We start from the raw sequence: 72,089 nt of genomic DNA, 5'->3' as shown, positions 1-72,089 counted from the left end.
CCTCTTAAGGGAGAATTCCGACCTCTTCGCCTGGAAAGCCTCCGACATGCCGGGCATAAGTCCCGACCTGATGTGCCATAAGCTATCGGTTTACCCGGGATCCCGGCCTGTCCAACAAAGACGCCGGAAGCTCGGACCCGAGCGCATGCAAGCAATAGAAGAACAAGTACAAGCACTGCTAGATGCAGGGTTCATTAGGGAAGTAAAATACCCCCTATGGCTCGCAAACGTGGTCCTGGTAAAAAAGCCCAACGGAAAATGGAGGATGTGCGTCGATTACACAGATCTCAACAAAGCCTGCCCCAAAGACCCATATCCACTACCAAACATCGACACATTAGTAGACGCAGCCTCAGGCTATAGATATCTCTCCTTCATGGACGCATACTCGGGATACAATCAAATCCCAAAGTACGGACCCGACCAAGAAAAGACCTCGTTCATAACCCCAAGGGCAAACTACTGCTATGTAGTAATGCCCTTCGGGCTAAAGAACGCAGGGGCAACCTACCAGAGGCTGATGAACAAAGTGTTCTCAGAGCACATCGGACTACAGCTGGAGGTGTACGTCGACGACATGCTGGTAAAGACACAAGAAGACAGAAACTTGCTGACCGACCTCGCCAGTGTTTTCGGCACCCTCAGAAAACACAACATGAGACTTAACCCGACAAAGTGCACCTTCGCCGCAGAAGCCGGAAAGTTCTTAGGCTTCATGCTGACTCAAAGGGGCATCGAAGCAAACCCGGACAAATGCCAAGCGATACTCAATATGAAGAGCCCAACGTGTGTCAAAGAAGTACAACAACTAAATGGAAGGTTAGCCGCCCTATCAAGATTCTTGGCGGGATCAGCGATAAAGTCACTACCTCTCTACTCACTCCTAAAGAAAGGGAAACCCTTCTCATGGACCCCGGAGTGCGAAAAGGCCTTTCAAGACTTCAAGGAATTCCTCGGGCAGCCACCAATCCTAACCCGACCTCTAAAGGGAAAAGAACTCGTACTATACCTCTCGGTTGGAAATCGAGCAGTCGCTTCAGCGTTAATACGAGAAAATGACCAAGGACAACACCCCATATACTTTGTAAGCAAGGCACTACAAGGGGCCGAATTAAACTATCAGAAAATAGAAAAATTCGCCTACGCCCTAGTGTTCACAGCTCGGAGGCTTCGTCCCTACTTTCAAGCCCACACCATCAAAGTCCGGACAAACCAACCAATGAGACACATCCTCCAAAAAACAGATCTGGCAGGACGAATACTGCAATGGGCGGTGGAACTGTCCGAGTTCGACCTCCACTATGAAACCCGGACTGCCATAAAATCCCAGTATCTAGCCGACTTCATCGCAGAATACACTGAGACCCCTGGAGCCCCACTCTCGTGGAACCTGTATGTCGACGGGTCCTCAAACAAAACAGGAAGCAGAGCCGGGGTTATACTCGAAAGCGACCAAGGAACGCGGATAGAACTATCCCTAAAATTCGAGTTCCAGGCTTCGAACAACCAAGCCGAATACGAGGCCCTACTAGCAGGTCTAAAGCTAGCCGGAGAGGTCGGAGCCCAAAAAATCACGATCTTCAGCGACTCCCAGGTCGTCACATCACAAGTAAATGGAAGCTACCAGGCCAAAGACCCCACTATGAAAAAATACCTGGACCAAACACAGGCACAACTACGCCACTTTTCAGAGATACAGATTCAGCACATACCTCGGGAACAAAACGCCCGGGCAGACGCCCTCTCAAAGCTTGCCAGCACCAAGCCCGGAGGCAACAACAGAAGTCTCCTCCAGGAAACCTTACAATCTCCCTCCGTGCTAAGAGAGGAAGAAGCGCTAAATATATCCAACCAACAGCAAGGAAGGATGACCCCCATACTCAACTACCTGAAGTCGGGAACTCTCCCCGCCGAAAGAAAGGAAGCTAGAAGACTCACGAAAGACGCCCAGAATTATACACTAATTCACGACATATTATACAGAAGAGGATTCTCAAACCCCCTCCTTAGGTGTGTCCCGACCTCAGAAACAAAGAGCGTCCTCGAAGAAGTCCACGGAGGCATGTGTGGAAACCACCTCGGAGCTCGAGCATTATCCAAGAAAGTAGTCCGAGCCGGATTCTACTGGCCGACCTTGCAAAGAGACGCAACGGAATTTGTGAAAATATGCCCCCCCTGCCAAAAACACGCCAATTTTCACAAAGCACCACCTGAAGACCTCATCAGCATCACCGCACCATGGCCCTTCGCAAAGTGGGGACTTGACCTACTCGGCCCGTTTCCCCAAGGACCGGGGCAAGTCAAATACCTCATAGTAGGGGTCGACTACTTCACAAAGTGGATCGAAGCTGAACCCTTAGCCACCATCACGGCTCAGAAAAGCCGCAAATTCTTATACAAAAACATCGTCACGAGGTTCGGAGTCCCCTACTCCATCACCACAGACAATGGAACACAGTTCACAGACACAAGTTTTCAGAACTTGGCGGCCGAGCTAAAAATCAAACAGCAATTCACCTCAGTCGAGCACCCACAAGCCAATGGACAAGCGGAGGCCGCAAATAAAGTCATCTTGGCCGGGTTAAAACGAAGACTCCAAGAAGCCAAAGGGGCATGGGCCGAGGAGCTCCCCCAGGTGCTATGGGCATATCGGACAACCCCACACTCTACAACGGGAGAATCACCATTCCGACTAGCTTACGGGATGGAGGCAATGATTCCTATCGAAATAGATGAAGGGTCACCCCGAGTCATCTTTTACAATGAAGAAGGTAACCCACAGGCACAAAGGGAAGAACTCGACCTCCTCCCCGAGGTCCGAGAAAAAGCCCGGATCCGAGAGGAAGCCTTAAAACGGCGAACGGCCCTCAGATACAATCAGAGAGTAATAAAATGAAGCTTCTCAATTCACGACCTGATTCTGATCCGAAACGACATCGGAACACAAAAGTCGGGAGAAGGGAAGCTAGCTGCAAATTGGAAAGGACCTTACAAGGTAACAGAAGTCTTAGGAACAGGCTATTACAAAATATCCGACCTAGAAGGCAATGAGTTGCCCAGGGCCTGGCACGCCTGTAATCTAAAACGATACTACAGCTAGAAAAACCTAACCCGAGGTGTACTCTTTTTCCCTACAAGGGTTTTTTAATGAGACACCCGGACAAGAAAAGCACCCGACCTAGCCAAGGGTAAACACTCTGTAAATATTCTCTCTTTTTTAAATACTAATCGAATTTTTCTCTTTTCCTTCTCCTTCTTCTTCATGATGAAACAAATCCTGAAAAGTACCCCGCCAAGGCGCATTAATTTATGCTCGGCAAAACGCAAAAAATCATTGCCAAGAGACCACACAAGGTCGGCAAAGATAAAGCGACGAGGTTCAGATTAATGTGAGAAGTTATAAAGCAACTCTGAAAAGGCTCAAAAAGCCAAATAAAAGAGGTTACAAAAATAACTTAAAAGGCCGACCAACAATAAGGCCGGACCCAATGAAGGGAAGTACTCAACCCCCCCCCCCCCCGAGGTCCGAGAAAAAGCCCGGATCCGAGAAAAAAGCCTTAAAACGGCGAAAACAAAGATTTCGAAAACGCTTACTAAAAAGTTGCTATACAAAAACAACTAAAAAGTACAAGCGAAGAAACGAAATCGAAGGGAAAGGATAAAACAAAGTTTCAAAAAACGCTTACTAAAAAGTTGCTATACAAAAACAACTAAAAAGTACAAGCGAAGAAACGAAATCAAAGGGAAGGATAAAACAAAGTTTCAAAAAACGCTTACTAAAAAGTTGCTATACAAAAACAACTAAAAAGTACAAGCGAAGAAACGAAATCAAAGGGAAGGATAAAACGAAGTTTCAAAAAGCGCTAGCTAAAAAGTTGTTATATAAAAACAACTAAAAAGCATAAAGCGGAACTAAAAGTCAAAACGCGAACAAACACCACATAATAAGCTAAAAAGTTACTACAAGTAGCTAATAGCAAAAAGGTGTTCAAAGCATTAAACAGGTAGTAAAAAACCATCCAAAAAAGAGCCCACAGGCCGGGCAAAAAACCAAAGACAAAGGATTACAGGGAATCAAGATCCTTTCCGGACTCCACATCGGTAGAAGGCTGCGGAGGAAGAACCATAGAAATCGGGACAGCCTTGACAGCACCGTCATCTCGGTTTGAAACCTCCACACCAGATTCCTCCCCAGCCAAAGGTGAAGTCGGGTTCGCAACCGGAACTTTGGGGTCAGACACCGGAACCTCATCCTCGTTGAGAGCAGGAACAATCTTTCCTTCCACGACAACATTATCCGTACTGAATAAACTCAGATCCAGGTCAGGAGCAAGAACCCGGACCTGAGCCTTCAAATTTTCAAACATAGCATCCATACCCTTAGCCACATGTCCTTCTAGCTCGAAAAAATCATCCTGAGCGGATTGCAACCTCTCCTTTGTCTCCACAAGCTCAGCATATGTCCGAGTATAACTCGCCTTCGCCGCCTTCACCATCTCCTCGGATGAACTCGCCGCCGCCACAGCCGCAGTAGCTTTAGCTTTCTCCTTCTCCAAAGACGCCTCCAGCTCAGCAATCCTAGCAGCCTTCAGTTCACTAATCCTCTCGAACTCGGACTGAGCCTTCTCAAGTCGGGAACTGGTCGCACCAATGGGGGATTTCTTGAACTCTCGGGCAATAGCGGCATGAAGACTAGCCATCCGGACACAGCTCCGCGCCATATACTGAAAATGGTGCTCCATAGACACATCATCAGTAGAAATAAAAGTCTGAGGGAGAATATGCTGTTCAACCCAACCGAGAGCATCAAAATCCTTATCATTAAAACCCGCAAACTCTTGAGAGGTCTTCTGCTTCTTGGGAGGAGGACCCGAGGACGAAGGAGGAGATGAGTTACCGGGTTCAGAGGTTGGAGGATCCTGATTTATAGGTCGAAACTGGGGAGTCGGAATAGTCTTCGACCGAGTAGTGACACCCACAGTAGTCTTCTTCGGAGAAGATCGGGCAGAAGCCTCCCCAGCCTCAATATTTCGAGCAGCCACGGACTTCTTCGTCCGACGAAGGTACTTCATAGAATCCGCCTGAGAAGACATCTCTGCAAAAATAAAAGAAAAGAATCACCAAAACAGAAATTCCACCAAAACAAAAACAAGCAAAAATACTAACAAGATAATCTCGGAGGGTCGGGAACTACCTAACTCGGAACGGAGAAGGCTTGGATCCCCCAACATTTTCTTCGTGTCCAAGTGAGGTGCCCGACCCCATAAACTGCTTACCACACCCACAAAAGCCTGCTCCACCTCATCTAGACTCTCAAAGGTATACTTAGTAGACACTACTTTCTCCTGCCAACAAAGAGGAAAAGAAGGCTCCCCACTCTCATCTAAAAAGAATGGTCGGACGTCTCCAGTAGCCCGGACCTTGAAATAGAAGTTCTTAAAATCATGAAAGGACTCATCATACAGGGTGCAAAACTTCCTTCCCTGGTTAGCCCTAAAAGAAACCCAAGATACCTTCCCTCCACCCGACCCTGGCTTTGTCAACACAAACAAGTAGGAAAAAAGAGAAATAGAGGGAGCAACGCCCAAGAACTGACACAAAAGTTGAAACAGCTTTAAAAATGCCCAAGAATTTGGATGGAGCTGCGTAGGAGCAAGATTACAAGATCATAACACCTCAGACTCCAGATCGGTAAAGGGAAGTCGGACACCCAGCTTAGAGAAAAAACAATCATAAGCGTAAAAGAAAAGCTTCTCGGAACTATCTAGGGGCGGGAAACACACTCTCTCCTCGGAATCCGGGGCGACTAGTTCATAATCCCTCTCATACTCTCTATTTTCACATATGCTACAATGCCTACGGAACCTAACTAAGTACTCAGAATCTACCACGGTAGGAACTCTTAGAGGAAGAAGGTCTACCCAATCAAGACCACACGGAATTTTAGTCGACATCGCTTAAAGAACCTTTCGAGACATAAAAATTCTTACCTACAAAGAAGAAATACAGCAGCAGGCAAAAAATCACATAAAGAAGACAACGAAAAACCATTCAGCAAGGCAAGAAGCAAAGACCCCACGAAAAAAGTGGGGCAACACAGAACAAAAACGCCAGGGAACAAAAAAAAAAAAAAAAAAAAGAGCCCCCCCCATATAAAAACAACAGCAATGGCGGCACCTCTTTTGGGGCAACCCAGGCATAAAGAAAAAGAAATAAGCAAGAGCCACACAAAGGACAGAAGCATACGATCACAAGAAAAGAGAAACACGGAAACAAACCTGGTAGAAGAAGCGAAGACGAAGAGCTCCGAAGCAAGGAGAACGAAACGACGGCACAGAGGAAACCCCGGAAAGACACACAAAGAAAGATTCCGGAAAGCAAAACAAAGGGAAAGAAGAAGCGGCGCTTGTAAAGCATAAGAAAAACAAAACGCAGAAAGGAGGAAAGGAGCAATAAATAAAGCCTTCACAGAGCCCGAACGGAAATCGAGGAAAAACGGTAAAATGCAATAAATGCAGGAACGGCCATTTTGAATTTTGAAAAACAGACTACTATGCCCGAGCACGACCTCCCAAAAAGGACGAACTCGAGCAGGGGCACTGTTCATACCCTGACCGGGGTCCTCCAACTCGGCAAATTCGCAAGAGGTCCGACCTTATCCTAAAGCTCACACCTAAAGGTCGGACCTCGGACAAAGAGCAAGGAAGGCCCATCAAAAGGGAACACAGCCCAAACCTAAAGGCCGAAAAGGCCTGGAAAAGGCGGTTCCACAAAGATAAAGATAAAACTCCCAAAGATAAGATAAGATAAGAATATCTTATCCAGGGAAGATCACTGCCAACTACTATAAATACACTGGAGCACCCAGGTATGGCATTCATTCCAAATCTACACATATCTGCTTGGACCCATGCTAACTTAAGCATCGGAGTGTCATTGCAGGTACAACCACCAACCATTCTGCATACCAAGCTCGGGTCACCGAACCCCCACCACGGGCCTCTCCAGACGACCGAGCTGCACGTTTCAGGCAAACCCTCGGAACACATACTTCTCATACATCATACCATTAAGGCATCAATAATCATCATCACATATATGACCACATCATATATCTGAATCATTTAACAACATCAACCATTCAATGCCTATCTTAGGGCCTCTAGCCTAAGTATTTCCTACCACATTACATATTAGATACGGGAAACCGAAACCATACCTTAGCCGATTTCCCAAGCTCAACCGGAGCACTTCCAAACCACTTATCCACAAGCTCTCAAGGCCTCAAAACCTCCAAGAACAGATTTTTCACCACCAAACCCTTTCCAAGCTTTTCAATATCACCAATCAAGCTCCAATATTCACATATATACAACCTAAGCCACAATCATCATACCCATACACAACATCTCAATACCCAAACATCATAAAACCACAAATCACACTAGGGTTGAGAATCTTACCACACCCAAGGTCCAAGGAGACAAGATTAACCTTCTCCTTCAAGAGAGTTGGGTCCTATAACATCAAAGAACCCAAAATCTCAACATTTCACCCATGAAACTCGAAAATAAGGGCTGGAATTTCGAACAGAAACTTGTGGCTTACTGGTGGGCGAAATTGTGAACAATACTTTTTCACAACTCAAATAATCCCCGGTAATGAACTCCAAGAACTTGGTGCGCTCAATACCATGGCATTACACAACTTCGCACAACTAACCAGCAAGTGCACTGGGTCGTCCAAGTAATAAACCTTACGTGAGTAAGGGTCGATCCCACGGAGATTGTTAGTATTGAAGCAAGCTATGGTCATCTTGTAAATCTTAGTCAGGCAAACTCAAATGTATATGATGATGAACGAAAATAACATAAAAGATAAAGATAGTGATACTTATGTATATCATTGGTGTAAGAGCTTCAGACAAGTGTATGAAGATGCCTTCCCTTCCGTCTCTCTGCTTTCCTACTGTCTTCATCCAATCCTTCCTACTCCTTTCCATGGCAAACTTGTGTAGGGTCTCACTGTTGTCAGCAGCTACCTCCCATCCGCGCAGTGAAAGCTAATGCACACACTCTGTCACAGTGCTGCCAGTCACCGGTTTGGTTCCCTCCCCTACCGGAATAGAATAACTCTTTTGCGTCTGTCACTAACGCCCAGTAGGTTATAGGTTTGAAGCACGTCACAGTCATTCAGTCATTGAATCCTACTCAGAATACCACAGACAAGGTTAGACCTTCCGGATTCTCTTGAATACTACCATCAGTTCTTGCCTATACCACGAAGACTCTGATCTCATGGAATGGCTGGCTCGTTTGTCAGGCGAGCACTCGGTTGTCAGGCGATCAACCATGCATCATGCAATCAGAAATCCAAGAGATATTCACTAAGCCTCAGATGCTTGTAGAACAAGAATGGTTGTCAGTCACCTTGTTCATGGGTGAGAATGGTGATGGGCGTCAATCATCACCTTCATCATGTTGAAGAACAAGTGATATCTTGGTAAAAGAACAAGCGGAATTGAATGGAAGAACAATAGTAATTGCATTAATACTCGAGGTACAGCAGAGCTCCACACCCTTAATCTATGGTGTGTAGAAACTCCACCGTTGAAAATACATAAGAACAAGGTCTAGGCATGGCCGAATGGCCAGCCTCCCAAAGGTCTAAGATAGCATACAAAGATAGCTACCAAAAGTCCTTGATGTCAAAAAGCTCTCTAATACAATAGTAAAAGGTCCTACTTATAGAAAACTTAGTACATAGATGAGTAAATGACATAAAAATCCACTTCCGGGCCCACTTGGTGTGTGTTTGGGCTGAGAAATGAAGAAATTTCGTGTAGAGACTCTTCTTGGAGTTAAACGCCAGTTTTGGTGCCAGTTTGGGCGTTTAACTCCCATTTGGGTGCCAGTTCCAGCGTTTAACGCTGGGATTCCTTGAGGTGACTTTGAACGCCGGTTTGGGCCATCAAATCTTGGGCAAAGTATGGACTATCATATATTGCTGGAAAGCCCAGGATGTCTACTTTCCAACGCCGTTGAGAGCGCGCCAATTGGGCTTCTGTAGCTCCAGAAAATCCGCTTCGAGTGCAGGGAGGTCAGAATCCAACAGCATCTGCAGTCCTTTTGAGTCTCTGGATCAGATTTTTGCTCAGGTCCCTCAATTTCAGCCAGAAAATACCTGAAATCACAGAAAAACACACAAACTCATAGTAAAGTCCAGAAAAGTGAATTTTAACTAAAAACTAATAAAAATATGCTAAAAACTAACTAGATCATATCAAAAACATACTAAAAACAATGCCAAAAAGTATACAAATCATCCGCTCATCACAACACCAAACTTAAATTGTTGCTTGTCCCCAAGCAACTTGAAAATCAAGTAAGATAAAAAGAAGAGAATATGCAATGAATTTCAAAAACATCTGTGAAGATCAGTATTAATTAGATGAGCGGGGCTTTTGATTTTTTTGCCTCTGAACAGTTTTGGCATCTCAATCTATCCTTTGAAATTCAGAATGGTTGGTTTCTTTAGGAACTTAGAATCCAGATAGTGTTAATGATTCTCCTAGTAAAGTATGATGATTCTTGAACATAGCTATTTATTGAGTCTTGGCTGTGGCCCAAAGCACTCTGTCTTCCAGTATTACCACCGGATACATACATGCCACAGACACATAATTGGGTGAACCTTTTCAGATTGTGACTTAGCTTTGCTAAAGTCCCCAATTAGAGGTGTCCAGGGTTCTTAAGCACACTCTTATTGCCTTGGATCACAACTTTATTTCTTTCTTTTTTTTTTCGGTTTTTTTTTTATAGCAATGCTTTTTCTTGCTTCAAGAATCATTTTATTGATTTTTCAGATCCTCAATAACATGTCTCCTTTATCATCATTCTTTCAAGAGCCAACATTCATGAACCACAAATTCAAGATACATATGCACTGTTTAAGCATACATTCAGAGAACAAAAATATTGCCACCACATCAAAATAATTAAACTATTATAAAATTCAAAATTCATGCAATTCTTCCTTTTTTCAATTAAGCACATTTTTTTTTTATTCAAGAAAGGTGATGGATTCATAGGACATTCATAACTTTAAGGCATAGACACTAAGACACTAATGATCATAAGACACAAGCATGGATAACATAAAGCACAAATTTTCGAAAAACAAAGAAATAAAGAACAAGGAAATCAAGGAATGGGTCCACCTCAGTGATGGCGGCTCTTCCTTGCTTTTGAAGGTCCTATGGAGTGCTTGAGCTCCTCAATGTCTCTTCCTTGCCTTTGTTGCTCCTCTCTCATGATTCTTTGTTCTTCTCTAATTTCATGGAGGAGAATGGAGTGTTCTTGGTGCTCCACCCTTAGTTGTCCCATATTGGAACTCAACTCTCCTAGGGAGGTGTTTACTTGCTCCCAATAGTTTTGTGGAGGAAAGTGCATCCCTTGAGGTATCTCAGGGATTTCATGATGAGAGGGGTCTCTTGTGTGCTCCATCCTTTTCTTGGTAATGGGCTTGTCTTCATCAATGGTGATGTCTCCCTCTATGTCAACTCCAACTGAATAACAGAGGTGACAGATGAGATGAGGAAAGGCTAACCTTGCCAAAATGGAGGTCTTGTCCGCCACCTTGTAGAGTTCTTGGGCTATAACCTCATGAACTTCTATTTCTTCTCCAATCATGATGCTATGGATCATGATGGCCCGGTCTATGGTAACTTCGGACCGGTTGCTAGTGGGAATGATTGAGCGTTGTATGAACTCTAACCATCCTCTAGCCACTGGCTTGAGGTCATGCCTTCTTAATTGAACTGGCTTGCCTCTTGAATCTTGCTTCCATTGTGCGCCCTCTTCACATATGGTTGTGAGGACTTGGTCCAACCTTTGATCAAAGTTGACCCTTCTAGTGTAAGGATGCTCATCTCCTTGCATCATAGGCAAGTTGAACGCCACCCTCACACTTTCCGGACTAAAATCCAAGTATTTCCCCGAACCATGGTAAGATAATTCTTTGGATCCGGGTTCACACTTTGGTCATGGTTCTTGGTGATCCATGCATTGGCATAGAACTCTTGAACCATCAAGATTCCGACTTGTTGAATGGGGTTGGTAAGTACTTCCCAACCTCTTCTTCGGATCTCATGGCGGATCTCCGGATATTCACCCTTTTTGAGTGAAAAGGGAACTTCGGGGATCACCTTCTTTAAGGCCACAACTTCATAGAAGTGGTCTTGATGCACCCTTGAGAGGAATCTATCCATCTCCCATGACTCGGAGGTGGAAGCCTTTGCCTTCCTTTCCTCTTTTAGAGGTTTCTCCGGCCTTGGATGCCATAAATGGTTATGAAAAAGCAACGCTTTTACCACACCAAACTTAAAATGTTTGCTCGTCCTCGAGCAAAAGAAGAAAGAAGAGAGTAGAAGAAGAAGAATTGAGGAAGAGGGAGATGGTAGTGTGTTCGGCCAAGAAGGGTAAGAAAGGGTGTTTAGGTTGTGTGAAAATGAAGGGGTAAAGAGGGGTTTATATAGGAAAGAGGGGGATGAGGGTTCGGTCATTTGAGGGTGGGTTTGGGAGGGAAAGTGGTTTGAATTTGAAGGGTGAGGTTGGTGGGGTTTTATGAAGGATGGATGTGAGTGGTGAAGAGAAAGATGGGATTTGATAGGTGAGGGATTTTTGGGGAAGAGGTGTTGAGGTGATTGGTGAATGGGGGAAGAAGAGAGAGAGTGATGGTAGGGTCCTGTGGGGTCCACAGATCCTGTAGTGTCAAGGAAAAGGCATCCTTGCACCAAATGGCATCAAAATCCACGTTTTGAGCCTTTTCTGGCGTTAAACGCCGGGCTGGTGCCCATTCCTGGCGTTTAACGCCAGGTTTTTACCCTTTACTGGCGTTTAACGCCAGTCTGGTGCCCCTTTCTGGCGTTAAACGCCCAGAAAGGTGCCAGACTGGGCGTTAAACGCCCAACTGCTAGGCTGACTGGCGTTTAAACGCCAGCAGCATCTTCCTCCAGGGTGTGCTATTTTTCTTCCTGTTTTTCATTCTGTTTTTGCTTTTTTCATTGTTTTTGTGACTTCTTATGATCATCAACCTACAAAAAAGATAAAATAACAAAAGAAAATAATTAATTATAAAACATTGGGTTGCCTCCCAACAAGCGCTTCTTTACTGTCATTAGCTTGACAGAGGACTCTCATGGAGCCTCAGAGATGCTCAGAGCCGTGTTGGAACCTCCCAACACCAAACTTAGAGTTTGAATGTGGGGGTTCAACACCAAACTTAGAGTTTGGTTGTGGCCTCCCAACACCAAACTTAGAGTTTGACTGTGGGGGCTCTGATTGGCTCTGTTTTGAGAGAAGCTTTTCATGCTTCTTCTCCATGATGACAGAGGGGTATCCTTGGGCCTTAAACACCAAGGATTCATCATTCACTTGAATGATCAACTCTCCTCTATCAACATCAATCACAGTCTTTGCTGTGGCTAGGAAGGGTCTGCCAAGGATGATGGATTCATCCATGCACTTCCCAGTCTCTAGGACTATGAAATCAGTAGGAATGTAATGGTCTTCAACCTTAACCAGAACATCCTCTACAAGTCCATAGGCTTGTTTTCTTGAATTGTCTGCCATTTCTAATGAGATTCTTGCAGCTTGCACCTCAAGGCTCCCTAATTTCTCCATTACAGAGAGGGGCATGAGGTTTACACTTGACCCTAAGTCACACAAGGCCTTCTTGAAGGTCATGGTGCCTATGGTACAAGGTATAGAAAACTTTCCAGGATCCTGCCTCTTTTGAGGCAATTGCTGCCTAGACAAGTCATCCAGTTCTTTGGTGAGCAAAGGGGGTTCATCCTCCCAAGTCTCATTTCCAAACAACTTGTCATTTAGCTTCATGATTGCTCCAAGGTATTTGGCAACTTGCTCCTCAGTGACATACTCCTCCTCTTCAGAGGAAGAATACTCATCAGAGCTCATGAAAGGCAGTAGTAAGTCCAAGGGAATCTCTATGGTCTCAGTTTGAGCCTCAGATTTCCATTGGAACTCAGAGGAGATTGGTACACGCCCACTGAGGTCTTCCTCACTGGCGTCCTCCTCCCTTCCTTCCTCTCCATATTCGGCCATGTCTATGGCTTTGCACTCTCCTTTTGGATTTTCTTCAGTGTTACTTGGGAGAGTGCTTGGGGGAAGTTCAGTAATTTTCTTGCTCAGCTGACCCACTTGTCCTTCCAAATTCCTAATGGAGGATCTAGTTTCAGTCATGAAACTTTGAGTGGTTTTGATTAGATCAGAGACCATGGTTGCTAAGTCAGAGGTATTCTGTTTAGAGCTCTCTGTCTGCTGCTGAGAAGATGATGGAAAAGGTTTACCATTGTTAAACCTGTTTCTTCCACCATTATTATTGAAACCTTGTTGAGGTCTCTCTTGATTCTTCCATGAGAGATTTGGGTGATTTCTCCATGAAGAATTATAGGTGTTTCCATAGGGTTCTCCTAGGTAATTCACCTCTTCCATGGAAGGGTTCTCAGGATCATAAGCTTCTTCCTCAGATGAAGCATCCTTAGTACTGTTTGGTGCATTTTGCATTCCAGACAGACTTTGAGAAATCAAATTGACTTGTTGAGTCAATATTTTGTTCTGAGCCAATATGGCATTCAGAGTGTCAATCTCAAGAACTCCTTTCTTCTGACTAGTCCCATTGTTCACAGGATTTCTTTCAGAAGTGTACATGAATTGGTTATTTGCAACCATTTCAATCAGTTCTTGAGCTTCTGCAGGCGTCTTCTTCAAATGAAGAGATCCTCCTGCAGAGCTATCCAAGGACATCTTGGATAGTTCAGAGAGACCATCATAGAAAATACCTATGATGCTCCATTCAGAAAGCATGTCTGAGGGACATCTTCTGATTAATTGTTTGTATCTTTCCCAAGCTTCATAGAGGGATTCTCCATCCTTCTGTCTGAAGGTTTGGACTTCCACTCTAAGCTTACTCCATCTTTGTGGTGGAAAGAACTTTGCCAAGAAGGCATTGACTAGCTTTTCCCAAGAGTCTAGGCTTTCTTTAGCTTGAGAATCCAACCATATTCTAGCTCTGTCTCTTACAGCAAAAGGGAATAGCATCAGTCTATAGACCTCAGGGTTAACCCCATTAGTCTTGACTGTGTCACAGATTTGCAAGAATTCAGCTAAGAACTGATGAGGATCTTCCATTGGAAGTCCATGGAACTTGCAATTCTGTTGCATTAGAGAAACTAATTGAGGCTTAAGCTCAAAGTTGTTTGCTCCAATGGCAGGGATAGAGATGCTTCTCCCATAGAAATCAGGAGTAGGTGCAGTAAAGTCACCCAGCACCTTCCTTGCATTGTTTGCATTATTGTTGTTTTCGGCTGCCATATCTTCTTCTTCCTTGAAGAATTCGGTCAGGTCCTCTAAAGAGAGTTGTGTTTTGGCTTCTCTTAGCTTTCTCTTCAAGGTCCTTTCAGGTTCAGGATCAGCCTCAACAAGAATGCCTTTGTCTCTGCTCCTGCTCATATGAAAGAGAAGAGAACAAGAAAGTGTGGAATCCTCTATGTCACAGTATAGAGATTCCTTGAAATGTCAGAGGAAAAGAGAAATAGAAAGAAGAAGGAGAAGAAGAATTCGAACTTTAATTAGATAAGGTTCAAATTGTGCATTGAGAAGGAGTGGTACTCCATAAATAGAAGGATGTGAGAAGGAGGGAAGAAGATTTTCGAAAATTAATTAAAATATTTTGAAAACATTTTGAAAAACATCAATTGATTTTCGAAAATCAAAGTGGAAAAGAAATCAAGTGATTTTGAAAAAGATTTTGAAATTAGAAATTAAAAAGATTTGATTGAAAACTATTTGAAAAAGATGTGGTTAAAAGATTTAATTGAAGAGTTATGGTTTTAAAAAGATGTGATTGAGAAGATATGATTTGAAAACAATTTTAAAAGATATGATTTGAAAACAATTTGCAAAGATATGATCTTAAAAATTAATGACTTGCCTAACAAGAAAAGATATGATTGAAACATTTAAACCTTTCTCAACAGAAAAGGTAACAATCTTGTGATGTTCAATCAAATCATTAATTGTTAGTAAGTATCTTTTAAAAAGGAAAGAAATTGATTTTGAAAACATTTGATTGAAAAGATTTGATTTGAAAAAGATTTGATTTTGAAAAACTAAAAAAAATTGATTTGAAAACAAAATCTTCCTCCTAGCACCATCCTGGCGTTAAACGCCCAGAATGGTATACATTCTGGCGTTTAACGCCCAAAATGCACCCTTTTTGGGCGTTAAACGCCCAACCAGGTGCCCTGGCTGGCGTTTAAACGCCAGTCTGCCTTCTTCACTGGGCATTTTTGAATGCTCAGCTTTTTCTGTATAATCCCTCTGCTGTATGTTCTGAATCTTCAATTCTTTGTATCATTGACTTGAAAAGACACAAATTAAAAATATTTTTGGATTTTTAATAATCAAAATGCAAAAGGAATCAATTAACAATGCATGCAAGACACCAAACTTAGCAGTTTGTGTACTACTGACACTAACAATATGAGAATGCATATGAGACACACAAAATACTTCAAGTCAATAGAATTCAAAGATCAAAACAAAGAAATATATGCATGGATTCGAAAATTATAACAAAAACATGCATAAGACACCAAACTTAAGATGAGACACTAGACTAAAGCAAGAAATATTTTTGGTTTTTATGATTTTCAAATTTTTTTTTTCGAACATTAAATGGGAAAAGGTATCAAAATTCTTAATGAGAATTCCAGGAATCAGTGCAATGCTAGTCTAAGACTCCGGTCCAGGAATTAGACATGGCTTCACAGCCAGCCAAGCTTTCAAAGAAAGCTTCGGTCCAAAACACTAGACATGACCAAAGGTCAGCCAAATCTTAGCAGATCACTGCTCCAAGAGCAAAATTGATGAGAATCAACAAGCTCTTGTGGTGATAAGTTGAAACCTCGGTCCAATCAGATTAGACATGGCTTCTCAGCCAGCCAGATTTCAACAAATCATCATGAAACTCTAGAATTCATCTTCAAGAATTTCGAAAAAAATAATACCTAATCTAAGCAACAAGATGAACCGTCAGTTGTCCAGCCTAAACAATCCCGGGCAATAACACCAAAAACTTGATGTTGTTGCCGGATCTTGGCACTGATGTTACCAAAAGCTTGCTCAAAACTTGAACAATCCCCGGCAACGGCGCCAAAAACTTGGTGGGCGAAATTGTGAACAATACTTTTTCACAACTCAAATAATCCCCGGTAATGAACTCCAAGAACTTGGTGCGCTCAATACCATGGCATTACACAACTTCGCACAACTAACCAGCAAGTACACTGGGTCGTCCAAGTAATAAACCTTACGTGAGTAAGGGTCGATCCCACGGAGATTGTTAGTATTGAAGCAAGCTATGGTCATCTTGTAAATCTTAGTCAGGCAAACTCAAATGTATATGATGATGAACGAAAATAACATAAAAGATAAAGATAGTGATACTTATGTATATCATTGGTGTAAGAGCTTCAGACAAGTGTATGAAGATGCCTTCCCTTCCGTCTCTCTGCTTTCCTACTGTCTTCATCCAATCCTTCCTACTCCTTTCCATGGCAAACTTGTGTAGGGTCTCACTGTTGTCAGCAGCTACCTCCCATCCGCGCAGTGAAAGCTAATGCACACACTCTGTCACAGTGCTGCCAGTCACCGGTTTGGTTCCCTCCCCTACCGGAATAGAATAACTCTTTTGCGTCTGTCACTAACGCCCAGTAGGTTACAGGTTTGAAGCACGTCACAGTCATTCAGTCATTGAATCCTATTCAGAATACCACAGACAAGGTTAGACCTTCCGGATTCTCTTGAATACTGCCATCAGTTCTTGCCTATACCACGAAGACTCTGATCTCATGGAATGGCTGGCTCGTTTGTCAGGCGAGCACTCGGTTGTCAGGCGATCAACCATGCATCATGCAATCAGAAATCCAAGAGATATTCACTAAGCCTCAGATGCTTGTAGAACAAGAATGGTTGTCAGTCACCTTGTTCATGGGTGAGAATGGTGATGGGCGTCAATCATCACCTTCATCATGTTGAAGAACAAGTGATATCTTGGTAAAAGAACAAGCGGAATTGAATGGAAGAACAATAGTAATTGCATTAATACTCGAGGTACAGCAGAGCTCCACACCCTTAATCTATGGTGTGTAGAAACTCCACCGTTGAAAATACATAAGAACAAGGTCTAGGCATGGCCGAATGGCCAGCCTCCCAAAGGTCTAAGATAGCATACAAAGATAGCTACCAAAAGTCCTTGATGTCAAAAAGCTCTCTAATACAATAGTAAAGGTCCTACTTATAGAAAACTTAGTACATAGATGAGTAAATGACATAAAAATCCACTTCCGGGCCCACTTGGTGTGTGTTTGGGCTGAGCAATGAAGAAATTTCGTGTAGAGACTCTTCTTGGAGTTAAACGCCAGTTTTGGTGCCAGTTTGGGCGTTTAACTCCCATTTGGGTGCCAGTTCCAGCGTTTAACGCTGGGATTCCTTAAGGTGACTTTGAACGCCGGTTTGGGCCATCAAATCTTGGGCAAAGTATGGACTATCATATATTGCTGGAAAGCCCAGGATGTCTACTTTCCAACGCCGTTGAGAGCGCGCCAATTGGGCTTCTGTAGCTCCAGAAAATCCGCTTCGAGTGCAGGGAGGTCAGAATCCAACAGCATCTGCAGTCCTTTTGAGTCTCTGGATCAGATTTTTGCTCAGGTCCCTCAATTTCAGCCAGAAAATACCTGAAATCACAGAAAAACACACAAACTCATAGTAAAGTCCAGAAAAGTGAATTTTAACTAAAAACAAGCGGAATTGAAGAACAAGTGATATCTTGGTAAAAGAACAAGCGGAATTGAATGGAAGAACAATAGTAATTGCATTAATACTCGAGGTACAGCAGAGCTCCACACCCTTAATCTATGGTGTGTAGAAACTCCACCGTTGAAAATACATAAGAACAAGGTCTAGGCATGGCCGAATGGCCAGCCTCCCAAAGGTCTAAGATAGCATACAAAGATAGCTACCAAAAGTCCTTGATGTCAAAAAGCTCTCTAATACAATAGTAAAAGGTCCTACTTATAGAAAACTTAGTACATAGATGAGTAAATGACATAAAAATCCACTTCCGGGCCCACTTGGTGTGTGTTTGGGCTGAGCAATGAAGAAATTTCGTGTAGAGACTCTTCTTGGAGTTAAACGCCAGTTTTGGTGCCAGTTTGGGCGTTTAACTCCCATTTGGGTGCCAGTTCCAGCGTTTAACGCTGGGATTCCTTAAGGTGACTTTGAACGCCGGTTTGGGCCATCAAATCTTGGGCAAAGTATGGACTATCATATATTGCTGGAAAGCCCAGGATGTCTACTTTCCAACGCCGTTGAGAGCGCGCCAATTGGGCTTCTGTAGCTCCAGAAAATCCACTTCGAGTGCAGGGAGATCAGAATCCAACAGCATCTGCAGTCCTTTTGAGTCTCTGGATCAGATTTTTGCTCAGGTCCCTCAATTTCAGCCAGAAAATACCTGAAATCACAGAAAAACACACAAACTCATAGTAAAGTCCAGAAAAGTGAATTTTAACTAAAAACTAATAAAAATATGCTAAAAACTAACTAGATCATATCAAAAACATACTAAAAACAATGCCAAAAAGTATACAAATCATCCGCTCATCACTTACCTTAAGATTGATTATATGGGTTTTGTAGAGCTCTCCGCAGTGAACGCGTGGCCGCAAACGGAGCGGCAATTGGAGCTCTAGATCAAAAGTTATGGTGGTTTGAAGATCAACCAAGGGAGAGAACTTGAGAGAGTGTTCTTCCTCCCTTTCTCTCAATTTTCAGCGTGTTTTTGAGTGTTGTGAGGAGAGAGAGTGCTGAAAACTAGGGTTTTGGTTTAGTTATGTTGGGCCAAGGGCCCACTTTGGGTCCGGTTGGCCCGGTTTGGCCCGTTCGGTCCAATCTTGGTCCGAATTCTATAAAATTGGTACCAAAATTCTCGTCTCAGTCTCCTCTATCACATTTAGCCATAAAAATCACATTTTAGGCTTTCTAGAATAAATTCTCATTTATGGGTTAATTAGCCGTTAATTAACCGGGTTTTACATTCTACCCACCTAATTGGGAATTTTGCCCATAAAATTCAAATGCAATTACCTGAGAATAAATGCGGATAATCCGTTCGCATCTCCGACTCAAGTTCCCAAGTGTGTTCCTCAACACCGCCTCGACTCCATGCCACTTTGACTAATGAAACCTCTTTTCCACGCAACCGTTTAATACTAGTATCATCAATTCTGACCGGAGCCACTGGAAGCGTCAAATCTTCCCTTAACTGAACCGACTCAGGTTCTAACACATGGCTAGCATCAGGAGTGTACTTCCGAAGCTGCGACACGTGAAACACGTCGTGCAGGTTCGAAAGATGAGGTGGTAGAGCCATCCGATACGCCACCGGTCCAATCCTCTCCAGGATCTAAAATGGACCAATGTATCGAGGATTTAACTTCTTTGCTTTAATCGCCCTACCTACTCCCGTAGTCGGAGTAACCTTAAGAAAAGCATGGTCTCCTTCCTCAAATTCTAAGGGCTTTCGCCTCTGATCGGCGTAACTCTTTTGACGACTCTGCGCCGTAAGCATCCTATCTCGGATTTTCTTGACTTGTTCAGTAGTCTCAGCTATCATTTCCGGTCCCAACAAGCTTTTCTCTCCAGCTTCATACCAACATAGCGGAGATTGACATTTTCTCCCATACAAGGCCTCATACGGAGCCATTCCGATGCTTGCATGATAACTATTATTGTATGCAAACTCCACTAATGGCATATACCGATCCCAACTCGCCGGTTGGTCCAAAACACAAGCTCTCAACATATCCTCTAGTGTTTGGATCGTCCTCTCAGATTGACCATCTGTTTGAGGATGGTAAGCCGTGCTCAAGCTTAATTGGGTTCCAAAAGCCTTCTGAAATGCACCCCAAAACCTTGAAGTGAAACGAGGATCTCTATCAGAGATTATAGTAGCAGGTACACCATGATGTCTCACAATCTCCTTTATGTATAACCGTGCTAGCTCCTCAAGGGTGTAAGTCATACGAATGGGCAAAAAGTGAGCTGACTTCGTCAGTCGGTCCACCATCACCCAAATAACATCAAAACCAGCCCTAGTCCTTGGCAATCCTGACACAAAGTCCATTGCAATACTTTCCCACTTCCATTGTGGAATCTCTAAAGGTTGCAACATACCGGCAGGCTTTTGATGTTCAATCTTTACCTTTTGACAAGTTAAGCACTTTGAAACATATTCCGCCACATCATTCTTCATACCCGGCCACCAAAACATCGCCTTCAAATCATGGTACATCTTAGTACTTCCCGGGTGAATGGAGAATCCGCTTTTGTGTGCCTCCTTTAAGATATCTTGCCTCAAAGTGCCAACATCCGGCACAATGATCCTACCCTTGAATCTCCATAACCCATCTTTTTCTTCCGACACTCTCCACTGTTTTCCTTACTCAATGGCCGGTAACACTTTCCATAATGCTTCATCATTTTGATGAGCCTTTAGGAGTTCGGACTTAAAGTCACTTGAGATTTCTAATCGGCTCAAACACAAAGTTTCGGATACTTCTCGAGCACCAATTTTCAGACTCTCGAATCCTTTGAGCAACTTCTCCTCTTGAAGCATCATCCAAGCCGCATATAATGACTTCCGACTTAACGCATCCGCCACTATGTTTGCCTTTCCCGGATGGTAATGCAACTCAAAGTCGTAGTCCTTCAACAATTCCATCCACCTTCTCTGCCTCATATTAAGCTCTTTCTGATCAAAGAGATACTTCAAGCTCTTATGATCAGAGAAAACTTGGAACTTAACCCCATAGAGATAATGCCTCCACATCTTCAAGGCAAACACAACCGCAGCGAGTTCCAAATCGTGCGTAGGGTAACTAACTTCATGAGGTCTCAACTGTCGTGAGGCATACGCCACCACATTATGGTGCTGCATCAGCACGCACCCTAGACCCTTCAATGAGGCATCACAATACACCTCAAAAGGCTCGTTCGGCTCGGGTAACACTAACACAGGTGCAGTTGTCAACTTTCTCTTCAATGCCTGAAAGCTCTCCTCGCATTCAGGAGTCCAAACAAACGGGGTGTCTTTGCGGGTTAACTTTGTCATTGGCAAAGCTATCTATGAAAAGCCCCTGATAAACCTTCGGTAATAGCCAGTTAAACCCAAAAAACTCCTTATCTCTGTTACGGTGGTTGGTTGTTTCCAATCCATCACAGCCTCCACCTTAGTTGGGTCTACGGCTATTCCCTTCTTACTCACCACGTGACCCAAAAACTTCACCTCACTCTTCCAAAACTCACACTTAGACAGTTTTGCATAGAGCTTCTTCTCCTTTAGAATCTGCAACACGGTCCTCAAGTGTTCCGCATGCTCTTCCTCGGTCTTGGAATAAATCAGGATGTCATCGATGAAGACAACAACGAATTTATCCAGAAACGGACGGAAAACTCTATTCATGTAATCCATGAATACCGCAGGAGCGTTCGTCAACCCAAAGGACATCACAGTGTACTCGTAATGACCATAACGAGTCCTGAAAGCGGTCTTAGGGATATCCTCACCCCTCACCCTTATCTGGTGATAACCGGATCGCAAATCAATCTTGGAGAAAACTCCAGCTCCTTGTAACTGATCCATGAGATCATCAATTCTCGGCAATGGGTACTTATTCTTTATTGTAACCTTGTCCAACTGCCTGTAATCCACACAGAGCCGCATACTCCCATCTTTCTTCTTTACTAGTAGCACTGGAGCACCCCACGGAGAGACACTTGGCCGTATAAAATTCTTTCCCAACAAATCCTCTAACTGAGACTTTAGCTCGTTCATCTCTAACGGTGACATCCTATAAGGAGCACTTGAGATTGGTCTCGCCCCGGGCACCAACTCAATAGCAAACTCAACCTCTCGGTTAGGTGGAAACTCATCGATATCATCGGAAAACACTTCCGGAAACTCACACACAACCGGAATCTGCTCCAACCTTTGATCATCACCCGAAACGCCCGCAGTTAACAACATGATACCCTGACATTCGGTTCCGGAACAGTTCACCATCATCGAATTCAAGTAATAATTATTCACCACGACCGGCCCTTCTGTATCTTCCGGCATAAAGTACACCGAATTTGTAGAACAATCAAGCAGAACATGGTTCTTAGATAACCAGTCCAATCCCAAGATAAGGTCAAGACCGATCATCGGTAAGCAGATTAAACTATGAACAAAGTCACGCTGCTTGAACCTAAAGGAAACTTCCAGGCATCCTAGCCTAGTTACCGTGGCTTCATGGGTAGCATTGTACACTCTTAGATCATAACCTAAGGTTACAATCTTCAAGCCTAACTCATGGGCTTTCTCAAATGCAATAAATGAATGCGATGCTCCCGAATCAAATAAAGCATTTAAAGTTTGACCAGCCATTCCACAGTTATCTCGAATGAGTGTCTCGGATCCATCTGCACCCACAGCTGAGGTGGTGAACACCCGACCAGTTTGTTGTGCTTTCCCAGCACCCTGCTTCTGCCGCTCCGGACACCATGGGAGCTTATGTCCTGCCTTTCCACAGTTGTAGCATAAACCCCATCCGGCCTTGCATGGTGCTCCCGGATGGTGACTTCCACACCTAGTACAAACTTGATCATTCTGAGGTTGCTCCCCAAACCTTTTCCCTTAGGAGTTGTTGTTGTTGGGCCTCCTAAAGGAACCTCTCCTCTTGAAAGGCGGACTTCTAGGTGCAATGCTCTTCCCTCGGTTCTGTGGGAATGATCCTTTGTGACTTCCCTTCTTAGCGGCTGCCCTCTTCACACACTCTTCAGCAACCCCACACTTGTTCACCAACACCACGAAAGTTCTAATCTCCATTGGTCCCTGAGCTCCATTTCTGTCGTTGCCATGGTTGTTCATCTGTTGACCAAGGGCCTCAGTAGTGGCTTGCATAGTAGCAGCCATGTTTTCCAACGCAGTCGTAAAGTTCACCGGGTCATTAGGATTATTCTCCGGTGTACGAGCATTCGTACGACCTCTCGCACTACCTCTACCGCGTCCACGAGGCGCCATCTGGTTCCTATACACACCAAACAATCGATATTAAGTTGATCAGTCTCAATATCGGAAGTCTAGTGCTTCAAAGTCCCAAATGCATGCTCATGAACGTTTATGCCAATTATATCAAGCAGATATACTAACAGCACATAATACACACACAGAGAATGCACAAAAGCATAGTCAGTCCATCCCTCAGGCTCTACAGGAATGAACTGCTCTGATACCATAATGTAACACCCTACCATACAGAGTCTTATGCTTAAGTCATAATTCAGAGATGGCAAGGTATTACGACCTCTAAAATAAAAATTTAGTACGTATAGTAGTATGAATGATTGATTATAACTAGGAGCCTTTGTAGAAAAAGGGGTAAACAAAAACCGCAACTCAAAAGCGCAACACTCCGATCGTTAACGTAACGAACAGGGATAACCCAACGCGAGATTATATATATACAAAGGAGTGTCAAAAACAGGAATATCAAGACTCAAGATCCGGCTGCGAAGATAACCGGTCCGAGCATAGCAATATATACATATGATAAAATAATGAAAACCCCAAAGGAAACCCAAAGGGACACAAATACATAAAACCTATTCTCCAAAATCTCCCATAAGAGGAGTCATCACAGTTTGTATTATTTAATGGAGATAAAAGTATCTAAGCAAAACATATAAACTAAACAGAGTCCCCAAGAACAAGGAATCTTCGCAAATCTAGAAGTCTCCAGCATGCCTCAGCGGGAAACCTCACGTCCTGCATCTGAAAACCACAAAATCCGCATGGGTGAGAACCAGAGGTCCCCAGCATGGTAACAGCTTCCACATATAATACATAATAATAGAGGAAAGCCAAAGGCAATCCTAAAGCTTCCTCCAGATAATATCAAAGCTTATAAACAAGCTAAACCATATAAGGGCATCTAACTAAAGATTCTTCAGTCTAACTAATACTTCCCTTTCCAATTCCTTCTCACCTCCCAACCACCAGCAGGGGTATAATGTAGCAAACACAGTTATATCAGACAAAGAATATACAAATAGGAGCAGTTAAGACATTTAGACAATTAGCAAGTAATATGCAGTCAAATAGGCAGTCTCAAACAATTCACATAGTATGCGTATGATGAATGCCTGTCCCTAGTGGCTGATGATATCATCTGTCGGTTATAGAGCCAACCAGACAAGTCCTGGTAGCTAACCATTAGACTGTCCCTCTGTCGTGTCTCCCCAACTCGAGTATGCTCAATATGAGCTTGATCATAATCATGATCCATATCCATCACCATCACTGGTGAATATTTATCCATCACCGTCACAGGTGAATATTTATCCATCACCATCACAGGTGAATATTTGGGAGTGAGCTCGTCCGGGAATTTCACAGTGCCCGGTGGTGCACGAAATTGTGATCAATACTTTCTAATACACAAATAATCCCTAGTAATGGCTCCAAAGACTTGGTGCTCAATACCATGGCATAAACACAACTTCGCACAACTAACCAGCAAGTGCACTGGGTCGTCCAAGTAATACCTTACGTGAGTAAGGGTCGATCCCACGGAGATTGGTGGTATGAAGCAAGCTATGGTCACCTTGTAGATCTCAGTCAGGCAGACTCAATTGGGTATAGTGATAAACAAATAAAGCATAAAGATAAAGATAGAGATACTTATGTATATCATTGGTGTAAGAGCTTCAGACAAGCGTATGAAGATGCCTTCCCTTCCGTCTCTCTGCTTTCCTACTGTCTTCATCCAATCCTTCTTACTCCTTTCCATGGCAAGCTTGTGTAGGGTTTCACCGTTGTCAGTGGCTACCTCCCATCCTCTCATTGAAAGCGATTGCATATGCCCTGTCACGGTCATAGCGGAATTCATCTGTCGGTTCTCAATCAGGCCGGAATAGAATCCAGTGATTCTTTTGCGTCTGTCACTAACGCCCCGCCCTCAGGAGTTTGAAGCACGTCACAGTCATTCAATCATTGAATCCTACTCAGAATACCACAGACAAGGTTAGACCTTCTGGATTCTCTTGAATGCCGCCATCAGTTCTCGCCTATACCACGAAGATTCCGGTTAAAGAATCCAAGAGATATTCACTAAGCCTCAAATGCTTGTAGAACAAGAATGGTTGTCAGTCACCTTGTTCATAGGTGAGAATGATGATGAGTGTCACGGATCATCACATTCATCAAGTTGAAGAACAAGTGATATCTTGGACAAAGAACAAGCGGAATTGAATAGAAGAACAATAGTAATTGCATTAATACTCGAGGTACAGCAGAGCTCCACACCTTAATCTATGGTGTGTAGAAACTCCACCGTTGAAAATACATAAGAACAAGGTCTAGGCATGGCCGAATGGCCAGCCTCCCAAAAGAGGGTTCAATCATAAAAACATGATCAAAAGATTCCCAGATGTATCTCAAATACAATAGTAAAAGGTCCTATATATAGAAAACTAGTAGCCTAAGGTGTACAAAGATGAGTAAATGACATAAAAATCCACTTCCGGGCCCACTTGGTGTGTGCTTGGGCTGAGCAAATGAAGCATTTTCGTGTAGAGACTCCTCTTGGAGTTAAACGCCAGCTTTTATGCCAGTTTGGGCGTTTAACTCCCATTTAGGTGCCAGTTCCGGCGTTTAACGCTGGGATTTCTTGAGGTGACTTTGAACGCCGGTTTGGGCCAGCAAATCTTGGGCAAAGTATGAACTATCATATATTGCTGGAAAGCCCAGGATGTCTACTTTCCAACGCCGTTGAGAGCGCGCCAATTGGGCTTCTGTAGCTCCAGAAAATCCACTTCGAGTGCAGGGAGGTCAGAATCCAACAGCATCTGCAGTCCTTTTGAGTCTCTGGATCAGATTTTTGCTCAGATCCCTCAATTTCAGCCAGAAAATACCTGAAATCACAGAAAAACACACAAACTCATAGTAAAGTCCAGAAAAGTGAATTTTAACTAAAACTAATAAAAATATAATAAAAACTAACTAAAAGATACTAAAAACATACTAAAAACAATGCCAAAAAGCGTACAAATTATCCGCTCATCACAACACCAAACTTAAATTGTTGCTTGTCCCCAAGCAACTAAAGATCAAATAAGATAAAAAGAAGAGAATATGCAATGAACTCCAAAAACATCTATGAAGATCAGTATTAACTAGATGAGCGGGGCTTTTAGCTTTTTGCCTCTGAATAGTTTTGGCATCTCACTTTATCCTTTGGAATTCAGAATGATTGGCCTCTTTAGGAACTCAGAATCCAGATAGTGTTATTGATTCTCCTAGTTAAGTATGATGATTCTTGAACACAGCTACTTATTGAGTCTTGGCCGTGGCCCAAAGCACTCTGTCTTCCAGTATTACCACCGGATACATACATGCCACAGACACATAATTGGGTGAACCCTTTCAGATTGTGACTCAGCTTTGCTAAAGTCCCCAATTAGAGGTGTCCAGGGTTCTTAAGCACACTCTTATTGCCTTGGATCACAACTTTATTTCTTTCTTTTTCTTTCTTTTTTTCTTTCTTTTTTCTTTTTCGGTTTTTTTTTTTTTTTTGCTTGCTTCCTTCTTTTTTTTTTTTTGTATTCACTGCTTTTTCTTGCTTCAAGAATCATTTTTATGATTTTTCAGATCCTCAGTAACATGTCTCCTTTTTCATCATTCTTTCAAGAGCCAATATTCATGAACCAAAAATTCAAAAGACATATGCACTGTTCAAGCATACATTTAGAGAACAAAAGTGTTGCCACCACATCAAGATAATTAAACTGTTATAAAATTCAAAATTCATGCAATTCTTTTTCTTTTTCAATTAAGCACGTTTTTATTTAAGAAAGGTGATGGATTCATAGGACATTCATAACTTTAAGGCATAGACACTAAGACACTAATGATCATAAGACACAAACATGGATAAACATAAGCACTTAAAATTCGAAAAACAGAAGAATAAAGAACAAGGAAATCAAGGAACGGGTCCACCTTAGTGATGGCAGCTCTTCCTTCCTCTTGAAGGTCCTATGGAGTGCTTGAGCTCCTCAATGTCTCTTCCTTGTCTTTGTTGTTCCTCTCTCATGATTCTTTGATCTTCTCTTATTTCATGGAGGAGGATGGAATGTTCTTGGTGCTCCACCCTTAGTTGTCCCATGTTGGAACTCAATTCTCCTAGGGAGGTGGTCAGTTGCTCCCAATAGTTTTGTGGAGAAAAGTGCATCCCTTGAGGCATCTCAGGGATTTCATGATGAGAGGGGTCTCTTGTTTGCTCCATCCTTTTCTTGGTAATGGGCTTGTCCTCATCAATGGGGATATCTCCTTCTATGTCAACTCCAACTGAATAACAGAGGTGACAAATTAGGTGAGGAAAGGCTAACCTTGCCAAGGTAGAGGACTTGTCCGCCACCTTGTAGAGTTCTTGGGCTATAACCTCATGAACTTCCACTTCTTCTCCAATCATGATGCTATGAATCATGATGGCCCGGTCTAGAGTAACTTCGGACCGGTTGCTAGTGGGAATGATTGAGCGTTGGATAAACTCCAACCATCCTCTAGCCACGGGTTTGAGGTCATGCCTTCTCAATTGAACCGGCTTGCCTCTTGAATCTCTCTTCCATTGTGCGCCCTCTTCACATATGATTGTGAGGACTTGGTCCAACCTTTGATCAAAGTTGACCCTTCTTGTGTAAGGATGTTTATCTCCTTGCATCATAGGCAAGTTGAACGCCATCCTCACACTTTCCGGACTAAAATCCAAGTATTTCCCCCGAACCATTGTGAGATAATTCTTTGGATCCGGGTTCATACTTTGATCATGGTTCTTGGTGATCCATGCATTGGCATAGAATTCTTGAACCATCAAGATTCCGACTTGTTGAATGGGGTTGGTAAGCACTTCCCAACCTCTTCTTCGGATCTCATGGCGGATCTCCGGATATTCACCCTTTTTGAGTGAAAAGGGGACCTCGGGGATCACCTTCTTCAAGGCCACAACTTCATAGAAGTGGTCTTGATGCACCCTTGAGATGAATCTATCCATCTCCCATGACTCGGAGGTGGAAGCTTTTGCCTTCCCTTTCCTCTTTCTAGAGGTTTCTCCGGCCTTGGATGCCATAAATGGTTATGGAAAACGAAAAAGCAACGCTTTTACCACACCAAACTTAAAAGGTTTGCTCGTCCTCGAGCAAAAGAAGAAAGAAGAGAGTAGAAGAAGAAGAAATGAGGGAGAAGGAGATGGCTTATGTATTCGGCCAAGGAGGGGGGGGAAGTGGTGTTTAGGTTGTGTGAAAATGAAGGAATGAAGAAGGGTATTTATAGGAGAGAGGGGAGTGATGGTTCGGCCATTATGGGTGGGTTTGGGAGGGAAAGTGGTTTGAATTTGAAGGGTGAGGTTGGTGGGGTTTTATGAAGGATGGATGTGAGTGGTGAAGAGAAAGATGGGATTTGATAGGTGAGGGGTTTTTGGGGAAGAGGTATTGAGGTGATTGGTGAATGGGGGAAGAAGAGAGAGAGTGGTGGTGGGGTTGGTGGGGATCCTGTGGGGTCCACAGATCCTGTGGTGTCAAGGAAAAGTCATCCCTGCACCAAGTGGCATTCAAAAGCACGTTTTGAGCCAATTCTGGCGTTAAACGCCGGGCTGGTGCCCATTCCTGGCGTTTAACGCCAGGTTCTTGCCCTTTTCTGGCGTTTAACGCCAGTCTGGTGCCCCTTTCTGGTGTTAAACGCCCAGAATGGTGCCAGACTGGGCGTTAAACGCCCAACTGCTAGGTTTACTGGCGTTTGAACGCCAGCAACTTCTTCTTCCAGGGTGTGCTGTTTTTCTTCCTGTTTTTCATTCTGTTTTTGCTTTTTCAATGGATTTGGTGACTTCTTATGATCATCAACCTACAAAAAACATAAAATAACAAAAGAAAATATATAAACTATAATCATTGGGTTACCTCCCAACAAGCGCTTCTTTAATGTCAGTAGCTTGACAGAGGGCTCTTATGGAGCCTCACAGATACTTAGAGCAATGTTGGAACCTCCCAACACCAAACTTAGAGTTTGAATGTGGGGGTTCAACACCAAACTTAGAGTTTGGTTGTGGCCTCCCAACACCAAACTTAGAGTTTGACTGTGGGGGCTCTGTTTGTCTCTGATTTGAGAGAAGCTCTTCATGCTTCTTCTCCATGGTGACAGAGGGGTATCCTTGAGCCTTAAACACATAGGATTTTTCATTCACTTGAATGATCAGTTCACCTCCATCAACATCAATCACAGCCCTTGCTGTGGCTAGGAAGGGTCTGCCAAGGATGATAGATTCATCCATGCACTTCCCAGTCTCTAGGACTATGAAATCAGTAGGAATGTACTGGTCTTCAACCTTTACCAAAACATTCTCTACAAGTCCATGAGCTTGTTTTCTTGAGTTGTCTGCCATCTCTAATGAGATTCTTGCAGCTTGTACCTCAAAGATCCCTAACTTCTCCATTACAGAGAGAGGCATGAGGTTTACACTTGACCCTAAGTCACACAGAGCCTTCTTGAAGGTCATGGTGCCTATGGTACAAGTTATGGAAAACTTCCCAGGATCTTGTCTCTTTTGAGGTAGTTTCTGCCTAGACAAGTCATCCAGTTCTTTGGTGAGCAAAAGAGGTTTAGTCTCCCAAGTCTCATTTCCAATAACTTGTCATTCAACTTCATGATTGCTCCAAGGTATTTAGCAACTTGTTCTTCAGTGACATACTCATCCTCTTCAGAGGAGGAATACTCATCAGAGCTCATGAAAGGCAGGAGTAAGTCCAATGGAATCTCTATGGTCTCATTTTGAGCCTCAGATTCCCATGGTCCCTCATTGGGGAACTCAGTGGAGGTCAGTGTACGCCCATTGAGGTCTTCCTCAGTGGCGTCCACTTCATCTCCTTCCTCTCCAAATTCGGCCATGGTTATGGCTTTGCACTCTCCTTTTGGATTTTCTTCTGTGTTGCTTGGAAGAGTACTTGGAGGGAGTTCAGTAATTTTCTTGCTCAGCTGTCCCACTTGTGCTTCCAAATTCCTAATGGAAGACCTTGTTTCAGTCATGAAACTTTGGGTGGTTTTGATTAGATCAGAGACCATGGTTGCTAAGTCAGAGGGGTTCTGCTTAGAATTCTCTGTCTGTTGCTGAGAAGATGATGGAAAAGGCTTGCCATTGCTAAACATGTTTCTTCCACCATTATTGTTGTTGAAACCTTGTTGAGGTTTCTCTTGATTCTTCCATGAGAGATTTGGGTGATTTCTCCATGAAGAATTATAGGTGTTTCCATAGGGTTCTCCTAGGTAGTTCACCTCTTCCATTGAAGGGTTCTCAGGATCATAAGCTTCTTCCTCAGATGAAGCATCCTTAGTACTGCCAGGTGCATTTTGCATTCCAGACAGACTTTGAGAAATCAAATTGACTTGTTGAGTCAATATCTTGTTCTGAGCCAGAATGGCATTCAGAGCATCAATCTCAAGAACTCCTTTCTTCTGACTTGTCCCATTGTTCACAGGATTTCTTTCAGAAGTGTACATGAATTGGTTATTTGCAACCATTTCAATGAGCTCTTGAGCTTCTGTAGGCGTCTTCTTCAGATGAAGAGATCCTCCAGCAGAGCTATCCAGAGACATCTTAGATAGTTCAGAGAGACCATCATAGAAAATACCTATGATGCTCCATTCAGAAAGCATGTCTGAGGGACATCTTCTGATCAATTGTTTGTATCTTTCCCAAGCTTCATAGAGGGATTCTCCATCCTTTTGTCTGAAGGTTTGGACTTCCACTCTAAGCTTACTCCATTTTTGAGGTGGAAAGAACTTTGCCAAGAAGGCATTGACTAGCTTTTCCCAAGAGTCCAGGCTATCCTTAGGTTGAGAGTCCAACCATATTCTAGCTCTGTCTCTTACAGCAAAAGGGAATAGCATCAGTCTGTAGACCTCAGGGTCAACCCCATTAGTCTTGACTGTGTCACAGATTTGCAAGAACTCAGCTAAAAACTGATGTGGATCTTCCATTGGAAGTCCATGGAACTTGCAATTCTGTTACAGTAGAGAAACCAACTGAGGCTTAAGCTCAAAGTTGTTTGCTCCAATGGCAGGGATAGAGATGCTTCTCCCATAGAAGTCAGGAGTAGGTGCAGTAAAGTCACCCAGCACCTTCCTTGCATTGTTGGCATTGTTGTTATTTTCGGCTGCCATGAGTTCTTCTTCTTTGAAGAATTCGGTCAGGTCCTCTAAAGAGAGTTGTGCTTTGGCTTCTCTTAGCTTTCTCTTCAAGGTCCTTTCAGGTTCAGGGTCAGCTTCAACAAGAATGCCTTTGTCTCTGCTCCTGCTCATATGAAAGAGAATAGAACAAGAGGATATGGAATCCTCTATGTCACAGTATAGAGATTCCTTGAGGTGTCAGAGGAAAAGAAAAATAGAAGAAAGAAGAAGGGGAAGAATTCGAACTTTAATTGGATGAAGTTCGAATTGTGCATTAAGAAGGAGTAGTACTCCATAAATAGAAGGATGTGGGAAGAGGGGAAGGTAATTTTTGAAAATTAAATTAAAAAGATTTTGAAAACATTTTGAAAAACACTTAATTGATTTTCGAAAATAAAAGTGAGAAAGAAATCAAGTGATTTTTGAAAAAGATTTTGAAATTAGAAATTAAAAAGATTTGATTGAAGACTTATTTTGAAAAAGATGTGGTTAAGAAGATATGATTGAAAAGATTTGATTTGAAAACAATTTTAAAAGATATGATTTGAAAACAATTTTTAAAAAGATTTGATTTAAAAAATAAATGACTTGCCTAACAAGAAAAGATATGATTCAAACATTAAACCTTTCTCAACAGAAAAGGCAATATACTTGAGATGTTCAATTAAATCATTAATTGTTAGTAAGTATCTTTGAAAAAGGAAAGAAATTAGTTTTGAAAACATTTGATTGAAAAGATATGATTTGAAAAAGATTTGATTTTGAAAAACTTTGAAAACTTGAAAAAAAAATTGATTTTGAAAACAAAATCTTCCCCCTAGCACCATCCTGGCGTTAAACGCCCAGAATGGTATCCATTCTGGCGTTTAACGCCCAAAATGCACCCTTTTTGGGCGTTAAACGCCCAACTAGGTACCCTGGCTGGCGTTTAAACGCCAGTCTGTCTTCTTCACTGGGCATTTTCGAATGCTCAGCTTTTTCTGTATAATTCCTCTGCAATATGTTCTGAATCTTCAATTCTTTGTGTTATTGACTTGAAAAGACACAAATTAAAAATATTTTTGGATTTTTAACAATCAAAATGCAACAAGAATCAAATAACAATGCATGCAAGACACCAAACTTAGCAGTTTGTATACCATTGACACTATATGAGACACATAAACATTCAAGTCAAAAGAATTTAAAGATCAGAGTAAGAAATCATCAAGAATTATTTGAAGATCTTAAGACACATGAATGAATGCATGCAATTGACACCAAACTTAAGATGTGACACTAGACTCAAGCAAGAAACATCAAATATTTTTGGTTTTTATGATTTTGTAAAATTTTTTTGTGATTTTCGAAAATTAAGTGAAAAAGATATCAAAATTCTTAATGAGAATTCCAGGAATCAGTGCAATGCTAGTCTAAGACTCCGGTCCAGGAATTAGACATGGCTTCACAGCCAGCCAAGCTTTCAAAGAAAGCTTCGGTCCAAAATACTAGACATGGCCAAAGGCCAGCCAAGCCTTAGCAGATCACTGCTCCAAAAGCAAGATCAACAAGCTCTTGTGATAATAAGTTGAAACCTCGGTCCAATGAAATTAGACATGGCTTTACAGCCAGCCAGATTTCAGCAAATCATCATGAAACTCTAGAATTCATCTTCAAGAATTTCGAAAAAAATAAATGCCTAATCTAAGCAACAAGATGAACCGTCAGTTGTCCATACACAAAAACAATCCCCGGCAACGGCGCCAAAAACTTGGTGCACGAAATTGTGATCAATACTTTCTAATACACAAATAATCCCTAGTAATGGCTCCAAAGACTTGGTGCTCAATACCATGGCATAAACACAACTTCGCACAACTAACCAGCAAGTGCACTGGGTCGTCCAAGTAATACCTTACGTGAGTAAGGGTCGATCCCACGGAGATTGGTGGTATGAAGCAAGCTATGGTCACCTTGTAGATCTCAGTCAGGCAGACTCAATTGGGTATAGTGATAAACGAATAAAGCATAAAGATAAAGATAGAGATACTTATGTATATCATTGGTGTAAGAGCTTCAGACAAGCGTATGAAGATGCCTTCCCTTCCGTCTCTCTGCTTTCCTACTGTCTTCATCCAATCCTTCTTACTCCTTTCCATGGCAAGCTTGTGTAGGGTTTCACCGTTGTCAGTGGCTACCTCCCATCCTCTCATTGAAAGCGATTGCATATGCCCTGTCACGGTCATAGCGGAATTCATCTGTCGGTTCTCAATCAGGCCGGAATAGAATCCAGTGATTCTTTTGCGTCTGTCACTAACGCCCCGCCCTCAGGAGTTTGAAGCACGTCACAGTCATTCAATCATTGAATCCTACTCAGAATACCACAGACAAGGTTAGACCTTCCGGATTCTCTTGAATGCCGCCATCAGTTCTCGCCTATACCACGAAGATTCCGGTTAAAGAATCCAAGAGATATTCACTAAGCCTCAAATGCTTGTAGAACAAGAATGGTTGTCAGTCACCTTGTTCATAGGTGAGAATGATGATGAGTGTCATGGATCATCACATTCATCAAGTTGAAGAACAAGTGATATCTTGGACAAAGAACAAGCGGAATTGAATAGAAGAACAATAGTAATTGCATTAATACTCGAGGTACAGCAGAGCTCCACACCTTAATCTATGGTGTGTAGAAACTCCACCGTTGAAAATACATAAGAACAAGGTCTAGGCATGGCCGAATGGCCAGCCTCCCAAAAGAGGGTTCAATCATAAAAACATGATCAAAAGATTCCCAGATGTATCTCAAATACAATAGTAAAAGGTCCTATATATAGAAAACTAGTAGCCTAAGGTGTACAAAGATGAGTAAATGACATAAAAATCCACTTCCGGGCCCACTTGGTGTGTGCTTGGGCTGAGCAAATGAAGCATTTTCGTGTAGAGACTCCTCTTGGAGTTAAACGCCAGCTTTTATGCCAGTTTGGGCGTTTAACTCCCATTTAGGTGCCAGTTCCGGCGTTTAACGCTGGGATTTCGTGAGGTGACTTTGAACGCCGATTTGGGCCAGCAAATCTTGGGCAAAGTATGGACTATCATATATTGCTGGAAAGCCCAGGATGTCTACTTTCCAACGCCATTGAGAGCGCGCCAATTGGGCTTCTGTAGCTCCAGAAAATCCACTTCGAGTGCAGGGAGGTCAGAATCCAACAGCATCTGCAGTCCTTTTGAGTCTCTGGATCAGATTTTTGCTCAGATCCCTCAATTTCAGCCAGAAAATACCTGAAATCACAGAAAAACACACAAACTCATAGTAAAGTCCAGAAAAGTGAATTTTAACTAAAAACTAATAAAAATATAATAAAAACTAACTAAAAGATACTAAAAACATACTAAAAACAATGCCAAAAAGCGTACAAATTATCCGCTCATCACCCGGCCACCCTGACGACATAGGGTAAACAGAGTATCAAGTCTCAACCTGGAGCACGTGGTGGCTAGCCACTGCTACTACCCAGGAAAACTCGTATCTCAGATAGTGGAAGTGCAAATCACAATTATCAATAATTCAACATAAACATGCATGAATTCTCATCCATGGATCAACATCCATATCAGCCATTCGGCTCACGGTTAAATCCATAACCAGCCAATATTCCTAGCATACACAGCTATTCCAGCTCACGGTTCAATCCAGAACCAGCCAATTCATGAACAATTACGGCCCTTCGGCCAATGGCATAACAAGCACTTCCACCACCATCCTCCATATCTCACATAATCATCAATGATCCTCATTGATCATTCATTTTTCCCTTGCTTCACTCGCAAGTTACCACATTTACTAGCCCTTCTTCTCATAGCTAGACATATCATAATGATTTAAGACATAAGTGGTGAGATCGGAGGCTTAGAAGTATGAGATTTGGCTTTTAAAACTCAAAAATCAACTTTGAATGAAAACAGGGCCACGCGTACGCGCACTCCACGCGCACACGCGGATGGCGTCGAAAACTCATCGACGCGCAAGCGTCATGCACGCTAACGCGTGGATTAAAAATTTGCCAATCGACGCGCACGCGTCAACCACGCGCATGCGCGGGTGTTCTCGTACCCCAGGCACAACACTGGCACAGTTCTGGCATAACTCTCTGGAAAATGGCTGGGCATTGGGTGCAGCACAATCGGCGCGCCCGCGCACATCACGCGCACGCGTGGGTGGCGCTTTCTGGAAGATCGGCACGTACGCGCCAGGTGCGCCCACGCGCAAGGGGTCATTCTGCTAAAAATTTTCTAAGTTAAAAGCTGCAGAATTCATAGATTTAAACCCCTATCTTCCAATGGACATAACTTCCTCATTTTAAATCATTTTTCACCCGTCCTTCGAACGGCATGGACATCCCAGATCCACTTTCATTTCTAAACAGATTTGGTACAAAACAGAGATCCGTAGTCCAAGTTATATTCCGCCAAAGTATGCCCAAAAACCATAATTTTCATACAAGACCACCAAGTGCCATTTTCAAAACAAGCCATTTTCAACTCTTTTCAAAATCAATCAAAACATGCCAATTTCATCCCTTTTCTTTGAAATCAATCAAAATATATCAAATTCAACATCAAGCCTCCTCAACTCACACATTGACACTTTACCACAATATACAAAATCACTATCTCATCATTTTAACCCACTTCACCCAAGTGGCTCAAACCCAAACACATTGACATATCATATACTCTTCCTCATGCCAATTTTCAACAACACCAATTCCAATTAACCATCATTATACATAATCAATATCATATTCACCATCAACATGATTCAACCCACAATTCAACCATAACCAATCATCAAGCATATATCACAACATGCATACTTCTCATACATCATACCATTAAGGCATCAATAATCATCATCACATATATGACCACATCATATATCTCAATCATTTAACAACATCAACCATTCAATGCCTATCTTAGGGCCTCTAGCCTAAGTATTTCCTACCACATTACATATTAGATACGGGAAACCGAAACCATACCTTAGCCGATTTCCCAAGCTCAACCGGAGCACTTCCAAACCACTTATCCACAAGCTCTCAAGGCCTCAAAACCTCCAAGAACAGATTTTTCACCACCAAACCCTTTCCAAGCTTTTCAATATCACCAATCATGCTCCAATATTCACATATATACAACCTAAGCCACAATCATCATACCCATACACAACATCTCAATATCCAAACATCATAAAACCACAAATCACACTATTCTAAGGTCCAAGGAGACAAGATTAACCTTCTCTTTCAAGAGAGTTGGGTCCTATAACATCAAAAAACCCAAAATCTCAACATTTCACCCATGAAACTCGAAAATAAGGGCTGGAATTTCGAACAGAAACTTGTGGCTTACCTCAAGATTGATTATATGGGTTTTGTAGAGCTCTCCGCGGTGAACGCGTGGCCACAAACGGAGCGGTAATCGGAGCTCTAGATCAAAAGTTATGGTGGTTTGAAGATCAACCAAGGGAGAGAACTTGAGAGAGTGTTCTTCCTCCCTTTCTCTCAATTTTCAGCGTGTTTTTTAGTGTTGTGAGGAGAGAGAGTGCTGAAAACTAGGGTTTTGGTTTAGTTATGTTGGGCCAAGGGCCCACTTTGGGTCCGGTTGGCCCAGTTTGGCCCGTTCGGTCCAATCTTGGTCCGAATTCTATAAAATTGGTACCAAAATTCTCGTCTTAGTCTCCTCTATCACATTTAGCCATAAAAATCACATTTTAGGCTTTCTAGAATAAATTCTCATTTATGGGTTAATTAGCCGTTAATTAACCGGGTTTTACAATTATCATGACTTGGCTCCATAGGTAATCAACACAAGGAGGAGGTGATATGTATTTTCATGACTATCACTTAGCTATGAGTTCGATGAGAGAAAGAGGACGGTGACTGACTCTACATTTTGGCCTATAACTTTGTTGGTGCATTCTCCTTTGATGCGTAAAGGTTCAAAGGAGGGTTTTATACTTTTAACTTCTATTCTTGTGCATGAAAATGGTGATTCTAGTCATGTTTGCATATTCTTTTTTGAAGAAAACTTACTCTTTCATTGCTTGCGCGGTATGTGAAATTTCTTATATGTTTGCTTTTGCTTTTTTGTATTTTTGGAAGAGTCATTATTGGTAAACCACAATTTTACAGTAAATTTTGGATTGAAATGGGTAGATTTTATCAACTTATCTTACATTTATTCACTGAAATAGTACAGTTTTGTAAATTTCTCCCAATTGTGCTTAATAATGAAAAACATGATTTTTATGCTTAAAAAAATTATGACATTTAATTCACTTCAGTTCCATTTGATGCCTTGATGTATTTGTTGAGTGATTTCAGGCTTAAAAGGCAAGGATGGCTTGAAGAAGTGGAGAAAAAGGATGCAAAAATGGAGAATTCATGAAGAAATGAAGATTGGAGTTTCTCATGGCCATGCGTACGCATGAATTTCAAGTTGCGTATACGCATGCCTTATGTGTACGCATGAATCTCAAGTTGCGCCGTATGCATGGCAGATGCGTACGCATGGCTGTCAGCACGTGATTTATTTTTGAAGTATATGATGCAAGACTCAAGAAGGATCAAAGAGAGATCCGTAAGTAGAGTTTTATGTCATGTTTTAGGTTAGATTTTTAGAGAGAAAAGCTCTTTCTTCTCTTTAGAATTTAGGGTTTTAGGTTTAGTTTTTCCGTTAGTTTAGGTTTTAATTCTTGTTTTAGGATAGATTTGCTTATATTTCCTTGAATTAATGTCTTAATTTTCTTGGTCTTACTTGTTAGGTTCTCTAATTTTGGTTGATTTTGATTTATGACGTCTCTTGTTAATTCTATTTTCTTTTAATACAATTTGATATTTTATGTTTTCTTAATACTTGTTTGAGTTATTATTATTATTTTCTTGTATTTGGTAGTTTTAGATTTTATTATTCTTGCAATTTATTATGCTTTTCTTTTATGCACACCAAGTATTTAATAAAAAGCTTAGTTTGTCTTTAGAGTAGAATTTTAGCACTCTTGGCCTAGGTTAAAGAATTGGGTGATCTTGAGTCATTATGTCTACTTGGATCGATAATGTGGGGGGGTCTTTGTTAGTTAAATTGGCACCCATTGACGCTAATCTTCTACCCCTAATATGAAGAGGTACTTGGAAGAAACACTTGCCCAATTGATCATGTTTCAAAAATCTGGAGTTAAACACATAACTCAGGAGTAAATTATGTGAGCGGATATTCTCTCTAAGCTAGCTAGCACAAAGTCAGGAGTCAATAATAAAAATCTGATCCAGGAAATCCTACAACCACCTTCAGTAGCGAAGAAAGTCGATAAACCGGACTCATTGACGATCTCCAACATGAATTTGGGATGGATGACCCACATTATCGAATATTTAAAATTCGATATCCTTCCCAGAGAAGAAAGAGAAGCAAAGAGGTTAATAAGGAAAGCTCATAATTATACTCTAGTTCACAATGTCCTCTAAGGAAGAGGAATATCTACTCCCTTGCTAAAAGTGTGTTCCGACCTTAAGGATAGAAAAGTCTTAAATAAAATCCACAGTGGTATCTGTGAAAATAATCTAGGGGCAAAATCACTGGCAAAGAAAGTGCTATGAGATGGCTTCTACTGGCCGACCTTGAAGTAAGATGCGACTGATTTCATTAAGAAATATCGACGTTGTCAGCTTTATGATAATTTCCATATAGCACCACCAGCTCTCGGGTAAGCAAAATACCTCATAATACGGATCAATTACTTCACTAAGTGGATTGAAGCAGGTCTCCTAGCGTCCATCACATCTCAACAAAGTCGAAAATTCTTTTACAAAAATATTATCACGAGGTTTGGAGTTTCATTTTCCATTACCACTGACAATGGTACTCAATTTACCGACTTAACATTTCAAAGCTTGGTGGCAAGCCTACAAATTAAACATCAATTCACATCAGTATAACTCCCCCAAGCCAATGGACAAGTAGAAGCTACAAAAAAAGTCATATTGGTGAGGCTCAAGAGAAGACTACAAGATATAAAGGGAGCATGGGCTGAAGAACTCTCCTAAGTTCTATGGACATATCGAACAACTCTTCAATCCACGATGGGAGAACCTCCATTCCGACTTGCATATAGTATGGAAGGGATAATCCTTATTGAGGTCAATGAAAAAAGTCCAAAGGTAAGATTCTACAACAATATTGACAATATTTAGGCCGACAAAAAAAGCTTGACCTCCTTCCAAAAGTTCAAGAACAAGCTCAGATAAGAGAGGAGGCACCAAAACAAAGAATGGCAACTAGGAACAACAAGAAAAGTCATAAGAAGGAATTTCGCCACAAACGACCTCATCCTAATCTAAAATGACATTAAAGTGCAGAAGTCGGGTAAAAGAAAACTGGCAGCCAACCAGAAAGGTCCTTACAAGATTACTGAAGTCTTAGAGAAAAAAAGTTACTACAAAGTGTCTGACATCAAGGGAGACAAGTTTTCCAGGTCGTGACATGCTTGTACTATAAAAAGATACCACAACAAATCTTGCTTCCTAGTGTACTCTTTTTCCCGACTTCATAATTTTTTTTCAAGATGATTTTCCTGAAAAGGATTTTAACAAGGTATTATAGGAAGAGCTAAGAGTTAGGATAACTTAAAACTCTTGGTAGCAACCAGTAAATACTTGTAAATCGTTTGAATAAATAATATATTTCCTTTTCACAAACTTTTTAATTCTTTTAATAACAAACCTCTTAAGGTCGGACAAACAAGATAAAAAGGCTTCGGACTTTGCCTTTGAACAAGTCCTTTAAAATAGCTCGGGCAAAACAAGTTGTATCGTATACAAGGATGACAACCTTGAAAAAATTAGAAATGGGAGGGAATAAGCATATAATCCCTTCACCTAAGGCGCAAATTCATGTTCGACAAAGTGCAAAAATCACGGGCCGAGCTTTAAAATGGTCGCTTGGATAAAGCGATGAGGTTCGAGTTGGTGTCCAATGGTTATAATATGACCTGACAACTTAAAACAACACGAACTCATGAGTTGAATGAAATCAAGTAAAAAATAATTGTATGTTCTGATAGATTCAGATTAAAAACAAGTCGTATAAAATTCCATCACTATAGAAACAACTCGAGTCAAACAAAGCATTGAAAGGCTTCATGAAAAATCAACCTTAATAATATGACTTGACCATCCGACCCACTTGAACTGCTTGAGCCCGACTTCATAAAGTTTGACCTCGAGTAGGGGCACAATTGACAAGGTGACGAAGTCCAATGGCTACAAAGATGATTTGATACTTTAGAGGGACCCAACTTAAACAAGTTGTACTTAAAACAGGTCGTAGAGTTTTAAAACAACTCGGATCTAAAATTAGTTGCATAAAATCAATCATTAAATAAACCTTATAACTACTCACATCAAACGAGATAGACGAGGTTGTACTAGTGAAATAATGTTTTAAAGAAAATGATTTGTGCCCAAACAAATTATATGCAATCAAAATACTTTCAAAAATGATTTGTATATAAACATGTCACTAAGTCAAGTTGAAACCAATTCAAGAAAAATGACTTGACCAAAAAATAATACGTGTAAGGAAATCAAGTCGTTTAGAAATGACTTGTAAAGAACCTTTCTAAATTCAAATACTATATTATAAAAATGATACAAGAATCCTAAAAATATTAAGTATAAAAAGGCAAAGTAATTGCAACAAAGTACTATAAAAGCCTGAAAAAGGGCAAAACAGTATCAACAAGTTACAAAATAAATTGTTCATAAGACACACAAATCGGGCCATCAAAATAAAGATGAAAATGACTAAGAGGCAGCTTCAGTATCGGTAGAGTGAGCGATGTCCTTCTTGGGCTGAGGAGCTCCCATATCAGCATCCTGAGCGACCTCTTCACCAGGAGCAACTTGTACGACCTTTTCAGCAGAAGTCGGAGGAGGGACCTCTTCGACGGCTAGGGTAGAAGTTTTCAGATTTTGAGGAGTTGGAGCGATTTCATCATCCTTTGGAATTGAGATAATCTCACCACCAACCACGATTTTTTTGAGATCAATGGCAGAGATATCAACTCCTGGAGAAATTACCTAAAATTGGGCCTTTAAATTTTCTACAGGCTCATCCATGCCCTTAACAATAGATCCTTCCAACTGCTCATGTTGACCCTTCAACTCCTTTAACTCAGACATCAACTCAAGCTTCTCTCCGTAGACTCAAGTATAGCTCTCCTTTGCTTTCTTCTTCAAATCCTCCGCCTTGTCAAGCTTGGTGTCAGAATCTTTAACCATCACCCTCATCATAGAAGCATCCGACTTAAAAGTGTTCCTCTTAGCCTCCCACATGTTTTTGGTCTTTTTTTAGCTCATCCACCTCCTTTCAAAGGTCGGCCTCTTCTTTCTGCGTAGCATTGAGGGAGGTTTGGCAAAGCTTTTTCAGAAGAGTAGTACAAATGATAGTAGTTCAGATCCCTCCCTTAGCCATCATTTCAATATTTTTCTTAACAGCAACATCATCCATAACTATAGAGCTCCCAGGGAGAATATACTCTTCGCTGCAAGCAACAACATCAAATCCTTGGTCGTACATGCTGTCATATTTGTTGGAGGGTGTTTTGCGCTTATGACCAATACCCGAACTTGTAGAGGAGGGGCAGGTTGTGCTAACTTCCCAACTGGGGAAAAGGTTGGAACCGGCTGAGGAGAGGAAGTCCCAAGGTCACCTGACTTGCTAGCCTTTTTCAACTTAGCATGACAACCAACCTCGTTTCTTCTTGTCTGCCTTAGCTTATTATAATGGCCGAAGCCACTAGTAATTTTTTCTATTAAGAAAAACAAGACTTAACAACCAATTACTAAATTCATAGAAAATTTTCTACAAAACAAACATATTTACCTAGCTTGATCTGAACATAACTCGATTTTGCTAGCAAAAATTATTTTTGTGTCTAAATGAGAAGATCGGCCCTAACTCTTTTAGAATAAGGTCACAATATTCTGCTCTAACTCATCAGGATCATCAAAATTGTATTTAAGGACTACAGACACCTCTTTCCAGTACAAACAATATAGGGTTAATGTTCAAATTCGTCCCTGAAAGATCACGCGATCTTCATTTTCATCCCCGAATGATTTTTTAATCAAATTAGTCCCTCAAAGATAAGCTATTAGTCAAATTAGTCCTTCCGTCAATTGGATGATGACGTGTCACGTTAAGTGACACGTGGCATGATGACGTGGCACACCACGTGACAGGTCAGTGTCACTTGACATATAAAAAAAATTTTCTATTAGTCAAAATAGTCCTTGAAAGTCCAGACGTAAGTCATTTTCATCCCTCAAATTTTAAAAATTAGTCAAACTAGTCCTTATATAATTTTTTTATTTTTTCTTTATAAAATTATCTCTCTCTTTTAATTCTTCTCAAAATCTCTCTTATTCTTTTCTATTCTAAAACCTTTTTTGTTACATTACTACATTTTGCTGGAATATATATATACTCAAAATTAAAATGTATGTATTTATTAACCTAAACAAAGTTATATGCTCAAAATCAAAATTTATGTATGTTAACCTAAACAAAGTTATACCACTATTTTTTTTCTACTACATCTTTTTTTTTTTCATTACGGTATTACTTATATATAGGAGGTAATGGTAGTGATACTTAGAGTCAAAATTCAAGAAGATCCACAAATTTTGCTTCAATTCCAAACTTTACAAAATATTGAAAATTTGTTGGTTTATTATTATTATTATTATAAATGAATTGCTTCTTAAGCGTAATACGTGCAAACATCATAATAAATTTTTGTGTGTTTCGTATGTTTGAGATAGATTATATAATTTTTCTTTTAATTTCACAAATTAATGAGATAAAATGAAATAGGAAATATTATACCTAAGCATAATACAGACTACTCTGCACTAGTACATTATATAAATAGATATGTTTCGTATTAAAATAAAATTCCTTTTGTTTTAAATGAAATATTTAAAAAATTATATTAGAATATTAAGATTCAAAAAGTGATTCCATAAACCAGTTTTTCAATTATTGAGTTTTACTATATAAATTAAATAATAATAAAAATTATAATTTTAAAAAATTTAAAAGATTTAAAATTTAAAATAATTACTATATTATTTACTAAAATTTAAAATATTAAATTTTTAAATATATAATCAACAATAATTTGATAAACTCATTTAAATAAAAAAATTCACATAAAAATTACAATTTGTATAAAAATTTAATTATTTTTATTATTTTATGTAAAGAGAATTTTTTTTATTAATGTTTAAAAAATAATATTAAAATTAGTAGTATAGAAAAATATTATAAATTTAATATTATAAAAAAAATTATATAAGGACTAGTTTAACTAATTTTTAAAATTTGAGGGATGAAAATGACTTACATCTGGATTTTCAAGGACTATTTTGACTAATAAAAAAATTTTTATATGTTAAGTGACACGTGGCATGCCACGTGTCATTGACCTGTTACGTGGCGTGCCACGTGTTACTGACCTACCACGTGGCGTGTCACGTCATCATGCCATGTGGCACTTAACGTTACACATCATCATCCAATTGACGAAAGGATTAATTTGACTAACAGTTTATCTTTCAGGGACTAATTTGATTTAAAAAATCATTCGAAGATAAAAATGAAGATCGCATGATCTTTCAGGGACGAAATTGAACATTAACCCAAACAATATATATATATATATATATATATATATATATATATATAAAGGTCGAGCACCTGCAGTAGGAAAGACTTTAAAATAATAGTTCTTGAAATCATGAAAAGAATCCTCAAATATAGAAAATACCTTTTTACCTATAATAGTTCAGAAAGAGGCTCATTGTTGTTTCTTAGAGCTAAAAAGTTTTGTTAACTGAAAGAGGTAGAAAAAGATCTTAAGCAACATGGGAAGGTCGAGCTCACAACTAACCAACTAGTACACTTTTATAAAACCGCAAGAGTTGGAGTGAAGCTAGGTTGGGGCAACTTTAGAAGCCAACAAAACATCCATTTCAAAGTCGGTAAAAGGAAGTCATACTCCTAACCTAGTGAAAAGGCACTCATACATGAAGAGAAACTGCTCATCTGACTTGTTTTAACGGGTATAGCAAATCTTCTCTTCGAGATCAGGAGCTTCTAATACATACTTTTCTTCCTCCTCCTATCCCATACAAATTTTATGCTTAAGTCAGAACTCTTCCAATATTTTTCTATCAACTACAGACACAGTAGTTAGTATTGTGCTATCTACCTAGTCTAAATCAGTAGTAATGTTTGAAGGCAATTTGCACTACTGACCGAGACATATAGAAGATATACCTAGCAAAAAGGAAAATAAAACAACTAAGTTAGTACAAGTCAGACAACGCTATAAATCGGACAAATAAAAAAAATTATACATCATCGTGAGAACCTATCTTTTGTACCTTTAAACAACAACAATGACTAAAAGAAAGGCCTACATCAATAAAGCGTTAAATGGCACCATTGTAGCCATAACAATTATACCATTTAGGAAAAAATAAACCCCTTACTCATAAGACATATTTTCAAATCAAGATACACAAATATATTCCTAGCAAGTGACATTCTTGAAAACTCTTGAAACAAAATCTACAAAATGACTACAAAATCATTCAACTTTGCAAAATCAAAAAGCATCTCTAGCAAACTCTGAAATCACCGAAGAGATTCAAAATACCATAACAATCAACAAAACTACAAGATTGTGGATGGTAAAAAGAAGTAGAAACTAACCTTTGATGATGAATAAGATAGCGCATGACGAAATCCTGGAAAGAAACAACCACTAGAGAATACAAGAAGCAACATCGAAGGTGAGATCACCAAAAACAAGAATTGACAGTGATGGAAATGCTGAAGATAAGAACAATAGAAATAGTTTTCTTGGAAGAGATTTTGCGAAATGAGAAAACAAAAAAGAGGAAGAGTTAGGTTTATATAATAATAAAGGCAAAAAAAGGTAAAAATACTCACTTTAAACGATGGTGCATGGTTACCGAAAAAAATATGCTAGCAGTTACAGAATAAAAAAAAGTTACGAAAACGTTACAATAGCTCGAATCACGTCAAGTACTCGACCTCTACAAGGGCCAATCACGTCAGATTTTCTGACCAGATTAAATCGAAAAGTCCACGTGAAAGACCTACTCGCACCTTTAGCTTGGTCTAATAGCCAACTTGATTGAATTCTTAAATCTGACTTACAGAAACTCGACTTCAAGTAAGGGTACTGTTTATGACCCATTTTAAGTGCCATGACCAAAATGATTGAAGCCCAATTAACACTCTACAAATACCAATGTGCATATCTACATTACGGCCTACCCGACCTCACAGAAGTTGAACACGGTGATACGGGCCTAGCCCTACTTATTTAAATAAGTAACTAACTCTTTCTCTCCTATTACTCTAGAAAGGAGATCTCAATAACTTTTCTAATAAAAGTGAATAATTATCCACTATCAAAGGTGGAACCACTTCATAAAGTGATTATTGGTTCACCCATAACTATAAATATCATGGCACTCTCAGGTATTTTTTGAATTCCAATTTACTAAAATCCTGCCTAAAAACTTTGCTAACTTAAGTATTAGAGTCCATTGCAGCTTTCCCCGCCATTTTCTCCAGAGTGCTCGGACAACATCATCCTACTGAGGAAACGAAGAGCATCTCATTCTAAAAAAAAAATCTGGACCTTACATTTAGGCATAAATCCATCTATTTCAGGTAACCCTCAGAATACTATATATATACCCCTAACTTAGAGCATAGATGTTATAATATCAAGCATAGAAATTTTCAGTGGCAGAATAATAATACAGAGAAGTTTCAAGAGGTCAAAAATAATATTAATGTATCATGTACTAGTAGTTTTATTTAGAGAAAATTTGCGAATCATTAGATAAAGAAATTAATTTTTCGTAAAGACAATTGTGACGAGTTTTATCTGCCCAAAGGTAATTTGTCTAAATGTACTTTTTCATATCAAAAGTAATTGTCTAATGGTTTCTTTTCATAAAAGAGTAATTAAACGATCGATATTTTCAGTTAGAACATTTGATTTGATGGATTTTTTATTCCATAACAATTGTTTTAAGAAAATTATTTCGTTATTTGGACTACAAAATTTCATATTATTTTAAAAATAATAAAAAGAGAAATAGTAATGATAAAATATTTAAACGAGTGGATTAATTTGTTTTTATGTTTAAGAATGACAAATAGAAAGGTGGTCATGACTCATGAGTTTGGAGTTTCCAACCGTTTTAATTGATTAATATAACAAAACGGCAGTGTAAATTCGCAAATATTTTTGCTAATTTTTCTGCCCTGTTCCCTCATGGCATTGTGCTCTGAATCAAGTACAATAAAGAATTTGTCTAATTCCTTATTTTCTTTTTAGTTGAAGCCTGTCTTCATTTGCTCGTGTCAATTGTCGTAATTAACAAAAAATAGTAATGGGATTTTTATGCAACTAGCGAGGGGTGGATGTTTTACTCACATTTTTAATGAATTTTACATTTGTTAGAACTTTGTAGTATACTCTACGATGCACTGACACGAATATGAGATACGACACAATATGGGACATGTTAACATACAAATTTTAAAATAAAAAATATAAAGTATTTTTTTATAATCGTAATGATATTTTGATAATATATTGATATTAAAATATAAATTAATTTTTTTATTATTTTTAAAGTCTTATTTTATTTATATAAAATATTTTTTATTTTAATAAATAATATATACTATTTCTAAATTTATCTCAATAATATATATTAAGAATAATGCTGGACACGCTGATACGTAATAGTATTTAGGTGTGTCTAAGCGTGTCCGAAATAATTTTTTTATTTTTTATTAAAATATGGTTAGACATAGCAGACACATATGATTGTCGATAAGTGTCATGTCTAAAATGTGTCCACACATAGATACGACAACTCAACAAAATGTTCGTATTTTATAGAAATATACTCTTATTACATGATGGTAAGTATGTACTTATAACTCCGACAATTAAATGAATATTTGCCTAAAAAACAAGAATTATGGGAGATAATATACTTTAAGCATGTGTTAAGCTTTTTATTTTTAGTGTTTGGAGATCAAATCTATGCAAAACATGCGCAAGATTCTATGTAAATATAATTCAAGTTACATTCTTTATGGAACGACAGTCCTAGAAAGGGCATTCTTGAACCGATCATTATTTTAGACTCAATCTATGAAATAAACCGTAACAATAAAAAATATGAAAAAAATTACTATTCCAAAAAAGGGTAGGCAAGTCAATAGGATGGTAAAACTAGTCAAACCAATAAAGAATGAATGTGGAAAGAAGTGACATCTTTCACTAACTTAGCTACTTGCTGATTCTAACATCAACTTTTGCATGTGCATCAAATTCTTTCTGGGAAATTCTCTGGTATGTGGAGAGAAGTGACATCTTTATATGTGCGTGTGCCTGTACTACTATATATTTACATATTCCGATTCTGAATGTGGTAGAATAATTTTTTTTTTTGGGACAGGGTTTCAGTTATTAGAATAACCCTTGATTTTTTTTTTCCCTCTCAAAGTGCTACAAGGACTTCTAAATTCTTAGCATCAAAAGAAGTTGAAAAGTCTAGTTGTGCATATTGTAGCTGAGCTAAGCCCTGTCAGGTTAATTATTGGATTCAATTATTCCGTTGAAGTTTCAACCACAAGCCAACTATATAAACCATCAAGGGACCAAGTTGACTACAACTTGTTCAAACATCCACCAAATCCAACACATTTTTAATTATTATTTTCCATATATATATATATATATACACACAAAAAAAATTAAAACAAGTTTAATTGGCGTATGCTAGAGTGAAGAGATGAAGATTCTCTTCGATAGATAGTTCGATATCTATCTAAAAAAATGTGATTAAAAAATCAATTTTAAAAAGCACATATACCCATCTTCATTCTTTTCACACAAAAACTCTTTTGTCATAAAATTGTCCTTGTTAGAATGGACAAAATACAAAGACAATATTATGTCTTTATTCATTTTTTCACTTTTCTATTTGAGTGAACAAAAATTAGAAAAAAATTGTCTCTATAAATTGCTATATCTATCTTATTCTTTAAATAAGTTTATATTTCTCGATATCTGTAGATTTCTTTCTGCAGAACAAAGGCCAATAATCAGCATTATTATATTGTGCTACAGCTAGTCATAGAAAGTTACCGCGTGTCCTATTACTTAGTTAACAAAGCTCTATATATGTACAAACACCACACAAAATCCACGCAGTAGCTGTGCCTCTTCAGATAAAAATCATCTTATTAGTTCTTTAATGGTGTATTCAGAAAGCAAGGCTAATAGAGAACCAACAAAATCATCAGGGTAAGATGTAAGCTACTACACTATTCTATTCCGTTGTTTTTCAGTACTTTCTCTATGGCATTACGCCAACAACACAACAATAATATATTAAAAATAAAATAAAATCTATGGACCTATTGTATTTCACTAACCTGAGTTTACCTCTGATAGTTGAAGTTTGTACTAGGCCATATAGCTAGGACTAGAGATGATGTTTTCCCCATCAAGTGCAACGAAAATGGAAGAAGGAGAAGAGAACAAACTCGAAATCGCGAGGGACCGTGACTTCGAGGACCAGCTTCAGCTGCAAGGTGGTGCTGAGTTGCAGCCTCAGAAATGGAGTGATCAGATAACACTGAGAGGGTTGCTTGTGAGCATGATGATTGGAATAATGTACAGCATAATAGTCATGAAGCTCAACCTCACAACTGGCATGGTTCCCAACCTGAATGTCTCTGCTGCACTCCTTGCTTTTGTGTTTGTCCGGAGCTGGACGAAGGTTCTCCAAAAGGCTGGCTTTGTGTCGAAGCCCTTCAGCCGCCAAGAGAACACCATCATACAGACTTGTGCTGTTGCATGCTATAGCATTGCTATTGGAGGTAAGAGCCTACTATTCATTTTGGAATCTATCTATATCCATGTCACAAAGGTTTGACAATTTTCTACGTCAATAGCCTAAAACAACCTTATTCTTTTTCTGGGTTTGGAACCAACTATGCATATAAAAAACTCCTCCATATTATTTAATGAATTTCCTCTGCTTATGTAATTTCTAGTCAAAACTCTACCTATGTTAAACTTTTGTGCAAAGCTTCACATCACAAGATGAAAGAAGAGGGTTGTGTTAGGTTTTTAACCGCCAACTTAAAAAGCTTCATCAAATTTTTATGATTATATAATTTCCTGTCAAAATTTTGATCTATGTATGTGTGTATGTTGCAGGAGGATTTGCTTCTTATCTACTGGGATTAAACAGGAAGACTTATGAGTTGTCTGGGGTGGGAACTCCGGGTAACAGTCCAGGTGCCATTAAAGAACCGGGATTTGGTTGGATGACTGGCTTCCTTTTTGTGGTTTGCTTTGTTGGCCTTTTTGTCTTGATCCCACTCAGAAAGGTATGAGTGAGTTATGCAATACCATATTTTATATAATATTGCATCCTTTCAACATTCAAATTCTCCTTATCTTATATATTTATATACTTCATTTTGGATTACTTGCACATCATTCAAATTTCAAGACTTCTTAACGGCATGGTTGAGTATTACGAATTATGAATTTAATACATTTTATGGTTTATATACTGTCCCTCTCTATTCATATATATGGCTAACTGGTCCAGTAGGCGAAAGTTTAGTAAACTCATCCAAGTCATCAAGAGACAGATGAAAAATTACTCGGGCTTACTGCAATTTTTCCCCTTTGATGCAGATCATGATAGTTGATCTTCAATTAACATATCCAAGTGGCTTAGCAACAGCTGTTCTAATCAATGGTTTTCATACCCAGGGTGACAAAATGGCCAAGTATGGAACACATATCCGGAATTTAGTATTACTTCTTTCTAATAATAACTGATGGGGTGAGAAAATTAGTACATCAAAATCTCTGGTAAATCTAGACATAATTTGTATCCAGATACATTAATTTCTGGGTGTACTAATTTTCTCACTTTTTCAGTTATTAAATAAACAGAGAGTAATAAATTGTGAAAAAATCTAAGGCAATGATTTGATTCTTATTGTAACATTGCAGGAAGCAAGTGAGGGGGTTCATGAAATATTTTTCCATCAGTTTCTTATGGGGTTTATTTAAGTGGTTCTTCTCAGGGATAAGAGACTGTGGATTTGAACAGTTCCCTACCTTTGGATTGCAAGCTTGGAAGCAAACGTAGGATTTGTCATCAAACATGTACCAATTTCTTTGGAATGAAACATTCCACTTCCACTCAAGATGTTACTAATCTTATCGTTTTGACTTTGCAGATTCTACTTTGATTTCAGCATGACTTATGTGGGAGCAGGAATGATTTGTTCTCACCTCGTCAATGTGTCTTTGCTCCTTGGAGCTGTGCTCTCATATGGGGTCATGTACCCTTTAGTTGATAAGCTTAAAGGACAATGGTACCCTGATAATCTAGAAGAAACCAACATGAAGGGCTTATATGGCTATAAGGTTTTTCTGTCAATTGCTCTAATCCTGGGTGATGGCATATACAACTTCACCAAGATTTTAGTTGCCACAGTTAATGGCATAATTGACAAGATGAAGCACTATAAAGATCGGAACCAAAAGAACGGTGAGTGTCAAACTAATCCGTTTACACCTATATGCTTGCCCTCCTCTTTTTCCTCATATAACATCTAAAGACTAAGATATGATATCTAATGTTGAGGTCTTTTTCTCACTGCAGCAGTAGCAGCTGAGCAGCAAGGGTATCCAAATGGAAACATTAAACAGACTGAGTTGTTCCTCAAGGAGAACATTCCCATGTGGATTGGAATAGTTGGATACCTTGTTTTCACAGTCATTTCAACAATTTTGATCCCGCTTATGTTTCCCCAGCTCAAATGGTACTTTGTCGTGGTTGCTTACATTTTTGCTCCAGCTCTTGCCTTCTGTAATGCTTTGGGAGCTGGTCTCACAGACATAAACATGGCGTATAACTATGGCAAAGTTGCACTCTTTGTGATGGCAGCTTTGAGCGGGAAAGAAAATGGTGTTGTGGCGGGACTGGTGGGTTGTGGTGTCATTAAATCAGTGGTTTCAGTTTCTTGCATTCTGATGCAAGATTTCAAAACTGCTCATTACACCTTAACCTCTCCCAGAGCAATGTTCATGTGCCAAGTAATTGGCATTGCAATGGGATGTGTAACAGCTCCTCTGAGCTTCTTCTTGTACTACAAGGCATTCAATGTGGGAGACCCTAATGGAGAATTCAAGGCTCCTTATGCACTGATATACAGAAACATGGCAGTTATAGGTGTTGAAGGCTTCTCAGCATTGCCTCATCATTGCTTGCAGCTTTGCTATGCATTCTTTGCTTTTGCTGTGGCAGTAAACGTGGTGAGGGATCACTCGCCTAAAAAGATAGCAAAATGGATGCCGTTACCAATGGTAATGGCAGTGCCATTCCTAGTTGGGGCATACTTTGCAATTGACATGTTCATGGGAACTGTGATTGTGTTCTTGTGGCACAAGATTAACGACAAGAAGGCAAAGTTGATGGTTCCGGCAGCTGCTTCTGGACTAATTTGTGGGGAGGGACTTTGGACTCTTCCTGCTGCCATTCTTGCTCTTGCAAGGATCAATCCTCCAATTTGCATGAAATTTGTCCCTTCCTAGAACTCGATCAATATCAAGCAATGAATACATATATCACTCAGGCTTTCTAGTGCCATAGGAATTAGATAGCAGTTTCCAATGCACACCAAACATAGGATGCAACACATTTGGGTCAGCTATTACGGTTGGCATCAGAACACTGTGTAATACACAATTCTGTGAATTCAATGACAAAAATAAGGCCTGTATCTTGCACCCATCTCTTGCAAGTGCATCCCAACACCCCAACCAAAAATGTAAACAAGTATCAGCAAGAAAATATTGAAATAATGAGATAGATACTTAGATCAAAACAAAACTCTTGTCCATGAGGCACACATACATCTTGACAATTTAACTAATCTAAAAATGAGATGTTCCTTGCTTGCCCCACGATAAATTTTCTTACCCTAAAAATAAAGAAAGCAAGGGCTATGTATATATGTATGTATGATGTATCTATATTTTGGAAAGCAAGAGAGCGAGCTCCTCATCGGAGACATTCAATTCGACATAAACTCCCAATGACGCAGCAAGTCTTGCAGCTATTTGATGCTTACACTGAGGACACATACATTGAAACACATACTCTATTAGAGAATATTAGAATATTAGAAGCTTATAAGTATTTATTCTTTGTGGTTGGTTGTTAGTAGATAGTAGCTTAAGTATTGAGCTTAGCATTTATAATAGTAGTCAATAATCACATCTATAAATACTTTGAATCTTGTATCCTACACAATTCCAAAACACAATTCTAATACACAAACCTCTTCTCTACTGCTCTCTCTTACCTATCCTAACATACTCCAAGAAGAATAAGAAGCAATGGAATTAAAAAGAAGCGGGAAATGAAAATGCTTACAGAGAGTTGTTGGCGTCTGTTGAGAACATCGTAGAAGAAAGAATAGCAGGCGCAGAAATGATGAGGAAAACAGAGATAGTGATCTTTCTTCCTTGGGGATTCCCCTGTAACCTGAAAGACGAACCTCCCACTTGGATTCCCAGATATCCTGCTAACGCCTCTTTGATCCACGATTCTTGCGGCTCCCTCCATGTTCTTCCCAAATATAAAATGCAATCTGTGAGCATGAGGGTTTCGCAATCTTTTCAAACACAACACTTAATTGACAAGAGAAATTGAATGAATTCAATTACTTACGTCCAAAGTTGGTCATCGCTCACTGTATTCCAAAGTTCAACTTCCAACCATTAATCAAACGAACGCAAGGTCAATTCATGAGAGAGAGAGAGAGAGAGAGAGAGAGAGAGAGAGAGAGAGAGAAGGAAGCGGTTAACCTGTGCGTGTAGACTCGATTTCCTTCCACACAGTCTCTGCTACCAAACTACTTGCACTCCCACTTTCACTCATTCCAACTTCCAACTCCAACCAAAGAACACAAATGAAACAGCAAAAAGTTAATCCCAAGGTTAACGTTCAGTTACCAATATAAGTATGGTCCTCGGGCACTGAGGAAACTTTCAGAAGTCAAAGTTTGTTAGGCCTAGTTTGAATAAGGTCCGTATGAGTAAATAATTTAAATAAATTTTTTTAGAAAATAAACTTAAAGTATAAGGACTTTATTAATAGTAGCTTATAAATAAGTTATTTTGTGTTTGAATTTTTAATTATAAAAGTACTGTTCATACCCTGGCCCAATAATAAAGGTCCAAGGTCCAAATAAAAGGCCTAGTCCAGAGGATTGAGCTTTACTAAGCACCAACCTTCACACTAAGAAGTCGGTGTTAAACCCGACTTACTTCCAAGAAGTCGGGACGGAGAATAGTTGGCAGATAAGCACTCATTCAAATGAGTAACTGCCCCTAAAATCTCTCTAGCTACTTTATCGAGCCATATCTTAACCTCCCTAAGATATTCGGACGGTTAACACCCTAAAAATATGGCACTACTCCAACGGTGGTTATTGGCTCACCACTATAAATACACTGACACCCCTCAAGTATCTCTAAGCCCAATACTCTCTAGACATGCTCACACCCTTGCTAACTTAGGCATCGGAGTGTCTTTGCAGGTACCACCCCCCATTCATTCACGAATACAAGTCGGAAGGAGGCCCCAACGTGCAAACCAGCTCGGAAGCCACCATCCGCGGACGATTGGGCCAACCAAAGCCATCCATCTTATTAATCTCCGGTTACCCACCGTAACATTGGCGCCGTTGCCGGGGACCCGAGAGATCATCCATCGATGGCAGATAGATCCCACGAAGAAGGCCATGTGGAGACAGATTCTGAACAAGAGAATCTGGACACAGGCAACAACGATGTGGACCTCACCCTCCACCAGGAAATCGATAATCAACACAGGGAAGGCACTTCCGGAGTAAAGAACCCGAAGGTAAACTCCTCAGAAGGGCACGAGTCAGAAAAAGAAGGACCACCCCATGTAACTGAACTCATGGGATTAGTCCACAGCCGCCTGGAGCAGTTAGAGCAGGAACGAGAGCGGCAAAAGGAAACTGAAAAGAGCCTAAAAGAGGAGATGGAACGACGAAAAGAGTTAGAAAGAAAACTCTTAAAGTTGGAATCCTCCCTCAAAAGTCGCAACTCCCGCGACGAACAAGAAGAACCACCCTTAGGTGGAGAGGATCCCTTCAGTGAGGACATAATGAGGGCTAAAGTCCCGAGAAACTTCAAAAGCCCTGATATGGACCTCTATGACGGAACCACGGATCCAAAGCATCACCTGAGCAACTTCAAAAGTCGGATGTATCTAGCTGATGCTTCCGACGCTACGCGATGCAAAGCCTTCCCGACCACTCTATCGAAAGCAGCGATGAAGTGGTTCGATAGCCTCCCCCCGAGGTCGGTTACTAGTTTTGAAGACCTCTCAAGGAAGTTTTTGATGAGGTTCTCAATCCAGAAAGACAAAGTGAAACATGCACCGAGCCTCCTGGGAATAAAACAGGAGGTCGGAGAATCTTTACGAGCCTATATGGAAAGATTCAACAAAGCATGTTTGGAGATTCAAGACCTACCCACCGAGGCAGTAATAATGGGGTTAGTCAATGGGCTTAGAGAAGGTCCCTTCTCGCAGTCCATATCCAAAAGACACCCCACCTCTTTGAGTGATGTACAGGAAAAAGCTGAAAAGTACATCAACATGGAGAAAAACGCCAAATTAAGAGACCTGAGTTGGCGACCCGGACCCCCTCCCTCAACAAAAGAGAGGGAAAGGGAAACCAAGAAAAAGGAAGAACTCGGTCTCGAAAGGCCAAGAAAATATCACTCTTATACTCCTCTGAAAGTTTCTATAGTGGACGTATATAGAGAGATTTGTAACACTGAGAGATTGCCACCCCCTAGACCCATTAAAAATAAAAAAGGGGGAAGCCGCAACGATTACTGCGAGTACCATAAAATATATGGTCACTCCACAAACGACTGTTACGACCTTAAAAATGTGATAGAAAAGCTGGCTAGAGAAGGTCGGCTTGATAGATATCTCATAGAAAGGTCGGACGGTCACGGAAAGAGAAAGCGAGACGACATGGATAGAAGAGACCCACCACCGCAGACACCAAAGAGACATATCCATATGATCTCAGGAGGGTTCGCGGGAGGGGGACTCACCAAATCCTCTCGTAAAAGACATCTCAAAAGAGTTTATCAGGTCGGAGAAGAGTCATCCGACCTCCCTACCATTTCATTCACAAAAGAAGATGGGCAAGGAATAATCCCTGGACATGATGATCCAGTAGTGATAACCATGATCCTAGCAAATGCCCATCTCCACAGAACCTTAGTAGACCAAGGAAGCTCGGCGGACATCCTTTTTAAGCCCGCTTTCGACAAGCTAGGGTTAGATGAGAAAGAATTAAGAGCCTACCCCGACACCCTATACGGATTAGGGGACACGCCAATAAAACCACTGGGATTTTTGCCCATTCACACTACTTTTGGAAAAGGGGAAAAATCAAAGACTCTGAGTATAGACTTCATAGTCATTGATGTGGGGTCAGCATATAATGCTTTAATCGGCAGAGCTACCCTCAATCGACTCGGAGCAGTGGTATCTACTCCTCACCTCTGCATGAAATTCCCGACCTCAGCGAGAATAGCAACGGTAAGGGGAGATCAAAAGTTGGCAAGGAAGTGCTACAATGGAAGCCTAAATCTAAGAGGAAAAGGCAGAGAAGTTCACACGATAGAATTCGGGGGCGCAAGGGCCAAAGAAGAGCTGCGACCACAACCGGGAGGAAAAACCGAGGAGATACAGGTCGGTAAGGAGGAAGGAAAAAATACTCATATAGGAGCCAATCTAGGGGAAACCCTAAAACAAGGATTGGCTAAACTCCTAAGAGATAACTCCGACCTCTTTGCCTGGAAGGCCTCGGACATGCCTGGGATAGATCCCGAACTCATGTCCCATAAACTCTCGGTTTATCCGGGATCCCGACCTGTACAGCAAAGAAGACGGAAGCTCGGCCCAGAACGAACCCTAATAATAAAAGAACAAGTACAGGCACTCCTGGAAGCTGGCTTCATTAGAGAAGTCAAGTACCCAACATGGCTAGCCAATACAGTGCTAGTCAAAAAACAGAATGGCAAATGGAGAATGTGTGTCGACTACACCGACTTAAATAAGGCATGTCCCAAGGACCCTTATCCCCTACCAAGTATTGATACCCTAGTAGATTCCAGCTCGGGGTACCAATACTTATCGTTCATGGACGCCTACTCAGGATATAATCAAATCCCGATGTATGAGTGATGAGCGGATAATTTATACGTTTTTTGGCATTGTTTTTACATAGTTTTTAGTAAGTTTAAGCTACTTTTAGGGATGTTTTCCTTAGTTTTTATGTTAAATTCACATTTCTGGACTTTACTATGAGTTTGTGTGTTTTTCTGTGATTTCAGGTAAATTCTGACTGAAATTGAGGGATTTGAGCAAAACTCTGAAAAAGGCTGACAAAAGGACTGCTGATGCTGTTGGATTCTGACCTCCCTGCACTCGAAATGGATTTTCTGGAGCTACAGAACTCCAATTGGCGCGCTCTCAACGGCGTTGGAAAGTAGACATCCAGGGCTTTCCAGCAATATATAATAGTCCATACTTTATTCGAAGAATGACGACGTAACTTGGCGTTGAACGCCAAGTACACGCTCCTTTCTGGAGTTAAACGCCAGAAAAACGTCATGATCCGGAGTTGAACGCCCAAAACACATCATAACTCGAAATTCTACATCAAGAGAAGCCTTAGCTCGTGTATTGATCAAGCTCAGCCCAAACACACACCAAGTGGGCCCCGGAAGTGAATTTATGCATCAATTACTTACTCATGTAAACCCTAGTAGCTAGTCTAGTATATATAGGACATCTATCTATTGTATTAGACATCCTGGATTGTATTTTTGATCTAGAGATCACGTTTTAGGGGGCTGGCCATTCGGCCATGCCTGGACCTCTTTCACTTATGTATTTTCAACGGTGGAGTTTCTGCACACCATAGATTAAGGGTGTGGAGCTCTGCTGTACCTCAAAGATTAATGAAGTTCTATTTTCTTTTATTCAAATCTCTATCTTATTCTTATTCCAAGATATACATTCGTACCCAAGAACATGATGATAATGATGAGTTAGATAACCCTCATCACTATTCTCACTGATGAACGCGTGTGATTGACAACCACTTTCGTTCTACATGCAACAAGGCTTGAGTGTGTATCTCTTAGATTCCCCAACAGAATCTTCGTGGTATAAGCTAGATAGATGGCGGCATTTATCTGGATCCGGAAAGTCCAACCTTGTCTGTGGTGTTCCGAGTAGGATCCTGGGAATCTGGAAAGTCTCACCTTGTCTGTGGTATTCCGAGTAGGATTCCGTTCATGAATGACTGTGACGTGCTTCAAACCTGTAACCTGCTGGGCGTTAGTGACAGACGCAAAAGAGGGATTCTATTCCAGTAGGGGAGGGAACCAACCGGTGATTGGCCGTACTGTGACAGAGTGCGTGAGCATTAGCTTTCACTGCGAGGATGGGATGTAGCTATCAACCATGGGTGATGCCTCCAGACTGGTTAGCTGTGCGAGTGACAGCCGCATAGGATATTTCCCCGTGAGGATGAAAGTAGCCACAGTTGATGGTGAACCCCTATACAAAGCTTGCCATGGAAAGGAGTAAAAAGGATTGAGTAGAAGCAGTGGGAGAGCAGGCGTCTGAGAGCTCTACAGCATCTCCATTCCGCTTATCTGAAAGTCCTACCAATGAATCTGCATAAGTATTTCTATCCCTTTTATTACTCCTTTTTATTCATTATCCATTCCAATAAATCCAATTTTAATCTGCCTAACTGAGAATTGCAAGGTGACCATAGCTTGCTTCATACCAACAATCTCTGTGGATTCGACCCTTACTCACGTAAGGTTATTACTTGGACGACCCAGTACACTTGCTGGTTAGTTGAACGGAGTTGTGAAGAAAATAAACAGTGCCATAAGAGTATATTCATTCAAAATCCAAGAAACATATAATGATGATCACAATTTCGTCCACCAAGTTTTTGGCGCCGTTGCCGGGGATTGTTCGAGTATGGACAACTGACGGTTCATCTTGTTGCTCAGATTAGGTAATTTTCTTTTCAAAAATCTTTTTTAAAATTTTTCTTTTATTTTTCGTGTTTTCAAAAATGTTTTTCGAAAAAAATTAAATAAAAATCCAAAAAAATTAGAAAATCATAAAAATCAAAAATATTTTGTGTTCTTGTTTGAGTCTTGAGTTAATTCTTAAGTTTGGTGTCAATTGCATGCTTTTAAAATTTTCTTGCATTTTTTTTTTCGAAAAATTTATGCATTCATAGTGTTCTTCATGATCTTCAAGTTGTTTTTGATAAGTCCTCTTGTTTGATCTTGATAATTTCTTGTTATGTGTCTTTTCTTGTTTTTCATGTGCATTCTTGCATTCATATTTTCCAAGCATTAAAAATTTCTAAGTTTGGTGTCTTGCATGTTTTCTTTGCATCAAAAAATTTTTTAAAATTATGTTCTTGATGTTCATCATGATCTTCAAAGTGTTCTTGGTGTTCATCTTGACATTCATAGCATTCTTGCATGCATTCATGGTTTTGATCTAAAAATTTCATGCATTGCATATTTTTGTTGTTTTTCTCTTTCATAATTAAAAATTCAAAAATAAAAAAAAAATATCTTTTCCTTAATTTTCTCCAAATTTTCGAAATTTTGGGTTGACTTGGTCAAAAAATTTTCAAAATTAGTTGTTTCTTACAAGTCAAGTCAAAATTTCAATTTTAAAAATCTTATCTTTTCAAAATCTTTTTCAAAAATCATATCTTTTTCAATTTCTTTTATTTTCAAAAATTTTAAAAATATTTTTCAAATTATTTTCAAAATCTTTTTCTTATCTTTATATGTAATTTTCGAAAATTCACTAATAATTAATGTGATTGGTTCAAAAATTTGATGTTTGTTACTTTCTTGTTAAGAAAGGTTCAATCTTTAAGTTCTAGAATCTTGTCTTGTAGTTTCTTGTTAGTGAAGTAAATAATTTCAAATTTTTTGAATTAAATCTTTTTATCTCTTATCTTATCTTTTTCAAAAATTTTATCTTTTTCAAAATTTGATTTCAAAATATCGTATCTAACTTCCTATCTTCTTATCTTTTTCAAAATTTGATTTCAAATCTTTTTCAATCAACTAACTAACTTGTTGTTTGTTTCTTATCTTTTTCAAAACCACCTAACTACTTTTCCCTCTTCTATTTTCGAAAATATCTCTCTCTTTTTCAAAAAGTTCTTTTTAATTAATTGATTGTTTTATGTTTTAATTTTAATTACAACTTATCTCTAATTTTTGAAATTCACTAACTCTTTTTCAAAAATTATTTTCGAATTTTCTCTTCTTCTTTTCTTCTTCTATTTAATTATTTAATTACTAACACTTCTCTTCACCTCTCTTCATCCATAAATCCGAATCCATCCTTCTTCTTTCTTATACCCCTTCTTTTTCTACTAACATAAAGGGATCTCTATACTGTGACATAGAGGATTCCTCTTTCTTTTCTTGTTTTCTTCTCTTTCATATGAGCAGGAACAGGGATAAAGGCACTCTTGTTGAAATTGATCCAGAACCTGAAAGGACTCTGAAGAGAAAATTAAAAGAAGCTAAATTACAACAATCCAGAAGAACCCTTCTAGAAATTTTCGAACAAGAGAAAGAGATGGCAGAGGAAAATAATAATAATAATAATGCAAGGAGAATGCTTGGTGACTTCACAAAGCCAACATCCAAGTTTGATGGAAGAAGCATCTCCATTCCTGCCATTGGAGCCAATAACTTTGAGCTTAAGCCTCAACTAGTTGCTTTAATGCAACAAAACTGCAAGTTTTATGGACTTCCATCTGAAGATCCTTATCAGTTTTTAACTGAATTCTTGCAGATCTGTGAGACTGTAAAGACAAATGGAGTTGATCCTGAAGTCTACAGACTCATGCTTTTCCCTTTTGCTGTAAGAGACAGAGCTAGAGTGTGGTTGGATTCTCAACCCAAGGATAGCCTGGACTCATGGGATAAGCTTGTCACTGCATTCTTAGATAAGTTCTTTCCTCCTCAAAAGTTGAGCAAGCTGAGAGTGGATGTTCAAACCTTCAAACAAAAAGATGGTGAATCCCTCTATGAAGCTTGGGAAAGATACAAGCAGCTGACTAAAAGATGTCCATCTGACATGTTTTCAGAATGGACCATATTAGATATATTCTATTATGGTCTCTCTGAATTTTCGAAAATGTCATTGGACCATTCTGCAGGTGGATCTATCCACCTGAAGAAAACGCCTGGAGAGGCTCAAGAACTCATTGACATGGTTGCAAACAACCAGTTCATGTATACTTCTGAGAGGAATTCCGTGAACAATGGGGTACCTCAGAAAAAAGGAGTTCTTGAAATTGATGCTCTGAATGCCATATTGGCTCAGAACAAAGTGTTGACTCAACAGGTCAACATGATCTCTCAAAATCTGAATGGATTGCAACATGCATCCAACAGTGCTAGAGAGGCAGCTTCTGAAGAAGCTTATGATCCTGAGAACCCTGCCATGGCAGAGGTTAATTACTTAAGTGAACCTTATGGAAACACCTATAACTCATCATGGAGAAATCATCCAAATTTCTCCTGGAAGGATCAACAAAAACCTCAACAAGGTTTTAACAATGGTGGACGTACTAGGCTGGCCAATAGCAAGCCATATCCATCATCTTCTCAGCAACAGACAGAGAATTCTGAACAAAATACTTCTAATTTAGCAAATATAGTCTCTGATCTGTCAAAGGCCACTTTCAGTTTCATGAATGAAACCAGATCCTCCATTAGAAACTTGGAGGCACAAGTGGGCCAGCTGAGTAAGAAAGTTATTGAAACTCCTCCCAGTATTCTCCCCAGTAATACAGAAGAAAATCCAAAAGGAGAGTGCAAGGCCATTGACATAGTCAATGTGGCCGAATGCACAAGGGAGGAGGAGGACGAAAATCCTAGTGAGGAAGACCTCCTGGGACGTTCCTCAATCAAGAAGGAGTTTTCTATTAAGGATCCTGAGGAATCTGAGGCTCATCTAGAGACCATAGAGATTCCTTTAAACCTCCTTCTGCCATTCATGAGCTCTGAAGAATGCTCATCCTCTGAAGAGGATGAAGATGTGACTGGAGAGCAAGCTGCTCTATATTTAGGAGCTATCATGAAGCTGAATGCCAAGCTGTTTGGTAATGAGACTTGGGAAAGTGAACCTCCCTTGCTCATTAGTGAACTAGATACTTGGATTCAGAGAATTCTACCTCAAAAGAAACAAGATCCTGGCAAGTTTCTAATACCTTGCACCATAGGCACCATGAGCTTTGAAAAAGCTCTATGTGATCTGGGGTCAGGGATAAACCTTATGCCACTCTCTGTAATGGAGAAGCTGGGGATCATTGAGGTACAACCTGCTTTGTTCTCATTACAATTGGCAGATAAGTCAGTGAGGCAAGCATATGGCATAGTAGAGGACGTGTTAGTAAAGGTTGAAGGCCTTTACATCCCTACTGATTTCATAATCCTAGACACTAGGAAGGAAGATGATGAATGCATCATCCTAGGAAGACCTTTCCTAGCCACAGCAGGAGCTGTGATAGATGTCAACAGAGGAGAGTTAGTCCTTCAATTGAATGGGGACTACCTTGTCTTTCAGGCACATGGCCATCCCTCTGTGACAAAAGAGAGTAAGCATGAAGAGCTTCTCTCAGTTCAGAGTCAAGAAGAGCCTCCACAGTCAAACTCTAAGTTTGGTGTTGTGAGGCCACAACCAAACTCTAAGTTTGGTGTTCAAACCCCATATCCAAACTCTAAGTTTGGTGTTGGGAATACCACACTTAAGTTGACCTGATCATCTTGTGGCTCCAAGAGAGCCACTGTCAAGCTATTGACATTAAAGAAGCGCTTGTTGGGAGGCAACCCAATTTTATTTATCTAAATTTATTTTATTTTGTTTCTTTGTTATTTTTGTGTTTAATTAGGTACATGATCATGAGGAGTCACGAAAAAAATCAAAAAAAATTAAAAACAGAGTCAAAAACAGAAGAAAAAATTTTTCACCCTGGAGGACGCACGGGCTGGCGTTCAACGCCCAGAAGGAGCATCTTTCTGGCGTTCAACGCCAGAACAGAGCATCTTTCTGGCGTTGAACGCCCAAAACAAGCAATAACCTGGCGTTAAACGCCAGGATGCGCACACAGAGGACAATCTGGCGCTGAACGCCAGAACCAAGCATGAAACTGGCGTTCAACGCCAGAAACATGCATAACATGGGCGTTTAACGCCCAGAACGAGCATCAATGGGCGTTTGAACGCCAGAATGATGCATGAAGGCATGTTACATGCCTATAGGGTGAAGGAATGGTATTTCCTTTCACCTCAGGATCTGTGGACCCCACAGGATCCCCACCTCAGGATCTGTGGACCCCACAAGATCCCCACCTACCTTTTCTTTTAATCCTAATCACACTCTCCTAATCCAAATCTCATTCTCAATGTCACACTTCCCAAAAACCTTCACCTATCACCTCAATTCCTCTTCCCAATTACCCCATTCACCATTCACATCAACCCCTCTTCCCCATAAACCCCACCTACCTCCATTACATTCAAATTCAATTTCCCACCCTTTCCCACCCAAAATGGCCGAAACCCAACCCCCTCTCTCCCTATAAATACCTTTCCTTTCTTCCTCATTTTCACACAACACAAACCCCTTCTTCTCTCATATAGCCGAACCCACTCTTCTCCCTCTCTACCATATTCTCTTCTTCTTCTTCTACTCTTCTTTTCTTTCTTGCTCGAGGACGAGCAAATTTTAAGTTTGGTGTGGTAAAAAGCCTAAGCTTTTTATTTTTTATTCACCATCAATGGCACCCAAGACCGGAGTTTCCTCAAGAAAAGGAAAAGGGAAGGCAAAAGCTTCCACTTCCGAGTCATGGGAGAAGGAGAGATTCATCTCCAAGAGCCACCAAGACCACTTCTATGATGTTGTGGCAAAGAAGAAGGTGATCCCTGAGGTCCCTTTCAAACTCAAGAAGAATGAGTATCCGGAAATCCGACATAAGATTCAAAGAAGAGGTTGGGAAGTCATAACCAACCCCATGCAACAAGTTGGAATATTGATGGTTCAAGAGTTCTATGCTAATGCATGGATCACAAGGAACCATGATCAAAGTATGAACCCGAATCCAAAGAATTATCTCACAATGGTTAGGGGGAAATACTTGGATTTCAGTCCGGAAAATGTGAGGTTGGCGTTTCATTTACCTATGATGCAAGGAGATGAACACCCCTACACTAGAAGGGTCAACTTTGATCAAAGGTTGGACCAAGTCCTAATGGACATTTGTGTGGAAGGCGCCCAATGGAGAATAGACTCCAAAGGCAAGCCAGTCCAACTGAGAAGACTGGACCTCAAGCCTGTAGCTAGAGGATGGCTGGAGTTCATTCAAAGATCCATCATCCCTACAAGCAACCGATCTGAAGTTACTGTGGATCGGGCCATCATGATTCATAGCATCATGATTGGAGAGGAAGTAGAAGTTCATGAAGTCATATCTAATGAACTCTACAAAATAGCTGACAAGCCTTCATACATGGCACAGCTAGCCTTCCCCCACCTCATATGCCATCTATGTTATTCAGCCGGAGTTATCATAGATGGAGATGTCTCCATTGAAGAAGACAAGCCCATCACCAAGAAAAGGATGGAGCAAGCAAGGGAAGCACCTCACGGTCCTCAAGAAGTGCATGAGGAAGCTCATCATCAACAAATTCCTGAGATGCCTCAAGGAATGCACTTTCCTCCCAACAACTATTGGGAGCAACTTAATACCTCCTTAGAGGATTTGAGCCATAATGTGGAACAACTAAGGGTGGAACACCATGAACACGCCCTCACTCTCCAAGAAATAAGAGAAGATCAAAGAGCAATGAGGGAGGAGCAACAAAGGCAAGGAAGGGACATAGAAGAGTTGAAGAACATCATGGGTCCTTCAAGAAGAAGACGCCACTAAAAGGTGGATTCATTCCTTGTTCTTTATTTCTTTCTGTTTTCGGTTTTTAATTATTGTGTTTATCTATGTTTTTGTGTCTCTACTTCATGATCATTAGTATGTAACCATGCCTTAAAGCTATGAATAAAATCCATTAGTCCTTCACCTCTCCTAAAAGAAAAATGTTTTAATTCAAAAGAACAAGAAGTACATAATTTTCGAAATTATTATTGAATTTAGTTTAATTATATTGATGTGGTGACAATGCTTTTGTTTTCTGAATGAATGAATGAACAGTGCATATGTCTTTTGATCTTGTTGTTTATGAGTGTTTAAAATTGTTGGTTCTTGAAAGAATGATGAACAAAGAGAAATGTTATTGATGATCTGAAAAACATCATGAAATTGATTCTTGAAGCAAGAAAAAGCAGCAAAAAAAAAAAGGGCAAAAATTTTAAAGCAAGGATCCAAGGCTTTGAGCATCACTGGATAGGAGGGCCCAAGGAAAATAAATCCAGGCCTAAGCGGCTAAATCAAGCTGTCCCTAACCATGTGCTTGTGTCATGAAGGTCCAAGTGAAAAGCTTGAGACTGAATGGTTAAAGTCGTGATCTAAAGCTAAAGAGTGTGCTTAAGAGCTCTGGACACCACTAACTGAGGACTTTAGCAAAGCTAAGTCACAATCTGAAAAGGTTCACGCAGTTATGTGTCTGTGGCATTTGTGTATCCGGTGGTAATACTGGAAGACAAAGTGCTTAGGGCCACAGCCAAGACTCATAAGCAGCTGTGTTCAAGAATCAACATGCTTAACTAAGAAAGTCAATAACACTATCCCAAATTCTAAGTTCCCCCAGAGACGCCAATACCTCTAAACTACAAAGGAAAAAGTGAGATGCCAAAACTGTTCAGAAGCAAAAAGCTACAAGTCCCGCTCATGTAATTAAATTAATATTCAGTGATATTTTGGACTTTATAGTATATTCTCTTCTTTTTATCCTATTTGATTTTCAGTTGCTTGGGGACAAGCAACAATTTAAGTTTGGTGTTGTGATGAGCGGATAATTTATACGCTTTTTGGCATTGTTTTTACATAGTTTTTAGTAAGTTTAAGCTACTTTTAGGGATGTTTTCCTTAGTTTTTATGTTAAATTCACATTTCTGGACTTTACTATGAGTTTGTGTGTTTTTCTGTGATTTCAGGTAAATTCTGATTGAAATTGAGGGATTTGAGCAAAACTCTGAAAAAGGCTGACAAAAGGACTGCTGATGCTGTTGGATTTTGACCTCCCTGCACTCGAAATGGATTTTCTGGAGCTACAGAACTCCAATTGGCGCGCTCTCAACGGCATTGGAAAGTAGACATCCAGGGCTTTCCAGCAATATATAATAGTCCATACTTTATTCGAAGAATGACGATGTAACTTGGCGTTGAACGCCAAGTACACGCTCCTTTCTGGAGTTAAACGCCAGAAAAACGTCATGATCCGGAGTTGAACGCCCAAAACACATCATAACTCGAAATTCAACATCAAGAGAAGCCTTAGCTCGTGTATTGATCAAGCTCAGCCCAAACACACACCAAGTGGGCCCCGGAAGTGAATTTATGCATCAATTACTTACTCATGTAAACCCTAGTAGCTAGTCTAGTATATATAGGACATCTATCTATTGTATTAGACATCCTGGATTGTATTTTTGATCTAGAGATCACGTTTTAGGGGGCTGGCCATTCGGCCATGCCTGGACCTCTTTCACTTATGTATTTTCAACGGTGGAGTTTCTGCACACCATAGATTAAGGGTGTGGAGCTCTGCTGTACCTCAAAGATTAATGAAGTTCTATTTTCTTTTATTCAAATCTCTATCTTATTCTTATTCCAAGATATTCATTCGTACCCAAGAACATGATGATAATGATGAGTTAGATAACCCTCATCACTATTCTCACTGATGAACGCGTGTGATTGACAACCACTTTCGTTCTACATGCAACAAGGCTTGAGTGTGTATCTCTTAGATTCCCCAACAGAATCTTCGTGGTATAAGCTAGATAGATGGCGGCATTTATCTGGATCCGGAAAGTCCAACCTTGTCTGTGGTGTTCCGAGTAGGATCCTGGGAATCCGGAAAGTCTCACCTTGTCTGTGGTATTCCGAGTAGGATTCCGTTCATGAATGACTGTGACGTGCTTCAAACCTGTAACCTGCTGGGCGATAGTGACAGGCGCAAAAGAGGGATTCTATTCCAGTAGGGGAGGGAACCAACCGGTGATTGGCCGTACTGTGATAGAGTGCGTGAGCATTAGCTTTCACTGCGAGGATGGGATGTAGCTATCAACCATGGGTGATGCCTCCAGACTGGTTAGCTGTGCGAGTGACAGCCGCATAGGATATTTCCCCGTGAGGATGAAAGTAGCCACAGTTGATGGTGAACCCCTATACAATGCTTGCCATGGAAAGGAGTAAGAAGGATTGAGTAGAAGCAGTGGGAGAGCAGGCGTCTGAGAGCTCTACAGCATCTCCATTCCGCTTATCTGAAAGTCCTACCAATGAATCTGCATAAGTATTTCTATCCCTTTTATTACTCCTTTTTATTCATTATCCATTCCAATAAATCCAATTTTAATCTGCCTAACTGAGAATTGCAAGGTGACCATAGCTTGCTTCATACCAACAATCTCTGTGAATTCGACCCTTACTCACGTAAGGTTATTACTTGGACGACCCAGTACACTTGCTGGTTAGTTGAACGGAGTTGTGAAGAAAATAAACAGTGCCATAAGAGTATATTCATTCAAAATCCAAGAAACATATAATGATGATCACAATTTCGTCCACCAATGAGCCTGACCAGGAGAAAACATCATTCATCACGCCCAGAGCTAATTTCTGCTACGTGGTCATGCCATTCGGATTAAAGAATGCAGGGGCCACATATCAAAGGTTGATGAATAAAGTGTTTTCCCCTCATCTGGGGAGTCTAATGGAAGTATACGTCGACGATATGCTGGTAAAGACCAAGAAAGAAGTCGACTTCTTGTCAGACCTCTCTCAAGTCTTCGACACCATAAGGCTACACGGGATGAGACTAAATCCCGCAAAGTGCGCCTTCGCGGTGGAAGCAGGGAAATTTCTAGGATTTATGCTAACACAAAGAGGGATCGAAGCTAATCCTGACAAGTGTAGAGCCATCCTAGAAATGAAAAGTCCGACTTGTTTGAGAGAAGTCCAGCAGCTAAACGGCCGACTTGCAGCCCTCTCCAGATTTTTGGCAGGATCGGCACTGAAATCCCTTCCACTATTCTCCTTATTAAGAAAGGGATGCCAATTCGAATGGACTCCTGAATGCGAGGAGGCATTCCAGGAGTTCAAAAAGTTTTTAAGCCAACCTCCTATTCTAACCCGGCCAGTACCTGGGAAAGACCTCGTCCTGTACTTATCAGTAGCAAACAAGGCTGTCTCATCAGCTCTGATAAAAGAAGACAAGGTCGGACAACATCCAGTCTACTTCATCAGTAGAGTTCTACAAGGCCCTGAACTAAGGTACCACAAACTAGAAAAGTTTGCCTACTCCTTAGTAATAGCCTCACGAAGGCTACGACCCTACTTTCAGGCCCATACAATAAGAGTCCGCACGAACCAACCCATGAAGCAAATCCTCCAAAAGACGGATGTTGCAGGGATCAAAGCTCGATGCCTCGCCGACTTCGTTGCAGAATACGCAGGGGATCAGGAGGAAAAACCAACTACATGGGAACTCTATGTAGATGGATCCTCCAACAAAACGGGAAGTGGAGCATGATGATTGGATTTTTGACGGTTTAGAAATTCACTAATGAAATCTCGTTGTAAAGTATAGTTCCTAAACCAACAATAATCCTTTCATACAAAAGATTGTTTGTCACAAGTAACAAACCCCTAAAATTAATAACCGAAGTATTCAAACCTCGGGTCGTTCTCCCTAGGAATTACAATAAAGTGTCTTGTTATTGGTTTGAGTTGTTTTGGGGTTTTGATATGAAGCATGAAAGATAAATGGCAAGAAAGTAAACTAACAACTATAAAAGGCTCTTGGTAAGGTGTGAGAACTAGAAGTCCTATCCTAGTTATCCTTCTCAATTGGGATGAGAATTGTTCATTGCTACCACTTAGTTAACCCTTACTAAATAAAGGAAAGTCAAGTGGATGAATTGACTTGAGCCACAAGTTCTAGCCAACTCCCAAGGAAAGACTAGCTTTAGTGCACTCCAAACCAATTAGCAATCTCTCCAATTATCAATCAACAAAGGAATTAGATAACTCAAGTGTCACTAATTACTCTACCTAGGCCAAGAGGAACAAAATCTACACTAAATCTAGAAGAGGCATTTCAACAAACACATAGAGTGCAATACAAGTAAACAACATAAATTGCAAGAATTAAAGAGAGATCTAACTATAAAGGCAAGAGATCAATAATAGAAAAGCAAAGAGGAACAATTATTATGAATTACCTCTTATTGAATTGAAAGAATGTAGAGGGAACAATACTAGATCTACAACAAAATGTAAGAACAACATAAAGGAAATTACAACAAAAGAGTAGAAGAAGATGAATGTAGCAACAAAGAATTGAAGAGTAGAAGTAGAAGAATGAATGAATGGAAACCTAGATCTAAGAACTAAACCTAATCCTAATCCTAATTCTAGAGAGAAGAGAGAGCTTCTCTCTCTAGAAACTACCTCTAAACTAATCCTAATGAGTGAAAATGAACTAATGAGTTGGAATCCCCCTTTTCTCTTCAATCCTTGGCTTTAAATAGCATCTTTGGCGCCAAAGTTGGTTGGAATTGGGCCTCACAACCCTTCAGAATTCGTTGGCCACATTTTTATTAAAAAATCATAAACCAACACCGACGCGTACGCGCACATCACGCGTACGCGTCCATGGGGTAATTCGCAGGTGCGCGCAAGCGCCAAGTGCGCGCGCGCGTCCATGGGCGAGTTCAACTTCTTTGACTTTTCATGATTTCTCCACTTTGCATGCTTTCCCTCTTCACTCCTTTGATCCATTCCTAGCCCTTTTCAATCTGAAATCACTAACAAACATATCAAGGCATCTAGTGGAATCAAAGGGAGATTAAAACCATCAAATTAAGGGTCTAAAAGCATGTTTTCACATCTAAGCACAAATAAGGAGACAATCACAAAACCATGCTATTTCAATGGATAAATGAAGGTAAAAGGTTATAAAATCCCCTAAAATCAATACAAGATAAACCGTCAAAATGGGGTTTGTCAGCGCAGGCATAATATTGGTAGATGAAAGAGGAACCCAGATAGAGGTTTCCTTAAAATTTGAATTTCCGGCCTCAAATAATCAGGCAGAATATGAAGCCTTGATTGCCGGACTAAAACTAGCAGAAGAAGTCGGTGCTACAAAGGTGATGATATACAGCGACTCACAAGTGGTAACCTCCCAAATAAGTGGAGAGTATCAGGCAAAGGACCCAAATATGAAGAGGTACTTGGAAAAAACTTTGGAATACCTTGGGCGCTTCGCAGAAACCGAGGTCAAACACATAACTTGGGATCTAAACAGTAGAGCAGACGCCCTATCTAAGTTAGCAAGTACCAAACCAGGAGGGAACAACAGAAGCCTGATCCAAGAAACCCTTCAGGAACCCTCAGTAATAAAAGACAGGCAAGAAGTACTTGAGGTAGTTGGTTTAGACCTCGGATGGATGAACCCCTTAGTTGAATACATGAAATTCGATATCCTCCCTAAAGAGGAGAAAGAAGCTAAAAAGATCCGAAGGGAAGCACAACACTACACCTTGGTGAGAAATATCCTCTACAGAAGGGGGATATCAACACCACTATTAAAGTGTGTACCGACCTCAAGAACTGACGAGGTGTTGGAGGAAGTACATAGTGGAATCTGCGGAAACCATCTCGGAGCAAGGTCACTAGCCAGGAAAGTAATCCGAGCTGGATTCTATTGGCCGACCTTGCAGAAAGATGCCACAGAATTTGTGAAAAAATGTCAACCATGTCATATGCATGCAAATTTCCACGTGGCTCCACCAGAAGAGCTCATCAGTATCACTTCTCAATGGCCTTTTGCAAAATGGGGAATGGATTTGTTAGGTCCTTTTCCCCAAGCGCCAGGACAAGTCAAATACCTGATCGTGGGAATAGATTATTTCACAAAGTGGATAGAAGCAGAACCATTGGCCACCATCACCGCCCAAAGAAGTCGGAGGTTCCTCTACAAAAATATCATCACAAGATATGGGATACCTTATTCCATCACTACGGATAATGGAACCCAATTCACCGATGCTACCTTCAGAAGCTTAGTAGCCAGTATGAAAATCAAACATCAGTTCACCTCGGTGGAGCACCCACAAGCCAATGGGCAAGCCGAGGCAGCCAACAAAGTCATACTGGCAGGACTAAAGAAAAGATTGCAAGAAGCAAAAGGAGCTTGGGCCGAAGAGCTCCCCCAAGTACTATGGGCTTACAGGACAACGCCTCAATCCGCCACTGGAGAAACACCCTTCCGACTAGTCTATGGCGTAGAAGCAATGATACCCATAGAAATCAATGAGCAAAGCCCAAGGGTAATTCTCCATAATGAGATCGGAAACATATAGGGGCACAAAGAGGAGCTCGACTTGCTCCCCGAAGTCCGAGAAGACACCCAGATAAGAGAAGCAGCGTTAAAGCAAAGGATGACCACAAGGTACAACAAGAAAGTCATCCGAAGAACATTTGCTCCAGATGACTTGGTCTTAATCAGAAACGACATCGGAGTCAACAAATCAGGAGAAGGAAAACTCGCCGCAAATTGGAAGGGACCATACAAAGTCAATGAAGTTTTAGGAAAAGGTTATTATAAAGTAACCGACCTGAACGGCACTGAGTTCCCGAGGTCGTGGCATGCTTGTAACATGAAAAGGTACTACAGTTAAAAGCGAACTCTACTCCCTGATGTACTCTTTTCCCAACTTCATGATTTTTTCCCAAAAGGGTTTTTTCTGGAGAAGGATTTTTAACGAGGCATCATAGTAGAGGCTAAGGGAAATAGGCTATTAAAACCCTTAGTAGCAAGAAGGTACCTCCCCAATTAATAAAGATCTTTTCTCATCTACAGTATCTCTTATAAATTCCTTTCTAGTTTTTCTAAGTCTTTTCTACGAAACGCGCCGACTTAAGCTCGACAAAACGTGAAAATCCCATGAACTGACCTAGATGGTCGTCAGGATAAAACGACGAGGTACAAGTCGGTGTAAAGAGGTTATACAAGCCGATCGTAAACAACTCGGAAACAACTCAACTCATAAAGTCGAAACAAACTCCGAGCGGAGAAGCTCGAAAACACTTTG

The 72,089-nt window shown here is 40.4% G+C and overlaps 2 protein-coding genes and 1 non-coding gene across 6 annotated transcripts; 2 read left to right on the top strand and 1 right to left on the bottom strand.

Moving 5' to 3' along the window:
• Positions 1-13,880: 13,880 nt before the first annotated feature.
• On the top strand, positions 13,881-13,988 carry LOC130953162 (small nucleolar RNA R71). Its single transcript, XR_009075335.1, has one exon. It is a non-coding gene; the product is annotated as a small nucleolar RNA R71 (small nucleolar RNA).
• Positions 13,989-34,218: 20,230 nt separating this feature from the next.
• LOC130948203 (uncharacterized) lies at positions 34,219-53,658 on the bottom strand. Of its 3 annotated transcripts, none has more exons than XM_057876915.1 (5): positions 53,483-53,658; positions 53,346-53,367; positions 53,049-53,265; positions 45,223-45,274; positions 34,219-34,659 (listed from the first exon to the last, which is right to left on the bottom strand). In XM_057876915.1, the coding sequence occupies exons 1-5, from the start codon at positions 53,553-53,555 to the stop codon at positions 34,577-34,579; spliced, it is 447 nt and encodes a 148-aa protein (XP_057732898.1). In that variant the 5' UTR covers positions 53,556-53,658; the 3' UTR covers positions 34,219-34,576. The 3 variants fall into 3 exon arrangements, with proteins under 3 accessions (XP_057732898.1, XP_057732900.1, XP_057732899.1); XM_057876917.1 differs by lacking the exon at positions 34,219-34,659 and adding an exon at positions 44,318-44,784; XM_057876916.1 differs by lacking the exons at positions 34,219-34,659; positions 45,223-45,274 and adding an exon at positions 52,508-52,744.
• LOC130948202 (metal-nicotianamine transporter YSL1) lies at positions 49,068-52,204 on the top strand. 2 transcript variants are annotated; one of them, XM_057876914.1, is made up of 6 exons: positions 49,068-49,458; positions 49,802-49,974; positions 50,291-50,385; positions 50,615-50,749; positions 50,845-51,158; positions 51,276-52,204. In XM_057876914.1, exons 1-6 carry the CDS (start codon positions 49,068-49,070, stop codon positions 52,202-52,204), a joined length of 2,037 nt encoding a protein of 678 aa, XP_057732897.1. The 2 variants fall into 2 exon arrangements, with proteins under 2 accessions (XP_057732897.1, XP_057732896.1); XM_057876913.1 differs by having other exon boundaries at positions 51,273-52,204.
• Positions 53,659-72,089: the final 18,431 nt, after the last annotated feature.

Source organism: Arachis stenosperma, chromosome 9 (genome assembly GCF_014773155.1).
Source record: "Arachis stenosperma cultivar V10309 chromosome 9, arast.V10309.gnm1.PFL2, whole genome shotgun sequence".
NCBI classification, from domain to species: Eukaryota; Viridiplantae; Streptophyta; class Magnoliopsida; order Fabales; family Fabaceae; genus Arachis; species Arachis stenosperma.
Note: the sequence above shows the minus strand (reverse complement) of the source record. Positions and strands in the feature narration are given on the sequence as shown.

What these genes read in the sequence shown, in the direction of transcription:
- LOC130948203 (XM_057876915.1), bottom strand. Translation starts at nt 53,555, where the DNA reads ATGAGTGAAAGTGGGAGTGCAAGTAGTTTGGTAGCAGAGACTGTGTGG. An exon ending in AATCGAGTCTACACGCACAG is followed by an intron (nt 53,368 to 53,482) that starts GTTAACCGCTTC and finishes TTTGGAATACAG; the next exon opens with TGAGCGATGACCAACTTTGG. An exon ending in ACAGACGCCAACAACTCTCT is followed by an intron (nt 45,275 to 53,048) that starts GTAAGCATTTTC and finishes TGTATTCTCTAG; the next exon opens with TGGTTGTTTCTTTCCAGGAT.
- LOC130948202 (XM_057876913.1), top strand. Translation starts at nt 49,068, where the DNA reads ATGATGTTTTCCCCATCAAGTGCAACGAAAATGGAAGAAGGAGAAGAG. An exon ending in TCTTGATCCCACTCAGAAAG is followed by an intron (nt 49,975 to 50,290) that starts GTATGAGTGAGT and finishes CCTTTGATGCAG; the next exon opens with ATCATGATAGTTGATCTTCA. An exon ending in CAGGGTGACAAAATGGCCAA is followed by an intron (nt 50,386 to 50,614) that starts GTATGGAACACA and finishes GTAACATTGCAG; the next exon opens with GAAGCAAGTGAGGGGGTTCA.